General features: G+C 39.1%; 1 long non-coding RNA gene across 1 annotated transcript; it reads right to left on the reverse strand.

The window, feature by feature from the left end:
• Positions 1 to 23,567: 23,567 nt before the first annotated feature.
• Positions 23,568 to 49,060, reverse strand: LOC118491127. The gene is made up of 3 exons (XR_004890473.1): positions 48,766 to 49,060; positions 47,063 to 47,115; positions 23,568 to 23,750 (listed from the first exon to the last, which is right to left on the reverse strand). It is a non-coding gene; the product is annotated as an uncharacterized LOC118491127 (long non-coding RNA).
• Positions 49,061 to 72,089: the final 23,029 nt, after the last annotated feature.

The following is a 72,089-nucleotide window of genomic DNA, read 5'->3' on the forward strand; positions in this document are numbered from 1 at the left end:
ACATTTGAGGCCTGTTAAACCATTTTTAAGGCTCTACAATGATGCCTAAGCATAGGGAGCATGATATGCTCAAAAATATGCCGGATGTTGGTTCGTTTGGTCGTACGGTCCCGTTGTTCGGCTAATTACGACGAAACACGGACGGATGCTAAAAACGAACCAAATTACGCGATGAATGGAATTTTAACAAGCCAAACACTAAAATAAAATATTTTAGTGCTTACATAAATTTTTGGGTGTCTGGGGATATTCAGAATGCAAGATATGCGCGAAAATGCAAACTTGTGCACTTTTTGACACTTTTAGTCCCTGCATGACCTAAAAGTTTATTTTAGCGCACCAAACACCTCTAAGCCTATATCTAAGCTATATAAAGGTTAAATAGAGTATGCTAAACTCATGGTCATATTCCGGAAGGTCCGAAACATTACGAATTGACATACTTTTGCAGTTTGACGCTTTTAATCCCTCGTATACGAATATTGTCATAACTTTCTCATACTTAATCGAAACCTTGTGAAATTTTTATCACACATTCTAGTGAGCATAATTAACCATTACAAAGCTTAGGGTTTGCTAGAAGGTCACTCGGAGGTATACTTTAAACATGTTGACACTTTTAACCCCTGTAGTTTGTAATTTCTCACTTTCTTTCACAATTAGCTTCGTATGATCCATGATTTATTCGTTTAAGGGTATAAACATCATGTAGGGTTATAGAAAGATATATTTATTCATTGTTGACATTTTGAATCCTTTTACGCCCATAGATTTCTTGTTTGTCAACTTTAGTTCCTCAAAATCAATCCTTTACACGTTTTAAGTCCATGACACGTGTCGATACATTATTGGACATAAATTTTCGAGGTGTTACACGTTCAGAGCAGGCGATCAGTCAGAGAGAGGACACTATTGTCTATATACCTTCAACATAGAAGGAAACTTCGTGATAGTTCACGTGTCAACGTTCATTGTCATTACTCGTAGAATGACACGACATTAAATGAAATAAAAATAGAGAGAATTTGTAAAGATAATAACTGGAGGGGCACCTTCAAGATGAGTACTTCATCTCGTTAACTGGACAAAAGTGTCGTCAATCATGATTTGTATGAGCCACAGGGACCTCATCCCACTAATGGAGTTGTTGTCTAAGGCTGCCACCTCTTTCTCATCGTCACTATTGAAGTTAGGCGTCTCAGCATCCGCGAGAAAGTAACCATTCTTCCACGGGATCAATGCTTTATGGTCTCACTCATGAACCACGTTCGTTATGAGCTCTGCAATAGACGTGAGGTCGATATTCTCATGGAAGATGTATTGTATAAAATATGTTATGTTTTGAAATAGAGTATTATATCTTGTGTAAAAGATGTCGTGTCTTAACCATGTTATGTGTGTCAAGGATGACAATGGAATTCGAAGTCGAAGGCAGTTTGTTCTTGCCACAATATTCCTTAGAACACCTATATAAATCATTTATATATAATCACATAAAATCCTATCTAACAAGGATTTCTATCTTGCATAAGTTGAACTTGTAAACCCTTTATAATGCGTAAACTGATAATGTAATGTATTGTAGGCACATAGTCTGTTAATGTAATATGTCTATTTCTCATAGACTTCACCCATGGAAATGTCCTCGCTTGATTTATGTGAAGTGACTTTTTGTTGTAGTGGACCTTGAAAAATGTTTATGCAATGAAAACCTTTTGACCTGTCCAATTTTTATTTATAATCTGTTCAACATGAACAAGAGGTTTTCGTGAGAGGTCCCTAGTGATTGTAGACTTAGACTCGAGAAAGAATCCTGTTTCACTACAATCGATGCTCTGATACCAATCTGTCACACCCGCTCATAGCGGAAGCGTGAGGTGTGATCTGATCGGTTCTCATTGCATAACAATATAAGTGAACATACTAAATGAATAAAAACAAGCTCCAATGCCATTTTCATAATCATTTCAAAAGAACGCAACATAAGTTAAATGTATTGGTTACAAACCATCAAATGAAAATAAGTTGTCATTGTTTTATACATCAAAATGTAAGTCTTAAAATGTCAAGGCTTTGACCACTATATCACCACAAAGAGGCGGTATATAACGGGCAAACCCTTCAAATGGTGGCATGGAGTCTTGATACTTGCTTTCCTTGACTGAAATGTCCGCATGGTCCACTAATTTCCTGAAATACATGTTAAGTTTGAAAACATCAACAAAAGTTGGCGAGTCATGCAATTTAGTTGTATAAGATGTATCTGTAAAATGTGAGTTGTATAAAATGTATCTGTAAAATGTGAGTTGTATAAAATGTATCCATAAAATGTGAGTTGTATAAAATGTATCTGTATGTAATGATGTAGTATGTAAAGTGTCAATGAAATCGTTGATCATTAATGTTTCACGAGGACATTAATATGTGTGACGAATTAGGAAGCAATCCAAACCTAGACGATTTCGTGTCGACTACTATCGACTGGGACACAAACCCACTCTTCTGTATGGGTCCACGATCAAGAGTGGGGCTCGCCAAAACCCATTAGATCTAACCACTTGTACCTAGGTCCAAACTGGATTAATGGTGCTTAGATGTATGACCCTAATCGCACATGATCTAAGGTGTTTCGTTCCATGACTTAACATACAATTGAACATGTATTTTCCCCGATAGTTGTAAAGTTGTAAAGCATTTAAAATGAATAGGGGACATGAACTCACAGGATTGCGTCCGTGAATAGAAGTAACTATGATCTCACGTGCGGTCGTCCTGAATAGTGTTGCGACCTACAAATGTTCTTATACTTGTATGTCTTTGTTTTTCGTTGAACTGTGTATTAGATGTATGATTTGTTAAACTGTTATATATATTTCACCAAATATATATATGTATATGTAATCTTGTATCTTGTGAGTTGTAATCGAGTCTTGTATGAATAAATTGTATAATTGTATTTTCTTCAATTATATGACATTGGGCTGGGCCCATGTCTTAATGTTATTGGGCCTTAGCCCATATGTTTTGACATTGGGCTTAGCCCATGTATTCATGTTATTGGGCTTAATATTATTGGGCCTAGCCCAAGAACTTATGTTATTGGGTCCAAATGTTATTGGGCCTAAATAGTATTGGGCCTAAATAGTATTGGGCTTAATGTTATTGGGCCTTGGCCCATATGTTTGGTATTGGGCGTAGCCTATGAGTTTTTGATATTGGGCTTGGCCCATGTATTTATGTTAAGCCCATTTAGGATGATAAGCCCATTTGTATAAAATAAGCCCATATGTAAAATAAGCCCATTTGTATTAAAAATAAGCCGATTTATATAAACTAGGCCCATATGTAAAATAAGCCCATTTGTTATAAAATAAGCCCATGTGTTCAAATCTATTCTTTCATTTTTGTAAAAGTTACTAAACATAGGCTTTTTAATTAAAAGAATACATAATAGTTTTTATAAGTTTCAAAACATCCGGATATTGTTGTCGGTGATTTGTATGTATTCGCGTCGAAAGATTGCCTAAACGTCGTAGTAACTCCTCGGAATGGTGATATGTTCATAGATTCGCCCGTCGTCCGTTTTGACCATAAGTTGTGTCCGAAAGCTTGGAATGTCCGTAAGTTGTTTTTAAGGCGTGTTTACATGTAGTTGTGTAAGACTTTAATCGAAATGTACATTGTGTTTATTTGTTTCATTGTAATCAAGTTCCTAACTTTCATGTATATAACTAATACAATCAAATAATACATAGCACATAAGTTGTTAAGATCACTAAATATATATTTCTCAAAAATATGTATTTGTATCTAGTTTTTGCCTTTTATAAAAACCATTCTTTCAAAACTTTATTCTAGTAAAGATTTTGCCAAAAATGATAGTTTTTTATAACATATGATTTATAAGAAAAATTGGCCATATTTCCTTTGGAATATAAACTTGCCATGTTTAAAAAAACATATCTTTTTCTTTTCAAAATCACCAACAATTTACTCATCCTGTTTCTAAGCAAAAGCACAGGAGATTTATAACATAAACTTAACAAGATGAACTCATAATCATGTAGGGTTTTGGTATGATCTTCACATATGTTTACTAGTTCAAACACCATACTTTACTTCTAGTTTTATCAAACTTTTATACAAAACCCATTTTGTATGTTTCTTTTTATAAATCTTGTAAAAGCATTATTTTTAGTGAAAAACTCTATTCACTTAAATAATATCAAAGATTATGTTCATCCATTAAACATTATGTTTAACATAACCCTTTTAACACTTTCATGTACACTTGTTAGATCATTGTTTTGGTCAAAAATCACACAAGGATAATGTAACCAAACTTTATGTAAACGGGGTATGATGCTTGGTTAATTATGAAAGTAAAGGATCACTTCTGTGATAAAGATGCAAAGACACAATGATTTATACGAGGAAAAAGCCCTTGATCAATGTATGATCTCCGGCATAAAAAACCTCGGGTGATGGCAACTACCGATCACCAACTTCAATATAACAAAAATATGATTACAACTTTGGATGATAATGAGCTGAGTACAAGGATCACTATTGCTTTTGGTGTCTAAGTGTATGAGAGTTGCGTTGTATGTCGTGTGTGTTCTTCCGAATGAGGAAGAGTGGTATTTATACATGTGTAGGTGACCTATTTTAGGTAGCTAAACTAATATTCAGCTCATTACCCCTTTAGGAATGAGATACAATCTAGCCTAAATAGCCGCCCATAAATCAAGCCTAGTTTCCATATCCTGTGCAACGTCTTTCTTCGATTAAGCTCTTGCCATATTTGTGAAGACGCGTCCCTGGATCATGATGTCTAGAGCATATCCTGCTAGATGTTCCTGCAAAACAATATTGTATTGAGCGGAAGTGGCCGTTAGTATGAGGATCACCATAATGTCCCATGATCCTGATCCTGAAGTTCTGCTGAGGATCACTGTCTGCCAAAGAAACAAGGATCACTGGTTAGGATCATGTGTAAGGATCACCTATAATAAAAATCCAGCCCTAACAATTGCCCCCAAAATATAAGGAGTTAATTGTAAATAGACGAGTTATATTTTGTTTCGATCTTATCTCTAACGGGCGATTCCGAATAACTAGCCGTTATACATGGACTAGCCGTTGTGATCATTATGTCATAGATGTGACAATCCCTGCAAATCATCATTATAAATAGGAGATAGGGTTAGGATCATTCTGCATTTAAATTCGAGATATCTTCCCTTTATAATTGCTACCGAAGACTTGATCAGGTATCCTCTTCTTCTCTCTTTCCCTTCTTCCTTCTCTTTGCTCTGTTTTTTGCTTCTACTCTGTTTCCGTCTTGTCATAAACATGTTGCTCCGGAATTCTCCACACAAGGATTCTAAGAAGGATAGTCCCTTAAAAAGCCAGGGGATTATCAAGGATTCTCCTACGGAGAGGTGTTGTTTTACTGATGTTCACATAGACAGAATTCGTCATTGTTTTCCGGCGAATGCGGTTTTCAAGTCCTTCACACCTACCGCTCTGAGTGATTCTGTTTCGGATACCTGGGTGGCTTTTCCTGCTACTCCATTCACCATAGGGTATTCATATCCTTTTCCATCCTTCACCCAATCCTTCTTTTCTTTAACCGGCATCTCTTATACCCAAGCTATGCCGATGATCTGGAGGGTTCTGTATACCTTCGAAAGGATCATTGAGCAGAGAGGGATTGATCTGGGGATGACGGAGTTGGCCGAGTTTTACGATCTTACCACTTTTGGCTCTTACCGGTATCTGCTGAAACGGAAAGCCGGGGAGGATCACCCTGTCTTCAAGGTCACCAAGAATGATACAAACTGGAAGCGTCGTTTTTTCTTTGTTAGAAGGGATTCCATCCCGGATGGGAAGGATCTGCCCAAAGAATGGGCCACTCATGGTAGGATAGAGGATCCTCGAAGGATCACTATCAGCCTTGTCTCATATAATGAGGATCACTAATATCTCTTTTTATTTCTTGTACAGCTATATCCATTGCTCATCTGAAATTAAGCCCTGCTGCAAAAGAGAGAGTTCTAGCTTTTAAAAAGCTTACTCCTGAAGTCAGAAGTTTCCAGGTCACCGTCCAAGATTCTCAAGAAGTATCCTCTGCATCTGCCACTATGTCAAGTAAGTATCCTTACAGAAAATAAATTATATGTAGGATTGTTTGATTAATAAAGCAACTTATCTTGTTTTTTGATTGTGTAGGTGCTGGAAAATCTGCTAAGTCTGCCAAATCTGCCTCCTTGTTTGGGATTGATGATCTTGCCAAGGTCACGTCTTCGAAGAAGAAGACTTCGGTTGCTAGTCCTTCTGCTTCAGCCCCTAAATTACCCATTAGGGGTAAGGGAAAGAAGAGGAAAGTTTCTGAGGATCTTCAAGGATTCCCCCTCCTCCGTCAGCAATTTCTTGATTCTGTCAACGAGGTCAGGATCACTGCCCCTGTTGGTTATCCTGATGGTTTTTGAGGATCACCCGTGTCTGACGTTATATCCTGTTGTTTTTGCAGAAACTTACTGAAATAGAATCTTATGTTGGCCACGTTGAAGATCAGGATCGCCAGATTGCCGACCTTCATCAAATGGGTGTGCTGAAGGATCTCAAGATCACTGATCTTGAGAAGAAGATCCGGGCCGTTAAGGATGAGGCTGTCAAAGCATTGATCAAGTTCGATTATGAGAAGCATGACATTACTCAGGACGCTAAAGTCTCTGCCGCGATAGCTATGTACAAGATACAACTGCAGATGGCCACGGAGGCTCAGGATCCTTACTTTGATAAGAGCACATGGGACATTGAAGGCTGGAAGGCAACGCTAGCAGAGTTGGAGGATGACGATGATGTTGAGGATATCCCTATGCTTGAAGGTGGAGATGCCGGTAAGGATCAGGGGGAGGCTAGTGGAGCTGGCGGTGATGGTGCAGCGAAGGTTTGAGCTGCAAGATTGGGCAATGATGGAAACTTCTAGACATAGCCGGAGCCCAATTTTTTAAATTTTGATAGTAGTTTGTGGTGTTTGAAACAATTATGGTTTGTAATCTTCGAACAATAGTTTTTAGGGTTAAGGATCCTGGATCCTTTGAACAATGGGTAGGATTGCAAAAGGTGGAGGGATCCTCTGTTTGGGGGATGAAGCCTTTGTGATCCTGCCGCTTTAATTTTCCTGCACAATGCTAAGACCGCATAGACAATGGACACCCTTTGCCAACCCATGTGGACGGGCCACGTTTTGCTGGTAGAAATGTGGGTTGGCAATTTTGACAACTTTTTGAAAGGGTTAACGATCCTTTTGTTTAATAATATAACTTTAATCTTTCTGGCTTATCTTGTGTTGTTATCCTTCAATAATCTTCTTATTTCTCAATTGCTATATTTGTTAAAATAACAAGAGTTGAAAAAGTGTTTAATAAACTTAGGATATGATCCTAGATCAAATATCCTCATATTGAAAATTCTCAAAGTGTTTTAGTTCAAGGATCATAGGTTCGGTTGTCAAAGTATAAGGGTTGGTTAGGATAAAGAGTATAATCAAAAATAGTCAAGGATCATACCTGAGGATCCACGTTAGGATCCTAACCTTCAATCAAGACAATCATAGATAAGACTTTGATAGTTAATAAGGATTAAGGACCCTTATATGTTTAGACTTCCAAAACCTGAAAAGTGAGATATAACTTGGGACTAAGCCAATGTAAAAGATAAATTAGTAACTGGGGACATGCCCAAAGGATAACTGGGGATGATCCCGGCGGATCACTGGGGACAAGCCCAAAGGATAACTGGGGACAAGCCCAAAGGATCGTATGTAAACTGGAGTATGGCCCTTCTCTGGCGACTATCCAAACTTAGTGACATGAAAATGTCAAAACCTTAGCTAACGTGAAAACGTTAGAAACCTTAGGAACGGATGTATGGTACGTCTACCATTATACGTAGGATCCTAAATATAGCCAGTACGATGAGGTTGTCAGCCCCGAAAGTGGGTACTGGTCCCAAAGACGTGAACTATACCAGGATCATCGTGCGCTGCTGGCGGAAACTGGGGATAATCCCAAGGAAAACTGGGGTTGGACCCAAGGATCTGTGGTGCTTTTGGAGATCTTTGACGATTTGCTGAAGATACCTGAACTATCATAACTCAAATGGTTTGTGAGTAGAGGATGAAGGATACATGATCCTTATCCTTAGGTAAAAAGTAAGAAAATGCAATAGTTTTAGGATAAGCATATTACCAGAGTTAGGATCACTGATATCTCCGGGATCCTTCAAGGATACTTCAATGTAAGGATCACATGCATGAAGGATCATGTTCACATGAAATATTTCTTTAAGTGAACAGCATTCCAGGCTCTTGGTAACAAGTTTCCTTCCATGGTTAGCAACCTGTATGCCCCCTTTCCTGCTTCAGCTTCAATCAAGTAGGGGCCTTCCCATTTTGGTGCTAGCTTCCCGTCAGCAGGATTGATAGTATTTTGAAATGCTTTTCTCAACACCATATCTCCGACTTGGAACTTCCTTATCCTGACATTTTTGTTGTAGGTACCAGCCATTCTTTGTTGGTAGCTTGCCATCCTTATTCTAGCTAGATCCCTGACTTCCTCAATAGTATCCAAATCCTGAGCTAGGATTGCAGCATTTTCTTCAGGATCACGAGCAATTGTTCTAGCAGTTGGGATCACCATCTCTGTTGGGATCACTGCTTCTGCCCCAAATACTAAAGAGAAAGGTGTTTGACCAGTGGCATTCTTGGGAGTTGTTCTATCAGCCCATAGCACATAAGGTAACTCCTCTGCCCATTTCCCCTTCTTGGATCCTAGCTTCTTCTTCAGATTGTTGATGATGATCTTGTTGGATGATTCTGCTTGACCATTGGCTTGTGGATGAACTGGTGTTGATGTTATCATCTTGATTCCCCAACTGTCACAAAAGTTAGTGGTTCTGCTTCCAATGAATTGGGAGCCATTATCACATACAATTTCAGAGGGAATGCCAAATCTAGTTATAATGTTTCTTTTAATGAAGGATATGACTTCCTTTTCTCTGACTTGAGCGAAGGCTTCAGCTTCTATCCACTTAGAAAAATAGTCAGTCATGGCAAGCATAAATACTTTTCCACCAGGTGCTTTAGGGAGCTTGCCAACTATATCCATTCCCCATCTCATGAATGGCCAAGAGGATGGTATTGGGTGTAAAAATTCAGCTGGCTGATGGAGGATATTGCTATGTCTTTGGCAAGGATCACACTTCTTAGCATACTGTATAGCATCCCTTTTCATGGTTGGCCAGTAGTATCCTGTTCTAAGGATCCTTGAGAATAATGCCCTGCCCCTAGTGTGGTTTCCGCAATCTCCTTCATGGAAATCTTTCAACACTTCCTCGATTTCAGGATCCTCGATACATCTCAAATATGGTCCTGCAAGAGATCGCTTATATAATACATTATTCAAAGTTGTAAATTGAGATACCTTAATCCTGAAAGCTCTAGGATTTTCTCCCGTCGGAATCTCCCCATGTTGCAAGTATCTCACGATTGGTGAGATCCATGATCCTGAATAAGATTGGGCTTCTTCACTAGGGATCATTGCAGTATCCTCTTCTATTTCCATGGCCACCTGATTTTCAATAGCAGGAGCCAGGATATGGATGATAGGGATACTTATATCTTCTGGAATCTTCAAGGATGATCCTAGGTTGGCCAATGCATCAGCCCCTGTGTTCTCCTCCCTTGGTACCTGTGTCAAGCTGAAAGAAACAAAAGAGAGTGCCAATTCTTTGACTATCTCTAAATATTTGGTTAGTTTTTCACCTTTAACAGCATAGGATCCGTTAAAGTGATTAGTGATCAATAATGAATCTACATATACTTTAAGATATTTTACCCCCATATCCTTAGCAATCTGTAAGCCAGCAATTAAGGCTTCATACTCAGCCTCATTGTTAGTTGCTTGGAACTCACAGGCTATGGAGTGGGGTATTATGTCCCCCTGTGGCGATTTTAGTAGGATCCCTAGCCCTGTGCCTTTGATATTTGAGGATCCGTCAGTGTGTAGTATCCAAGGATCCTTGGTCTCATCCAGCTGCTGGACCTCCAATTCCGCTTCTTTTTGTAGATCACTACTGAAATCAGCCACAAAGTCAGCTAGTGCTTGAGATTTAATGGCTGTTCTTGGTTCATATCTTATATTATGGGCACTAAGCTTCACTGCCCACTTAGCCATTCTCCCTGACATCTCCGGTTTCCTGAGAACACTCTTAATTGGAAAATTAGTTTTAACAACAATAGTATGGGTTTCAAAATAATGCCTTAACTTAGTGGATGCCATGATTAATGCAAGAATAAGTTTTTCGAGGTGTGAGTACCTGGATTCGGCATCAAGTAAACTTTTACTTACATAGTAGATAGGATATTGTGTACCTTCATGATCCTTAACAAGGACAGCACTTACAGCGGTTGAGGATACCGCCAGATATAAGGATAACACATCTCCTTTTTCCGGTTTTGCTAATGCTGGTGCTGAGGACATATACTCTTTTAGGGCTTGTAAAGCATTCTCATGCTTCTCAGTCCATTCGAACTTCTTATTCTTCCTTAGGATATCGTAAAATTCTCTGCATTTCTCTGAGGATTTCGATATGAACCTGTTCAAAGCTGCTATCCTGCCTGTCAGTCTTTGAACATCCTTGGCATTGGCAGGAGATTTGATATTTATTAATGCTTTGATTTGTTCCGGGCTTGCTTCAATGCCCCTCTGGGTTACCATGTATCCTAAGAACTTTCCTGCCTTAACACCAAAATGGCATTTTGAAGGATTAAGTTTCATGTTGTAATTATCAAGGATATCGAATGCTTCTTCTAAGTCCCTTAGGTGATCCTCAGCTTTCTTTGACTTGACCACCATATCATCTATGTATACCTCCATAGTTTTTCCAATTTGATCTTTGAACATCATATTTACCAGCCTTTGATATGTTGCACCTGCATTTCTTAGTCCAAAAGGCATGGCAATATAACAATATAAACCGGTTGGGGTCATAAAGGCTGTATCCTCTTGGTCAGATGGTTCCATCTGGATTTGTTGGAACCCAGATGATGCATCCATAAAGGTCAACAGTTCATGCCCCGCTGTTGCATCCACCATGGAGTCAATGTGGGGTAATGGGAAAGGATCCTTGGGACATGCCTTGTTCAGATCAGTGAAGTCGACACATACCCTCCACTTTCCGTTTTTCTTTTGGACAACAACCACATTGGCTAACCATTTTGGATACTTTACCTCTCTGATCATACCTGCTCGAAGTAGTCTCTCTACTTCTTCTTGGATAATGGCATTCCTTTTTGGTGCAAACTTCCTCCTTTTTTGATGGATTGGTTTGATAGACCTGTCAATGCCAAGTTTGTGAGTAATAATATCCTTAGATATACCTGTCATATCTTCATGTTTCCAAGCAAAGGTAGATTTTCTTCTTTTGAGGAAGGATATCATGTCTTCTTTCATCTTGCCAAGGATCCCTGATCCGATATAGATTTTTGATTCAGGATCACTAGGATCCAAGAGGATTTCATCTACATCTTGTTCCCTTGCCTCCAAGACATTCCTTGGAGGATACTGTAATTGCTATTGCTCCCTTGGCTTCGAGGTTGGCTTCATAGATGAGGTATAACAATCCTTAGCCTCCTGCTGGTCACTATCGATCTTGATTATTCCCCATGGGCTAGGGAGCTTCACACATTGATGGTAGGTAGATGGGACTGCTTTCATATCATGTATCCAAGGCCTGCCAAGGATAACGTTGCAACAAGATAAACAGTCAATAACACAAAATTTTTGGTAATTATGTAATCCTTCCACGTAGATTGGGAGTTTGATGTCCCCCAGAGTTTTCTTCGTTTCCCCACTGAATCCTACAAGCACGGAGGATCTTGGTGTGATGTCTGATTCTGGGATTCCCATCTTCTTCAAGACATCAAGCTGGATAATGTTCACTGAGCTCCCTCCGTCAATAAGGATCCTGCGGACAAAATGGTTAGAGATAAAGAGAGTGATAACTAAACTATCATGGTGAGGATCCTGAATGTTAATGCGATCATCCTCATCAAATGTTATCATCTTCCCTTCTGAGACACTTGAGGTTCTAATAGGCCTTTCTCCATTATCCATTTTTTATTCTTTTGCATGTCTTTTGGCCGCTGAAAAGGATGTACCACAGATGTCTGATCCTCCGGATATAAAGTTAATCACTTGTGCGTTTGCCGGAGGTGCTGGAGCCTTTTCAGGGATCCTTTCAGGATCCTGGGTCCTTTGCTTTTTTCTCCCCAACAATTCTTTTAGATGCCCCTTGCTTAGCAGGTATCCAATTTCTTTTCTTAAGGCTATGCAATCTTCAGTTAGATGCCCGAAATCCTCATGGTATGCACACCATTTGGACTTGTCTTTAGTCCCGGATGGTTTATCATTCTTCCTGGGCCACCTAGCTTTTTCACCTAGATTCTGCATTGCAAGGATTAGTTCATGATTATCAACGGAAAAACAATATTCTGAGATTGGAGGATATTCTTCACCATCCTCTTCTTGGTCAACAACATGCACATTCTTGTTCTCGTTTCTATGGTAGGATTTGAACTTGTTGCTTTTGAAGGAGGATCCTTGCTTATCTTGTTTTGAGGATCCTACTTGTCTTTCCTGGATCCTCTTGTCATCCTCTAGCCGGATAAACCTGAGTGCTCGAGTTCTTACTTCATCTAAATTCCTGCATGGTGTCATAACAAGATCATCATAGAATAATGAATCCTTAAGCAGTCCCATTTTGAAGGCTTCAACAGCCGTAGCCATGTCCAAGTTGGGAATGTCCAAGGATTCTTTACTAAATTTAGTTATATAATCCCTTAATGATTCATTATGATTTTGAGTTATCCTGTACAAATCACTAGTTAATTTTTCAAATTTTCTACTACAAGAGAATTGGTTATTGAATAAATTAACTAAATTGGCAAATGAAGTAATAGAGTAAGGGGGAAGACTTAGCAGCCACTTAAGAGCTGATCCAGTAAGAGTGGATCCAAATCCTTTACATAGGCATGCTTCCTTCAATTTTTCTGGGATAGGATTGATCTCCATCCTCTCCCTGTATTGTGCTATATGCTCCTCTGGATCCGTTGTGCCATCATACAACTTCATGGTAGGGATATGGAACCTTTTGGGTACCTCTGCATCACAAATTGGTGGTGCAAAACGGGATACCTTGTGGCTTCCATCCGCAATCTCTGGGATAGGCTTGACTACCCCTGGAACACTTGAGATCATATCTTTTAGCTTCTGCAACTCCCTGGCCATAGCATGATTGGTACCTGTATCCTGCATGGATCCATGGTTAGTGGTAGGATAATTGTTTAAAGTGTTACCTCCCATTGTGTTCAAGTTAGGCAATCCATATTGCTGGGGTTCTGGAACAACGGAGGGACCAGTGGAAGCAATGGTCTGCATTGGAATGAAGTCCCCTTGATGGACATCTAGACTTCCTGTTTGCAAACTTTTTAGGGATCCTGGCATCTGTAAGGATCCTGGTATCTGGGATGATCCTGGAACGAAGGAGGATCCGTGAACCTGGGATGATCCTGGAACAAAGGAGGATCCCTGGCCCTGGAATGATCCTGGAACAAAGTAGGATCCTTGAAACTGCTGTGCCCCTGGATAGGCTCCCGGATTCATAAAGGATCCCATGTATTGAGGATAGGATCCTACAGGCTGAAAATGTGAGTCTGATGTCTGAGTCATTGCTGCCGAGTTGAGATGTGATCCTCTTGACTCCCCTATGATTTGCACGTCCGGGATCCCTGATGGCTGGGAAGTGATCATTGGAGTATCAAAGCTCAAGGATTTGGGCATCAGTGGAGAATGATCCTCTGCCGCTTTCTTTTGTCTTTTGAGATCTCCAATTTCCCTGAGGATCCTTTCGTTAGTTTCATCTTGCCGCTGCATACGATCCTTCATCTGCAAAATTAAAGCAAATACATCACTAGTACTGGGAATAGAAGAATTCATAGCAGAAGAAGATAGAGGTTTAGAGAAGGTGGGAGTTGATCTCTTCTCAGTATTTTTCTGAGATCCTGCCGGTGGAGGAGGCAAGGTGATCTGTGATGAGGTGACTGCAGACATCGCCGTGGACGTGTTCTTCAATGATGAAGCCATGTAACTCTTTCAAATGATTTCGAACAAAAGATTTTTCTTATGAATGAAGCACCAATTGCCCCACGGTGGGCGCCAAACTGTTTTGGTCAAAAATCACACAAGGATAATGTAACCAAACTTTATGTAAACGGGGTATGATGCTTGGTTAATTATGAAAGTAAAGGATCACTTCTGTGATAAAGATGCAAAGACACAATGATTTATACGAGGAAAAAGCCCTTGATCAATGTATGATCTCCGGCATAAAAAACCTCGGGTGATGGCAACTACCGATCACCAACTTCAATATAACAAAAATATGATTACAACTTTGGATGATAATGAGCTGAGTACAAGGATCACTATTGCTTTTGGTGTCTAAGTGTATGAGAGTTGCGTTGTATGTCGTGTGTGTTCTTCCGAATGAGGAAGAGTGGTATTTATACATGTGTAGGTGACCTATTTTAGGTAGCTAAACTAATATTCAGCTCATTACCCCTTTAGGAATGAGATACAATCTAGCCTAAATAGCCGCCCATAAATCAAGCCTAGTTTCCATATCCTATGCAACGTCTTTCTTCGATTAAGCTCTTGCCATATTTGTGAAGACGCGTCCCTGGATCATGATGTCTAGAGCATATCCTGCTAGATGTTCCTGCAAAACAATATTGTATTGAGCGGAAGTGGCCGTTAGTATGAGGATCACCATAATGTCCCATGATCCTGATCCTGAAGTTCTGCTGAGGATCACTGTCTGCCAAAGAAACAAGGATCACTGGTTAGGATCATGTGTAAGGATCACCTATAATAAAAATCCAGCCCTAACAATCATGTTTTTAAATAACATCTAACAAGTTTTTCATATAATATTCATCATAACTAGATCAAATATGCAAGTAATAAGCTTTAAATCATAACATAAACAATCTTTTATATCATGATTTTTAGTTTGCTTCTTTGTATTTTCATCTTATTTTGTATGATTGTTTTAGTTATAACTTGTTCATTAAACAATATATACATAAATAAGCATGAAAAAGAGATTTTGAAGGCTCACTTCTAGCTCTTGTGGCTAGGGATGATCTAGATGGTGATAAAAGCAAAGAAAAATGATGATCTTGTTGCTTGAAAGCTCTTGAATGAAAGGAATCACTTCTTCAACTTGTGGTTGCTTTAGATCCTCCTAAGTTCCATCAAACTCCATCTTGATCATCAAAGAAAAGCTAGAAAAATGAAGGTTTTTGGTGGGTTATTCTTGGCTAAAAGATGATAGTTGAGAGAGTTTTCTTATGTGTGTGTAATGTAAGATGAAAAATGGAAATGAAATGGTTAGTGATTTGGTAACTAGTTGTTAGTACCTTTCACCTCTTTCACCAACTTGTCCACTTGGTAACCAACTTGCAACAAGAGGTAAATATCTAGATTTTTTAACAAGTGGGCAAGGGGTAGGGCCCACATGTAACCAAGTTTGGGGGGGGGAGTGTCTCCATGTTGTGAACTTTTTTTCTAAGTGTTAAAGTGTTAGTTTTTATTAGAAAGTTGTTTAGGAAAGCTTAGATGGTTAAGTGTTTAAGTGTTTAGAAGGTTTTAAGCGACCATTACTAGACGAAAATGATCCAAATAATGTTAGATTGTCACTAAAAAAAGATTTGATATCGTTCGGATATTCGTTTCGCTTTGTTTCCGTTAGTCGTTATTCGAACGCTAAGCTTGTGTAACTTGTGTGAATTGATGTAGTTATTGGTTCGGATGATACCCGAAGTTACCCTCATATGAATTCTATGTTAAACAACACTTTTATATGTTTCAAAAAGATTAAAAGGCTGATTTATGCAGAACTTATGCGGAAAAGCGTTGAAATTGTCGCTTTTAGTGCTTTTCAGGCAGTTTTAAGTGTTATCGGACTTCGGAAAGGTTTTAAATCAAACCCTTGCATTCCTAGTTATGGTTTAATATATATTAGATGTTGGACTTTCGTCTGAGTCCTAAAGATGTCGTTTAGATGGTTTCTGCGGATCCTGCGTTTTCGTCAGAATACTAGTTTACTAGGCGTTTTTCTAGTAGTTTCGATGCATTGTTTAAACTGTTTCAAATGTATTCAATAAAAATGAATCATGTGCATCCTAAGTAAGTATTCCATGAGTATTCTAAGTGTATGTTACGAAACACGCAGTTCGGGTGTTCAAAATGCATAAAAATGAGTACTTTAAGTGTATGAATGTTGCCGGAAAGTGGCAGTTGTCACATAATCGAATCTTTTAATTTGAATACTTTAGTTGTATTATGTGGAGTACCTATAATAATCGCAGTCTAATCGCATGTTTACCGCTAACCTATTTATCGCTAATCGCATCGCAACCAGAACGGTAGGTTCTATATATTGTTTTACGTATGTGTGCTATCTATGTGTTACTTGTGCATGCTTATATTATGTTTGTAGTGATTAATCGAAAACGCAATCGCAACTCTATCGCAATGCAATCTCATCGCGGACTGGAAACACAAGTTTAATTATGTTGTTATATGTTAGTTATATTACTTGTGTGACTATTGTATAAATATATCGCATCGCTTAACCGACACTCGCTTAAACGAATCGCAACGCTCAAAACGCAACTCGCCAGAGCCCATCGATCGAATGACCATTCGATTGAATGGTCATCCGTGCGGATGACCATCCGATCGGACTGCCTTCCGATCCACCACACCACACCGCCTCTTTTTCTTCTTCACCTATAAATAACACCTGTCACATCACTTGAACAGTGATGTGACAGCTCTGGTGTGACCCTTCGACTTCTCAGCCTATTTTCTCTCGATTTCACGCGATTCTTGTAAGTTTCTTCCTCAAATCTTGTACTTCTATCATCTACACACACTTCTTCATCATTTTCACCTTTGAATCTTAACTTTTCACCGTGAAATCACCTGATTTGAGGTGTTCTAGGATGATGTCATCATGGGGGTTCTTATGAACTTCAAGATTTGGCTTCATTCCACCAAGAACAACTCAGATCTAAAGGATTTCAACATGTTTAAACACTGATTTCGCATAAATCTAAACATTTTCAAGATTAGAAGGATTGAAAGTTGATTTCATAACTTTCTTTCAACTCTTTTAAACTCATGTACTAAAACCGATAGAATCGGAGCTCATTCAGGCCTTCCACTCTTTCTCTAGTGATGTGTCGGTTTGAGATCTGATACCTATCGATGAGATAACCGACTTAGCGGGTTGAACATGGAGGATCGTCAAAGATAGTTAACTGATCAAAACGGGGTGATTCCCACCTGATCGGATAACTTGGACTTGGTGGGGTTTTTCCGTTGTTTAACACGTTGTCATACCGTCTCGATCAAACTGCAAACTTTTCAGACTTAACAAATTTTCAAAGTTTAAAAACGACCAAGTCACCAAACAGACTGCCGTCCGATCGGATTGCCATCTGATCGAATGACAATCCGATCGGATGACATTTGGCCTTCAACACTTAACATTTTACAACATTTTTAATACATAACCAAATCCAGCGAATGGGTCACCCAATCGGACGACCATCCGATCGAATGACCATCCTACTGTGAACTTGTTCTCCCTGAGATGTCCCGCTGGACGGATCTCCATCCGAGCGAACGGCCATCCGATCGGACGACCTGAAAGGTAGAGATACTTCTCTAATTTTAAAATGCATGCTACAACGAAAACTTCAAAGCCATCATAGACAAACACATCCATCCCAAACAAATGTCAATCCGACCGCATGGCCATCCAACCGGATGACCATCCATCCGGATTGTCATCCGATCGAATGACCATCCGTCCGGATTGTCATCCGATCGGATGACCATTCGTCACTCAGTCACCCGCTCCCGTTTAACGCGCCATTCATCGCTTATGCTATCGTTCTGTAATCAAGCTAACTTTCCAGCGCTCCCTTCAATTCAAGATGGTGTTTATTTATTAAACGCTATCTGTGAGTATACTCGAACCCTTTTTGCTTTACGCACTTTTGGGTGTTACATATGTTACTTATTCAAATCACAATCGACACGCAATGCAACACTTTATACACTGACTGTTATTGCATGTTATACGTGTTATTCGATGAATGCTTGTATATTATGTTTACACCGTGATTGTTACCTGACACCTTAGCAATGATAGTACTATAGTTTGGACTCAGCACCTGTCGTGGACAGGGGTTCTTAAGGGCTTTACTTCACATGTCACGGTGGTGATATGTGTTGCGCATTCTACAACTCGCAGTCACGTCTGTGCATATTTTATTGTCGATAACCTACTAGCTTCACTTTGCTACATGTTAAATGCTAGTTATGCGTAAACGATTTTGCCATCTATTATACTAAAAAACTTGTATGCTCACCTTTACACTATGTGTATTGACCTCTATTTTAACGTATGTGACATGTGTTTAGGATGTTGTGCTTTGCTTGCTATCATGGAATCGAGCATAGGAGAGTCTAGAAACAAACAATTAATTTATGAGTTGTCGGAACAATTTTTAATGTCTTTGAGATATTTGGTCTGTAATAATTACACTTGCTGAATATGTTGTGGTATGGGACATGACTTAAGAATATTTGGTAATAATAGTTATTATGGATTTCTCCTGGACAATCTGTTTCGCTCAGTGCCGCGCCCCGATGATTTCGCCATCGGTTGGGGTGTGACAGATTGGTATCAGAGCCATAAATATAGAGAATTAGGCAAGACTCGACCTAGTCCGGGTCGATGTCTTAGAAACGACCTTATATATAGTTTAAGTACCAACTGACCGCCTTGTACGAACCCGGTAGGGGTTCCGCGCAAGCTTATTTCTGCTACTCGATCGACTCGCAATCATACCATACTCTATCACTCTTCCTTTCCTAAGGCAGGCACACCACACACTATTTTCGAAATGAACGAGTGATTAAACCGAGACTAGGTGTGAAAACTGCAAACTCTCGATTGGATCGCTTGTTCGACACGCGATTTTTACTATAAACACGAGAATTTGCGTTGAATCAGGAGCGAAATCCGTACTTCGACGAAATTCTCACTAATCTATCACACAAACAGGGACGTAGTCGCTAAGTTAGGGGTGAAACCCGAACCTTGATGACTCGTTCCGCTCTCTATTTTTGGTTTTACAAAACTCTCACCAAAGTCTCGATGGATTCTAACGACTCGAGTTGCGTGAATAACCGAAAGGATGCATGCCAATCACCGTATGTCGGTGATAGAGCATAGTTTATTAGGCCAAAACGTGTACTCGAAATCCTTGAGAATAGTCGAATCACCTTGGGTAGTCGACGTCTATCAGCCGAAGGCAATCTCTTCTCGATTTTATGTGTTTCGATTCTGAGCCCGCAACCGCGACTCTGTAACTATTTTTGCTTATGTGTTCCGATTTTTTGACGGTTTATGCGTTTTTCTCTTTTCGCCTTGATCGCACACACAACTCGCACTGCACATCTATCTCAAAACGTTAACAAATAGCTTGCTATGTTACTCGCTATGCTACTCGATGTGTACTCGCTACTCACAATCACCACTCTCGCAACGCACGAACCTAGATTAATAGGTGAATACGTGCGATATATGTAGGTGAATACGTGCAAAATATAGTAGATTATGTGCCTCTATGCTCTACGTGCTTATGTGCTTATGTGTTTACGCTCCTATGTGATTATGTGCCTACGTGACTCCGTGTTAGATGTGTTCCTGAGCTTTATATAAAGTAGCTTGAGGTGATGCAATAGAATATGCTAAGACTTAATCGAACTCGTGTTTGAGTCCTGTGACGATGTCTGTTGCAGACAATGTCGTCATTCGGATCTCACACAGCTCACTCTGCTCGTCGTAACCATGAGGACAAACGCATCGCCGCTCTCGTTGCAAAGCAGATGGCCAAGGTCATACCGCAAATTGTCAGCGAGCTGAATGAAAACGCTAGCAAGTCCTCTGAAGAGTCTAGGATTGATTCTCCAAAAGCTAGTTTTAGCTTCAAACAGTTTAAAGCATGCGTACCCAAGGAATTCACCAGAGAAGACGGGCCTACTGCCATGTTTCAATGGTTTGATTCAATAGAAGTCACCCTGCGCCAAAGCGACTGTCCCAAAAACCTTCGCACTGTTAACGCCACCGGCGTTTTCCAGTCCAGGGCTCTGGACTGGTGGACTGCCGAAAGAAACAAGCGAGGGAATGATGCAGCTTACGGGCTTATGTGGGATGAGTTGAAGGACATCATGATGAAGGAGTTCTGCCCTCCCCACGAGCTTCAAAAGTTGGAGGACGAGTTTTGGCACATCAAACAAAAGGGTGGCGACATCGCTGGTTTAACTGCCCGATTTAAGCAGATGAGCATAATCTGTCCGGGCCAAGTTACTACCCCCGAGATAACCATCAAGAAATACGTTTGTGCTTTACCGAATTGTGTTGCTGACTTTGTGCAAGCCGCGAAGACGACAACCATTGAGGAAACCTTCCTGCTCGCTGCCGAGATTAATGATAAGCGAGTTCGGGCTGGTTACTTCGATAAAGCCGCCAAGAGTCTTCACCAAGTTACTGCTGCTCCCACCGCCGAAACCGTCGCACCGTAAGCTTCAAAGTCCTACTGCCGCAAGAGAAAGAACAACAACAATAGTAGCAAGAATTGCGTTATCACAGCCGCTACTCCACTCCAAGCTGTCCCCGCTCAACCGCAACCTCAAAACCGCCAAGTAGCGGCACCGGTGACCAATGCACCACCAGCCAAGCGTGCATATACTGGTCCTCCACTCTAAGCTGTCCCGCTCTGCCCTACCTCTACCTATCATCATCCCGTGGGGATTGCATGCTGATTCTGTGTTCATTGCAATCTGTACGGCCATTTTACTTCCAACTGCCGTACTGGTCCACGCCAAGCCCCAGCTCAAGCTCAAGGTCAAGCTCCTGCACCATAATCTCTCCTTCCTACTCCCCAGGGCCAACCCGCAACTCCTGCCCCCACAGCACATGCAAGAGCTTGCTTTGCATGTGGTGATCCCAACCACTTTGCAAATATGTGCCCCAATAGAGTGGTGAAGCAAGAGCTACAGCAACAGCCGCAACAACATCAACAGCAGTAGCCTCAGCAGCAACAGCAGCCAGCAGGCCGCGGACGTGCTTTCAACATCAGCGCTCGCCAGGCTCAAGCAGATAACAATGTGGTTAATGGTATGTTCCCCGTAAATGGTATATATGCCTCGAGTTTATTTGATACTGGAGCTGATAACTGTTTTGTGTCGTTAGAATTCATCGACGACATCCTTATCTATTCGAAGTCGAAAACCGAACATGCGCAGCATCTACGTTTGTTTCTCGAACTGCTCCAAGGGAATCGTCTCTATGCCAAGTTCTCCAATTGTGAATTTTGGCTAGAGGAGGTTCAATTCCACGGTTACATCGTCAATAGTCAAGGTATACACGTCGACCCCACGAAGATCGAAGCTGTTATGTGACATCTGTGCTTGTGTAATCATTTTACAAACTCTGGACAATTCAATATTAATAAAACAATGTATTTTGATCCAAATGTTTGTTATTTATGTTTGACATTATGCACGTTTTGATTTTTGATTGATTTTAAACTTTATATCGCTTTCTAGAAAGTTATACGCAAACTGATGCGTAAACATAATCAGTTTAACGCGACAAACACTCCGGAACTGCAACATAATCTTAACATACCTTAAATAACCTTTACATAACTTAGAAATAAGTTTTAAAGGGTTTGGTATGGCAAAAACAAGTTTATTCGCTCACAGGGACTATTTGCGTCAACTTGCAAAAGTCTGTCCTTTCGTAAGGCAACGTACAGTCCGGAACTTGATCATAAGATAAACATACCATATATAACCTAAACATAGCTTAGAAATAACCTAAAAATATGCTTATTTGATCTTACAGAGACTAAAAGTGTCAAAAACGGTGTAAATTTGCATTTACGCGCATATCTTACGTTCTAACCACATCTGGACATCTAAAAATTTTTGTAGACACTAAAATATTTTTAATTTAGTGATCGGCATGCAAATTCGTCGCATAATTTGGAGCGTTTTCGCGTCCGTTGGAGTTTCGTCGTAATTAGACGAATAATGCGACCGTACGACCAAACGAACCGACATCCGAGATATTTCCGAGCATATTTTGTGTCCTCTATACTTTGACTGCCTTGTAGAGCCTCGAAAATGGCTTAACAAGGGTTAAAAGTGCCAAGAATGAGCTTATGCAAGTGTAGGGACCAAAACTACTAATGTTGAAACTGTTGCTAATCGCGGGCCGCGTAAGCCCTGTCCCCATTCTTACGCGGGGCGCGTGAGAATGCCCAGCGACATAAATTGTTTTTCAGCAAACTGTTGGTAGTTCAGGGGCTGTTCTTGCCATTTTCTTTGTGTGTTAACCAAGTTAACACCTCTCCAAGGCATATTATCTGCCATAAACACATGTAGGGCTGTGATCTAATGCTTGGAGGTTACATAAACACATGGCTTGATCTTGTGAACTCACCTCAAGTATAAATACCCAAGCTCTCAATCCATTTCACTCACCCTTAATCTGATTTTCTCTAAGTTGAGTTTTATAACTTCATACCTGAGAATTTATAGGTCAAGTTCTCCCTAGCTTGGACCCTTTATAAGCTTCTTTCGTGCTTTTATCTCTTTTCTAGCGTAAAAGTCAAACAGTGTTTGACTTTCATCTTTGACCAGTAAATGGTCAACGCAAAGTTCGTTTGAACTTTGCAACGTGATTGTAATCACGATGGTTATAATCTTAGCGATTATACCTACTGATTACCACGTTAACTAGGTGTAGTGACGAGTCAAAGTTTCGGTCAAAATGCGCTTTAGCACGCATTTTGCAACGGAACTACTTTTAGGTATCAAAACACTTTGTTTCGATACCAAATCAGTTTTCTAAGTTAGTTAAGCATGTTTTGACATGTTTAACTCGTCACTATTAGTCTAGTGCTTGTTTAGGGTCGTAAGTTAAGCGGTCTAAACAACCGCTTAGACTTTCGAACCCGACCCGTTTGGTCGATCATTAGGATCCGGCCAAGCGTGTTTAGTGATCATAGTTGCATAGGGAATAACCTCTGAGGTTATACCTTATGATCACAAAGGATTGGTTAGTTTTTTGTTAATTAGCTTATATGCCCATAGGAAATGACCAAAATGCCCTCTTGAAGCATAAATCCGTATTTTGCATATGTGAACATGTTTTTGATGTCACACCCCAAAAACGTTGCAGCGGAATATAAAACGTAGTGGTGACGGAAGTTGGTGCCCATTTCTATCTTGATGTTTGATACATTATAGTGTTGGACAATTTTACTTATTTAAAACGTAGATTTTAATCTTAACGTTCCAAAACACGACAGACATAGCCATGACATAATAAAATTTGTCTTTGACCCTCCCGGATCTTATTACATTATCCCAGAAAGTTTAAAAGTCAGTCCAACATTTTAAGTAACAAAACATGCATCAACAAACACAAGATACGCCATAATTCCCGAAGCCGAACTCAAGTACCTGTAGAACACGTTAAAATCAAGTGTCAACACAAAGGAAGGTGAGTTCACATATTCACATACAAATAATATTATTCCAAAGGAAAACTTTCTAATTAGGTGTTTATTTGAAAACATCAATAATATTATAGAAAGTCCATTTTACTACCTTAATAAAATCCATGGGCCTTCCGTCGGTTCATCAATCCGATAACAGTAATATTGCCCAGGTTTTGTATATTAAATTATTGCGTCAACTTTCAGACTCGTATGTTAGCTAGACAATACGAACTATATATTAACCATGCTGGGATAATCAAAGCTAGACAATAAACAGAATATCAATTCGTCGTTTGACTTGACACGGGGCGACCGGTCACGACGGGGTTGTTATAACAGCCCTAACGTAAACCGACACCCTTATAACTTTTCTGACACCCTAATATATCTCAAATATCTCAAAATGTCTTTAAATACACCCCGTATGTGAAAACCGAGCCTGAAATATAACACAACATATAAAATAAAGAAGCCTCGGGATTTCATTTACCGCCGTTCACAATTTCATTCTCAATCTCACTTTCTGAATTAGAGGAATTATAGTCGGGTATTATACCCCCTAAAATAGCGAGGTTCTGCTACGATGTAAGTATTATAACACCTGGAGACGTATTAGATACTCTGCCCGATTGATCTAGGGTTCCGTAACGGCTGTTGTGGTTCTGCCCGACGTAGTCGTTGGAATGCCGTCTCGGGGAGGGTATTACTAATGTTAAAATGGGTTATTATACTAACACACATGCATTTGTGTAAATTATAAATTATTCCTAGGAAATCCGTACTGAAAACCCTAAAACAACAAGATCCACTTTTTTGTAAATCTTTTTGTTAAGTGTTTTTACAAAACCTTAAATATTTCTCAATGAGAAAGACAGTTATTGAGTATTTGTAAGGATACAATTATGATGGTATATTCGGGGTTTTGTATACAAAATTTGTTACCACCTGGGGAGAGGAGTAACATGACCATAAGTCAGATGACAGTACCATGGATGTTAATTGGTATTACTTGTAAACAAATCTAATTGCTGATGCGCCCTCAATACTGTACACTGTGAAATGATTTTATTTAAATTTGATTAAACTGGGATTCACTCACCAGTATTTCCCACTGACAAAATGTTTTTAAAACGCGTTTCAGGTAACAAAATGTGAAAGCTAAATAGAAGCCAGCTGGACAGCACTGAAGGCTTGGAAAAGTGGCAATAAAGTTACCTAAAAAGAAATAGATGTTTTTCTTAAATAAAATAGGGTGTATCCCTATGAAATTATGTACTGAAAACTTGGGTTTTACCCATGTGTTTAATATTATAAAAATGTGGTGGTTTACTCTGATAACATATTTCCTAACTACGGTCCTGATGGAAATTTCCACTGCCAAATTGAATAAATAACGTGATACCACCGAAACTGGCTCGCGGCCGCCCGTTCCCGGGGATTTGGGATCGGTGGCTGTGACAGAAGGTGGTATCAGAGCTATGCCACTGATTCCTCCCCAGAAGTGTTCTGCTGACATCAAAATTCAAAGTGTTAGGAAATAAATTACAGAAATACGGGTACAATTGTATTTTCTTGTTATGTGTTATCTGACTATCTGTTAGTTTACAGTATGAGCGACCAAGGACCATCTGACGCGTATCGTCAATTGTCTGGTTCGCCTAGGAGCGAAGGCACCTCCTCTTCTCAGCCTGCCCTCTCAGGGTACTCTGCTGATATGGAAGAAGGAATCTTTATGTTTAAGGCTCAATCTGAAGAGCCATTTCCTCAGAAAAAGAGGGGATGGTTCAGTAGGGGAGCACACGAACGTAGGAAACGTATGAAAAAGTTGCAGGAGCAGCGAGTGTTAGCCGCAGCTAAAAGAGAAACTGATGCCTATGCCCAGGATATGCTTAATAGGGGTATAGCTAATATCCATATTTTAGCAACCACTGCAGCTGACCCAAACCTGGAACAAATGCTAGCACCCCAACCATAACCACCAATTCCTGATCAACCCATGGAAATAAAAAACCCTGAAAACCAAATAGAAATGCCTGATTTCAACCCGGAGGAGATACCTAGGGTACCTGCACCAAATCCCCTGGACCCAAACGATTACGACCCCTGGTGGGACGATGTTAGGGACTATGTGCAACGTTACCCGATTCAGGAAAATGTGCCAATACCCAACTTAGGAGCCTACCCATGGTTAGATCCTCAAGATCCCTATTACGATAGTGATGCATACATTAGGGAGATCTTAGAGAATGCTTACCCATACCAGGCCCCTATACCTCCGTACCAGGAACCCGCACCCCAGATTCCAAACCCAGTCCTAGAACCTGCACCCCCAGTGAGTGCAGAAAACGTACAAGAGCTTAGGACTTTCGGTGAGGAAATTTTAGAAAGTAGTGAGAGAATGCGACAGGTGGGAGAGCGTCTCGTATGGAAATACGACGAACGCAATATGGATTTTTGGATGAATCCATATCCATGAATGTGATGGTAGAAACGGTAGTAATAATAATATAATATAATATAATATAATAATAATATGTGTGTGTATGTGTTAAAAAAAAACACTACGGATGCATGTTACTAGTATTGTAGCTTTACATTTCAGTCGGTATTGTAATTTTAATTTCAGTACTGGTGTGTAATAGATGCATAATATATGAATAGAGTAAAAGTCGCAATGCTCGACGCTTTTGACCAAAAAGTGCGTGTCATGTGATTGGCTATATTCAGATATTAATTGTGATATTAATATTTGGTAAATGTTGAAAATTCAGATGGACAACGAAGTGAATCAGTGTAACACCTCGAAAAATTTCGTCCAATAATGTCTTGACACGTGTCATAAGGTTCCGTTATGTGAAAACATACTTTAGAGGGACTAAAAGTGACAAACGGTGAAAACTATGGAACGTAAGGGTCCAAAGTGTCAACAATGGATAAATAGGCTCTATGATAACCCTACATAATGTTTATAACCTTAAACGGATGGTTCATGGATCATACGACGCGGAAATTGCACAAAAGTGAAGTATTGCAAACTATAGGGGCCAAAAGTGTCAACATGTTTAATTTATACCTCTGAGTGAACTTTTGGCAGACCCGAAGCTTTGAGAAGCTAAAATATACTCACTAGAATATGTGGTTAAAATTTCATGAAGTTTCGTCAACGTATGAGAAAGTTATGGCCAAAACCGTACTTGTAGGACTAAAAGCGTCAACGTCGAATTTCAGGGCTTTTCGGTTGAGCGCAAAATGTTCCGAGGACATTTCCATGTTGGTAAAAGTCCTAAGGTTCTTAGAAACCAAGTTTGGGGGTTTACGGGTCGAGAAAAGTAGCCGAAACATCGCGTACAAGCTCAGGGACCATTTCTGCCAAAATTGAAACTTGTTTGGCTGAACAGGGGGTCAGGCGACCCGCCTGGACTGACCCAAGCGGGCCGCGTGGGTCTGCCAGCGACAGAATTCGCGAAACAGGCTGATTTGGGTCCGAATTTAAGTTGTTTACAGCTCATTCCACCTCCCATCTGCCCCAATACGTGCCCTTGCATGCCTAGTTCAACAGGAGCCTACTACAAACATCTGATTCACTCTTTAAATCAGATTTTGATCATTATTCTTGGCACTTGAAGTTGTGAACAAGGAGCTCTCTACATTCAAGAACTCTCTCAAGCTTTCTGGAGCATTTCTGAATATCAAGGACGATTTCTAGTGTTCACTAAACATCTATAGGACCCTTGTAAGCTCTCAATTCAATCTTTAATCCGTTCTTGTTGTGATTATTGCTAAAAGTCAAACTGTTTGTTCATAAGCTTTGACTTTCTGATTAAACAAGTTTCAATCAGTCATTTCTCGAATTGAAACCTGATACATGTTGGTAATATTATGGGAAACAAACCCTCAAAAGGGTACTCTCTGATTCCCACTACATGCATGCTAAATGTCGAGTCAAACCTATTTCTAAAAAGTCAACAGAAGCGATTTTTGTGAAAAATGACATGAATAATGATATAGATGACATGCAATCTGTTTGTTCTTCATAGAAAGCTTTATTATGAATATAAGAATGTATTTTACCACGATCAACTCGACGATCTTTAGTGTAAACCCGGATTGGAACCGAAAGTCTTAATAAACGACTTTTTCGTAAACTATCGGTTCGGATCCGTACATGCATGTGTGAGATCTGTATTTTAGAGCATTTTTGACCATTGGCATTTTAGTTAAACTTTCTGGAAATTTTTGTTGTTTAAGTCTATGCTTAGCCGATTCGAATGCATGTTTCCGATTTATGCATAAAGTTGACTATTTTGCCCTTTTTGATATAAAACGTGATTTTTGGAAAAGTGAAAGGATAGAAATCTTTATTTCTAATATATAAACTTGCACCGAAAATTTCGGATCAGTTGGTGGTCCAGATTGTGAGTTATGGCCATTAGCGTAAAACTATATTATAAATTTACATAAACGGTCCTTTTCGCGTAGAACCCGTTTCTGGCCACGTTTTGATACGAAACTCTTTACCAACAGAAGTAATATAATATTCTGGGAATTTTGATGATTTTTAATTAATTTTTGGCTGAACGGATCCTAGATCGCCTAGTCATTTCGGCTTATGTCGGTTTTGACCGTTTTAGCCATAAAATGAGTTTTACACATCCTTTTGACCCGAAACCTTTTTCTACTGATTTTATATGATGAATAAATTATTTTAAGTATTCTGGAAATATAAAAATCTCAGATTTAATTTGAAAACCCGAAAACGCCGTTAAATCGCATATTTAGCGTTTTAAGCGCATAGTAAGCGTTATACTTGTTTTAAACATATAAGACTTATACCTACTGATGTAATTAGCATATTTTCATATAATAACAGTAAGTATAAGTATATGATCTCAGATTTCCAGTTTTGGCATTTTTAGCCCTTGTGAATTTACTAAATTACCCCTACGGTGCATAGTTTGGTTTTAAATGATAAATTTGATATATGGGTCATACCCTACTGATATAATATGTTATATTAAGTATATTTACTGTATGAACCAGACCCGAAACTCAGATTTCTAATTTTACTCTTTTATTATCTTTTAAATGACCAAAATGCCCTTTTAAGGCATAAATTGGGTTTAAAATTATTCCGGGCAATATAGAACATAACTTACTGATATAATATCATATTTTAAGCATATTACATCAGGGAACTTGCATTTGAATCATTGGTCTACCCGTATCGCCCTTTTCGCGTTCGGTTCGGTTTACGTAACTAGTTTGCGTAAATTGACCGAAACGGGTCAAACGATATCATTTTTATTTCAAAATCCAGAATGTATTTAGTATACCCATATTATACAAGTATTCAAACTTGTCGGGTCTAAATCACATTCTATCCGGTCTTTCGCTTAATCGTGCGTAAACCGTATCATTCTTAAAACTAACCGGTCAAAGCTTAGGCTTAAATAAAAGACCCGTTAGGAATCTAATAGGTTAATTATAAACCTTTGTTCCATATTAGGAGGCCCGGTAAAAGCTACCAACACTTATCATTTGTGACTTATACTTGCTCAGGTAAATACATTTTGACTTATTTTCCCTATACGGGCTTGGGGTACGGTATTTAAAATACCGCTTGATCGGGCGCACAAGTCCTGCTCCTTATGGGTGTACAGTCTTGAATAGCTTGTGCGACTTCGTTTAAACAGTCTTGTCTTACTTAAAGGCTTTGGGGGGTTATTGACCGTGTCCCGGATATCCTTGGCATTATCTTACGAGATGGCCACGACCAGAGCACGGGGTGTAGGCGTACACTCGTCGTGTATAACTCTTTAATGTGGTGTGTCACTTAATTCTTAGCCCGGACAGCAGATCCCGGGCCACCAAAGATACGAGTGCATGTAAATCGTTCACAAGTTTATATTATATAATTATCCCAAGTTAATAAAAATATTTATGCCTTGTGCATTTAAATAAATTTTCAATCATTTTCAAAAATGAGTCAGTCGATTTGTATTTACCAGTGTAAACTGACGTATTTTTCCCAAAAGGTTAAGTGCAGGTACTATACGAAAATAGGCTGGCTGTTTCCTAAGAGCGTCCACTATAGTCTCGCAAGCTCGGACGACAAATATCTGTTGAACTATTTTTATCTTATTTTATTTGATCCGCCTGTGGATCCGTTTCAACTACTGTGATATTTATTATTGCAATTTATTTAAAAGTTGAAATGTATCTATTCTGCTTCCGCTGTGCATTATTATATTGTGTTGATTGTCTATGACGATGCCAACTACGTCACTGTACCCCACACCGGGCCCACCGGTGACACGTGGAAATCGGGGTGTGACAGGTTGGTATCAGAGCCAACGCTGAGTGAATTAAACACTATCCTAATGTGTTTAATCTCAGTTACACAATTGCACATTCCTCGATTTTCGAGTCTAGACAAAGAACTTAGGAAATGTTCAACATTTCGTTTATTTTATTTTAATCTCATTAATTGCTTTGTCTTATATATTTGTTGTGCAACTTGTTTGACTTTTGACAGGATCACTATGCCGCCCCGTATGAGAGGTCGAGGAGGATTTGCTACATCACACGACCATGAGGCAGGGCCCTCACATAGGCGAGCTCCATCCGCCACGCACAACACAGCCGCCAACGACCTTTGGAGGTCTTTCGCCGAGCCTGCTAGACACTCGGTATCCGCGAGCACTTCACCGTCATTACCCCACTCGTTTGGGCCCACTCGGAGAATGGGCCCCATGGTTCGCATGGATCCTACATACCTTTGCATCAGTCACCGCACCAGTATCCAGCACCAGTCTACCAGGGTTTATATAACCCTGACGCTTTTGTGGATGAGCCAGTGGGTCATAACCCACTCGGACCGGAGGACCACTTTTCTGGTGGTCACGAGATGGACGTCGACGAGGATACGGACCCCTCGCTACCGCCGTCAGGTACGCCTAACCATCCGATTGAGATATCGGATGGGTCGCCATTTAGGGGATCACCCTACAATGGTGGGGACAGCTTTCAGGAGAGATTTAAGCAGCATGATTGGTATTACACCCCCAGCCACAACTCTCCGATGCTCCAGTCTCACCAGGTTTCGCCGGTGCACTCGCAGCACCACTCGCAGCAGCCGCCTCTACCGCAGGACCTATCTGAGGCCCTATGGCGTGACGTGATCACTCCGTCACCACCGCTGCCACCAGTTTTACCTCCTCCGCCTCAGAGGCCAAGGAGGAATGCGCGCATGTCTACGCGCGGAGGGATTCGCATAGGCACCCCTCCACATGTTGGTAGCAGCCGCTACACGCCTCTTCCCGAGGAGTCCGAGACGGGGGAGTCTCAGCATCCCGTATCGGAGGTCACTTCAGTACCGATCCCGCCTCTGCCGCCGCAGAATTATGGAGAGCCGATTCCGGCTTATGCTAGTGCAGCTCAGTTTAACCCGTTCGAGCACGTTTTCCCTCAGGGTTATGATTACACAGGAGACCCTTATTGGCAAGCTGTGAACTACAGCTCACTCCCACCTAGTGGTCCATTGGGAGACACTTGGGCTGCTGGGCAGTCTACTTTTGGTTACCCTCCGGGTTACCAGCAGCCACCGCAACCGCAGCAGTACCAGCCACCGCAGCCGCAGCAGTACCAGCCACCGCCACCGGCGCCTATGATGTCGCCGCCGCAGGTTCAGGAAATCCTGCATGGGATTGATAGCATGCGACGTGAGTTTCAACACGAGATGCGAGCTGATCGCCGTCGCACCAGTGGCATGTTCAAGAAGGTGTTTGACCTGCTCAAGGGTAAGAGCAAGAGGGATCATTGAATCCTTTAATTATTGTCTCATTTACTCATGTCCCTGCGTGGACATCTATCCTTGTACTCTACCCCTGCGTGGGTATATCTATCTTATTCTACCCCTGCGTGGGTATGCTGTTCTGTTGACCCCTGCGTGGGTTTGCTTTATTTTATTTTGCTTTTGTTGTTATTTGTTTAGCCCCTGCGCGGGCATGTTATTCATGTTATTCATGTTATTTCAAAGTCCCGTTTAGGGCAAAGATGTACTAGTACTTTATTTGAAATTTGAAATGGTTAATTTGAATTTCTCATTTATTTATATGCATGAATATAATATTAAAATAATGGAAAATATCAATTTTTATTTGATTTGCCATTTATAAGAATCTTAGTAAGGTATAACCTAGCTTGAATGCCTTATTAACAGGCCTGGCCATGATGGTAAAACCTGGTTGAAAAGATTCAACTCCCTGTTAACATCTGAAAACATGTTAACAGTCCTGGCTAAGCGTGATCGGTAGAATCACACAAGCCACCCTTTTTAATAAATTATCTACAGATTATATCTGTATACAAGTCTATTAATGACTTGATACCTACGGGTTATGACTATGTCATATAGTGACAGTTGTGGTTTATGACTCTCTGTCTAGTAAAGGATTATTTGTTTAATTATACAAATTATAATCTTATAAAAATCTAAATTTATAATTTAGTGATTGTCCTTGCGACTAGGCCTATGGTGCCAATATATATATTTTCATTCCTTGATTGCTAATAAGAGCCTGAATGAAATTTATTAAATTAACTGCTAAGGTTCTTGATACCATGGTTAATAAATCGTCTAGAACGATAATACTGTTAGGTTCTAAATTAGACCTTGTCCTTTATTGTAGCTTAAAGCTACAATGGCCAAATCGGAGGAGACCAACAGTCATTCTGGGGAACGCTCAGATAATGCAAAGATTCACGTTACCGGTGCAGAGTTGCAAGCACTGATAGATAACGTTGTTGCCAAAGCTATGGATAGGCAATTCAGGGAATCTAGTGGTACTCGGAGTAGGACCCGAACAGAAACGCACGCAAAGCCCAAGACTCATTCTGAGGCTCATAGTAAGCCACCCTCTAAAAAGAGTGAGCCGAAGAAAGCTGAGGATGATAATCACTCCTCCAACCACAGCAGCGTCCCAAAGCAGGAGATTAAGCTGAAACATGACACGTACAGCAGGTCCTGTACGTACAAGTATTTTGTATCTTGCAAGCCCAGAGATTTCACTGGGGAAAAGGGAGCCGTCGATTGCATGACGTGGATTGATGAGATGGATACTGTGGTTGATATCAGCGGATGTGCTGATAGGGACGTCGTGAAGTACGTGTCCCAGTCATTCAAGGGAGATGCGTTAGCATGGTGGAAGTCACTCCTACAAGCTGCCGGTAAGGCCACACTGTACGGTTTGTCATGGGAACAGTTTGTGGCCCTGATCAAGGAGAACTTCTGCCCGCAGCATGAGGTTGAAAGAATTGAATCGGATTTTGTGTCTCTAGTTATGAAGAATCTCGATTGTCAAGCGTATCTTACTACGTTCAACACCTTATCCCGGTTAGTGCCTTATCTGGTGACCCCGGAGCCGCGTAGGATCGCTCGATTTATTGGGGGTCTGGCACCGGAGATAAAGGCAAGTGTCAAGGCTTCAAGGCCTACTACATTTAGATCAGTAGCTGATCTATCGCTCTCCCTCACTCAAGATGTCGTCAGACTTAGAGCTATGAAGAGCTCGGAAGAGAACAAAAGGAAACGTGAGGATGACACCTCACGAAGATCTGAGAAACGACACAAGGGAAACAACGACCATAGGAAAGGGTCGGGGTTCAAGAAAGGGGATCAGTCGGGTGAGAAACCCAAATGCAAGGTTTGTAAGAGGTATCACTTTGGGAGATGCAGGCAAGAATCTAAGTCCCAGTCTTTTGAGAAACGTTGTGGGATCTGCAAGTCCACAGATCATAAAGCTGTGGATTGCAAGAAAATGAAAGATGCAACTTGTTTCGGTTGCAACGAGAAAGGGCATATTCGGCCCAACTGCCCAAAGAATGCGAAGAAGGTTGATGATGGGAAGAAGACTAAGGCGAGAGTCTTCAGAATGGACGCTAAGGAAGCAGTCCTTGACGACAACGTCATTACCGGTACGTTTCTTGTAAATGATGTTTTTGCTAGAGTCTTGTTTGATTCAGGAGCCGATAAGTCGTTTGTAGATGATAAGTTTTGTAAACTGTTGAACCTTCCTGTTAAAACCTTAAGTGTGAAATATGAGGTAGAATTAGCCGATGGAACCTTAGAAACCGCCTCGACTGTTCTAGATGGATGTGTTATATCCATTAGGAATCATTCTTTCCCGTTATCCTTGCTTCCCTTTAAGCTAGCTGGATTCGACATAGTGATAGGCATGGATTGGTTGTCGAGTAACCAAGCCCAGATTCTGTGCAACAGAAAGCAGGTGATAGTGAAGACTCAGTCTGGTGAGTCACTTACTATTCAAGGAGATACCCAGCATGGATTGCCTGAGCAAGTGTCCATGCTCAAAGCATCAGATGCATGCAGAAGGGATGTGTCATTTATATGGCACAAGTTACCATTGATGAGCCGAAGCCGAAGATTGAAGATATTCCTGTTATTTCGGAATATCCTGAGGTTTTCCCTGAAGAGCTACCTGGTTTGCCACCAGATAGGCAAGTAGAGTTTCGGATAGATATCATTCCAGGCGCTGCACCTGTAGCAAGAGCACCATACAGATTGGCACCAACGGAGATGAAGGAGTTGAGGACGCAGTTGGATGATCTATTAGCTAAAGGTTTTATTAGACCTAGCTCGTCTCCTTGGGGAGCGCCAATCTTGTTCGTTAAGAAGAAGAATGGATCGATGCGCCTGTGCATCGATTACCGTGAGCTTAATAAGGTCACTATCAAGAATCGGTATCCGTTACCCAGGATCGACGATCTGTTCGATCAGTTGCAAGGAGCAAGTTATTTCTCCAAGATTGACCTGAGGTCAGGTTATCATCAGTTGAAGGTCAAGGACGAAGACGTACACAAGACAGCGTTTAGGACTCGTTATGGACATTACGAGTTCCTAGTGATGCCGTTTGGGCTCACTAACGCACCAGCCGCGTTCATGGATCTCATGAATCGCGTCTGCAAACCTTATTTAGATAAGTTCGTCATCGTCTTCATTGATGACATTCTTATCTACTCGAAGAGCCAAGCTGACCATGAGAAACACCTTCGTTGTATTCTCAAACTTCTGCATCAAGAGAAGCTTTATGCCAAAATCTCGAAGTGTGAATTTTGGCTTCGAGAAGTCCAATTCCTTGGACATGTAGTGAGTGAGCGTGGTATCCAAGTAGATCCCGCTAAAGTAGAAGCAATCATGAACTGGCAAGAGCCGAAGACTCCTACCGAGATTCGCAGTTTCCTCGGATTGGCAGGATACTATAGGCGATTTATCGAGAACTTTTCTAGGATTGCTGCACCCCTAACTTCATTGACCCGTAAGAAGATTAAGTTTGATTGGGGCCCTAAGCAGCAGGAATCCTTCGATATCTTGAAGAAGAAGTTGAGCAATGCGCCAGTGTTGACATTGCCTGATGGAATAGAGGAATTTGTGGTGTACTGTGATGCATCGCATACTGGCATGGGTTGTGTACTCATGCAGAAAGGCAAAGTCATTGCCTACGCTTCTCGCCAGCTCAAGGTGCACGAGAAGAACTACACCACCCACGATTTGGAATTGGGTGCGGTTGTATTTGCTTTGAAGCTATGGAGACATTACTTGTATGGAACCAAGTGTATCATTTATTCGGATCACAAGAGTCTTCAGCATCTGTTCAATCAGAAGGAATTGAACATGCGACAAAGGCGATGGATGGAAACCTTAAACGATTATGACTGTGAGATAAGATACCATCCAGGCAAGGCAAATGTGGTTGCCGACGCCTTAAGCAGAAAAGAAAGGGTTAAACCGATTAGAATCAATGCCAAGCGCATTGAAATAAGAAATAACTTAAATGAAAGGGTGTTAGCTGCACAGAAGGAAGCTGTGCTGGAAGCTAACTATCCTGCAGAAAAGTTGGGAGTAACTGAGGAGCAGTTATCCCACGACAAAGATGGAATGCTACGACTAAACGGACGAATATGGGTTCCAGTTTATGGAGGACTTCGGGATGTTATCCTCCAGGAAGCCCACAGCTCTAAATATTCCGTTCATCCTGGAGCTGATAAGATTTACCAGGATTTGAAAGCAAACTACTGGTGGATTGGTTTGAAAAAGTCAGTAGCTGAGCATGTAGCTAAATGTTTGACTTGTGCGCAAGTCAAGGCTGAGCATCAGAAGCCGTCAGGTTTGCTTCAACAACCTGAAATTCCCAAGTGGAAATGGGAAATGGTGACAATGGATTTTATCACCAAGTTGCCGAAGACGAAAAAGGGAAATGATACCATATGGGTCATAGTAGACAGACTGACTAAGTCAGCTCATTTTCTACCCATCAAAGAGACGTATAGCTCAGATATGTTAGCACAATTATACGTCGATAAGATAGTAGCGCTACATGGTATACCTATATCTTTTATCTCTGATAGAGATACTAGATATACGTCACATTTTTGGAAGAGTTTCCAACAATCGTTGGGCACTCGTTTGAATTTTAGTACGGCTTATCATCCTCAGACTGATGGTCAGAGTGAGCGTACTATTCAAACTCTGGAAGACATGCTTCGCGCATGTGCGATCGATTTGGGTGGTAGTTGGGATAAGAACTTACCACTGATTGAATTCTCCTACAACAATAGCTACCATTCCAGCATAAAGGCTGCGCCTTTTGAGGCCCTATACGGTAGAAAGTGTAGATCGCCCATTTGTTGGGCAGAAGTTGGAGATGTCCAGTTGTCTGGACCAGATATCGTCTTTGAGATGACAGACAAGATCGTTCAGATCCGTGATCGTTTGAAAGCTGCCAGGGATAGGCAGAAAAGTTATGCGGATCCTAAGCGCAAGGATTTTCACTTCGATGTGGGTGAAAAAGTGTTGCTTAAGGTATCACCTTGGAAAGGTGTAATGCGATTTGGAAAGAAAGGCAAGCTAAGCCCGAGATACATAGGACCTTTCGAGATTATCGAACGTGTCGGGTCAGTCGCTTACAAGTTAAACTTGCCTGAAGAGCTTAGTGCTATTCATAATGTGTTCCATATCTGTAATTTGAAGAAGTGTTTCACTGACGATTCACTGGTTATACCGCATACAGATATACACATAGACGAAAGTCTAAAATTTGTGTAAAAACCTTTGTCGATTGAGGATCGACAGGTAAAGAAGCTTCGACGGAAGCACGTGCCTATTGTTAAGGTCAAATGGGATGCCCGTAGAGGACCCGAGTATACGTGGGAAGTGGAATCCACGATGAAAGAAAAATATCCCCATTTGTTTGAATAAATCTTGGGGTCGAGATTTCTTTTAAGGGGGTGAGGATGTAACACCTCGAAAAATTTCGTCCAATAATGTCTTGACACGTGTCATAAGGTTCCGTTATGTGAAAACATACTTTAGAGGGACTAAAAGTGACAAACAGTGAAAACTATGGAACGTAAGGGTCCAAAGTGTCAACAATGGATAAATAGGCTCTATGATAACCCTACATAATGTTTATAACCTTAAACGGATGGTTCATGGATCATACGACGCGGAAATTGCACAAAAGTGAAGTATTGCAAACTATAGGGGCCAAAAGTGTCAACATGTTTAATTTATACCTCTGAGTGAACTTTTGGCAGACCCGAAGCTTTGAGAAGCTAAAATATACTCACTAGAATATGTGGTTAAAATTTCATGAAGTTTCGTCAACGTATGAGAAAGTTATGGCCAAAACCGTACTTGTAGGACTAAAAGCGTCAACGTCGAATTTCAGGGCTTTTCGGTTGAGCGCAAAATGTTCCGAGGACATTTCCATGTTGGTAAAAGTCCTAAGGTTCTTAGAAACCAAGTTTGGGGGTTTACGGGTCGAGAAAAGTAGCCGAAACATCGCGTACAAGCTCAGGGACCATTTCTGCCAAAATTGAAACTTGTTTGGCTGAACAGGGGTCAGGCGACCTGCCTGGACTGACCCAAGCGGGCCGCGTGGGTCTGCCAGCGACAGAATTCGCGAAACAGGCTGATTTGGGTCCGAATTTAAGTTGTTTACAGCTCATTCCACCTCCCATCTGCCCCAATACGTGCCCTTGCATGCCTAGTTCAACAGGAGCCTACTACAAACATCTGATTCACTCTTTAAATCAGATTTTGATCATTATTCTTGGCACTTGAAGTTGTGAACAAGGAGCTCTCTACATTCAAGAACTCTCTCAAGCTTTCTGGAGCATTTCTGAATATCAAGGACGATTTCTAGTGTTCACTAAACATCTATAGGACCCTTGTAAGCTCTCAATTCAATCTTTAATCCGTTCTTGTTGTGATTATTGCTAAAAGTCAAACTGTTTGTTCATAAGCTTTAACTTTCTGATTAAACAAGTTTCAATCAGTCATTTCTCGAATTGAAACCTGATACATGTTGGTAATATTATGGGAAACAAACCCTCAAAAGGGTACTCTCTGATTCCCACTACATGCATGCTAAATGTCGAGTCAAACCTATTTCTAAAAAGTCAACAGAAGCGATTTTTGTGAAAAATGACATGAATAATGATATAGATGACATGCAATCTGTTTGTTCTTCATAGAAAGCTTTATTATGAATATAAGAATGTATTTTACCACGATCAACTCGACGATCTTTAGTGTAAACCCGGATTGGAACCGAAAGTCTTAATAAACGACTTTTTCGTAAACTATCGGTTCGGATCCGTACATGCATGTGTGAGATCTGTATTTTAGAGCATTTTTGACCATTGGCATTTTAGTTAAACTTTCTGGAAATTTTTGTTGTTTAAGTCTATGCTTAGCCGATTCGAATGCATGTTTCCGATTTATGCATAAAGTTGACTATTTTGCCCTTTTTGATATAAAACGTGATTTTTGGAAAAGTGAAAGGATAGAAATCTTTATTTCTAATATATAAACTTGCACCGAAAATTTCGGATCAGTTGGTGGTCCAGATTGTGAGTTATGGCCATTAGCGTAAAACTATATTATAAATTTACATAAACGGTCCTTTTCGCGTAGAACCCGTTTCTGGCCACGTTTTGATACGAAACTCTTTACCAACAGAAGTAATATAATATTCTGGGAATTTTGATGATTTTTAATTAATTTTTGGCTGAACGGATCCTAGATCGCCTAGTCATTTCGGCTTATGTCGGTTTTGACCGTTTTAGCCATAAAATGAGTTTTACACATCCTTTTGACCCGAAACCTTTTTCTACTGATTTTATATGATGAATAAATTATTTTAAGTATTCTGGAAATATAGAAATCTCAGATTTAATTTGAAAACCCGAAAACGCCCTTAAATCGCATATTTAGCGTTTTAAGCGCATAGTAAGCGTTATACTTGTTTTAAACATATAAGACTTATACCTACTGATGTAATTAGCATATTTTCATATAATAACAGTAAGTATAAGTATATGATCTCAGATTTCCAGTTTTGGCATTTTTAGCCCTTGTGAATTTACTAAATTACCCCTACGGTGCATAGTTTGGTTTTAAATGATAAATTTGATATATGGGTCATACCCTACTGATATAATATGTTATATTAAGTATATTTACTGTATGAACCAGACCCGAAACTCAGATTTCTAATTTTACTCTTTTATTATCTTTTAAATGACCAAAATGCCCTTCTAAGGCATAAATTGGGTTTAAAATTATTCCGGGCAATATAGAACATAACTTACTGATATAATATCATATTTTAAGCATATTACATCAGGGAACTTGCATTTGAATCATTGGTCTACCCGTATCGCCCTTTTCGCGTTCGGTTCGGTTTACGTAACTAGTTTGCGTAAATTGACCGAAACGGGTCAAACGATATCATTTTTATTTCAAAATCCAGAATGTATTTAGTATACCCATATTATACAAGTATTCAAACTTGTCGGGTCTAAATCACATTCTATCCGGTCTTTCGCTTAATCGTGCGTAAACCGTATCATTCTTAAAACTAACCGGTCAAAGCTTAGGCTTAAATAAAAGACCCGTTAGGAATCTAATAGGTTAATTATAAACCTTTGTTCCAGATTAGGAGGCCCGGTAAAAGCTACCAACACTTATCATTTGTGACTTATACTTGCTCAGGTAAATACATTTTGACTTATTTTCCCTATACGGGCTTGGGGTACGGTATTTAAAATACCGCTTGATCGGGCGCACAAGTCCTGCTCCTTATGGGTGTACAGTCTTGAATAGCTTGTGCGACTTCGTTTAAACAGTCTTGTCTTACTTAAAGGCTTTGGGGGGTTATTGACCGTGTCCCGGATATCCTTGGCATTATCTTACGAGATGGCCACGACCAGAGCACGGGGTGTAGGCGTACACTCGTCGTGTATAACTCTTTAATGTGGTGTGTCACTTAATTCTTAGCCCGGATAGCAGATCCCAGGCCACCAAAGATACGAGTGCATGTAAATCGTTCACAAGTTTATATTATATAATTATCCCAAGTTAATAAAAATATTTATGCCTTGTGCATTTAAATAAATTTTCAATCATTTTCAAAAATGAGTCAGTCGATTTGTATTTACCAGTGTAAACTGACGTATTTTTCCCAAAAGGTTAAGTGCAGGTACTATACGAAAATAGGCTGGCTGTTTCCTAAGAGCGTCCACTATAGTCTCGCAAGCTCGGACGACAAATATCTGTTGAACTATTTTTATCTTATTTTATTTGATCCGCCTGTGGATCCGTTTCAACTACTGTGATATTTATTATTGCAATTTATTTAAAAGTTGAAATGTATCTATTCTGCTTCCGCTGTGCATTATTATATTGTGTTGATTGTCTATGACGATGCCAACTACGTCACTGTACCCCACACCGGGCCCACCGGTGACACGTGGAAATCGGGGTGTGACAATCAGGAAAACCAGAATGATAATATCTAGAATGACAACCACTCAAATAATGATAATCTGAATTATGAGAATCCGAACAACAATAACAATGGAAACCAAATGGATAATAGTGCCGTTCAGCATATAGTGGCACAAGGAATTATAGATGCAATGCCATTTATTATTCAAACGGTTCAAGAAGCGAATAATGAAAGTAAGCATAGCAATAAGCGACCAAGTGAACCGGAACACAGCGTGAACAATGGACTCGTACTTCAGGTGCCCATTCGCAAAAGAAGAAGAACCATGCCATATGGTTGTTCTTACAAAGAATTCTGGTCTTGTAAACCAATAGAATTCTCGGGCAATGAAGGACCCATTGCAGCTCTACGCTGGATAGAGAAAACTGAGGCAGTTCTGAAAATAAGCAAATGTGCTGAAGAAGATAAGATAATGTTTGCTTCTAATTTATTTAAGAATTCAGCCCTAGAATGGTGGAACACTATCCTCCAGTCAAGTGGAAGTGATAGAGTTTATAACATGGAATAGGAGGAGTTTAAAAATATGGTAGAAAGAAAGTTCTGCCCTCCCAACGAAAAGGAACAGATAGCAAACAAGTTTCTGAATCTTAGAATGACCGGGGTAGATAGTAAAGGTTATACTACTACATTCTTTGAATATGGTAGGATAGTGCCAATCCTTGAATCACCTGAACCGGTATTAATTTCTCGTTATATCTGGGGATTAATTGGAGAGATTAGACATGTAGTCAAGGCAGCTAGACCCCAAACCATAGAAGAAGCTGTAGAACTAGCCAATACCTTGACTGGTGAATTAGTGCGAACTAGAGAAGAAGACCAGAGAAGAAACCAATCCCAAAGGCTTACTCAAGAATTCCGTTTGGGAAATTTCAACCGTAGGAATGTAGGTTCTACCTCTGCACCATACTACAAAGCCTGCAGAAAGAAGCATTCTGGAAGATGCTCTACTTACTGTAATTTTTGCAAGGCCCCAGGACACAAGGAAGAGAATTGCAAGAAGAAATCCAGTAATGGAATGTGTTTCAATTGTGGAGAAAAAGGTCACATCAGGACAAATTGTCCGAAATTGGCTCCAGCTGCAAACAACAAGAATCCTAAAAATGCTAGAGCATTCGTTCTAACTGCAGAGGAAGCCAAGATGATCCCGGACGTCATAGCTGGTACGTTTTTAGTTAATGATATTTTTGCTAAAGTATTATTTGACTCTGGTGCAAACCAAAGTTTTATTAATACTTCGTTTTGCAAACTCCAAAATCAATCATTAACTAAACTACCACAAGAATGTCTAGTAGAGACAGCAAATGGAGAAACCGTTAGGATTTCTGAAATCTTGCAGGGAGCAAGAATAGAAATTTTTAATCAAAAATTTATTGCAAACCTTTATCCAATGAATCTGGCAGGATTTGATGTAGTATTAGGAATGGATTGGTTAATAGCCAATAAAGCCAGTATTTTGTGTGATCAAAAGTTAATTCAAGTAAATTCACCAAGGGGTGAAAAGATCACAATTAAAGGAAATAAGCCATCTAAATCCACTAAATTCATCTCAGTGATGAAAAGTACAAATTATATAAGAAAAGGATCTATAGTGTATTTGATTTCTATAATCACTAACACTAAAGGAAAAGAATTAAAAGACATTCCAGTAGTGTCCCAATTTTCAGATGTCTTTCCAGAAGAATTGCCAGGACTACCGCCAGATAGGGAAGTTGAATTCAGAATCCACCTGCTACCAGGGACAGCACCGATTGCCAAAGCACCTTACCATTTGGCACCCGCTGAAATACAGGAACTGAAGAAACAGTTAGACGAATTGTTGGAGAAAGGATTCATACAGCCAAGCTCATCGCCATGGGGAGCACCGATATTGTTCGTCAAAAAGAAGGACGGATCAATGTGTATGTGCATTGACTACCGTGAATTGAATAAAGTCACGATTAAGAATCGGTATCCATTACTGAGGATCGAGGATCTGTTCGATCAACTTCAATGAGCTCTATTTTTCTCTAAAATCGATTTAAGATCAGGATATCATCAATTAAAGGTACAGGAAGAGGATATTCCTAAAACCGCATTTAGAACAAGGTATGGTCATTATGAATTTACTGTCATGCCATTTGGTTTAACCAATGCCCCAGCCGCATTTATAGACATGATGAACCGAATATGTAAGCCATATTTGGATAAATTCATAATTGTCTTCATAGATGATATTCTAATTTACTCTAAGAGTAAAGAAGAGCATGCAAAGCACTTGCACTTACTTTTAAGTCTGTTAAGAAAAGAAAAGCTTTACGCTAAGTTTTTAAAGTGCGAATTTTGGCTAGAATAGGTACAATTTCTTGGACATTTAGTTAACCATGAAGGAATCCATGTGGATCCAACAAAGATCGAGGCAATTACCAAATGGAAAACCCCTGAGTCGCCAACCGAAGTTAGAAGTTTCTTAGGATTGGCCGGTTATTATAGATGATTTATTCGAGATTTTTCTAGAATAGCCATTCCTTTGACCAAGTTAACCTGTAAATCTGTTAAGTTTGAATGGAGACCAAAACAAGAAGAAGCCTTTAGAATCCTTAAGCAAAGATTAACCCATGCACCCATACTAGTGTTACCAGAAGGAACTGAAAACTTTGTAGTCTTTTGTGACGCTTCTAAGTTAGGTTATGGATGTGTATTGATGCAACGTCAAAAGGTTATAGCTTACGCCTCTAGACAGCTTAAGACTCATGAAGAGAATTATTCAACCCATGATCTGGAACTAGGAGCCATAATTTTTGCTCTTAAGATTTGGAGACATTACCTTTATGGTAGTAAATTTACCATATTCACAGATCATAAGAGTTTAAGGTATGTTTTTGGACAAAAAGAATTAAATATGAGACAAAGGCGCTGGATGGAAATGCTTAGTGATTATGATTGTGATATTCAGTATCATGCAGGAAAAGCCAATGTAGTGGCTGATGCTTTAAGTCGGAAGTATCACGAAAAGCTAAAAAGGGTACGTTCTCTTAAATTAAATCTACAAGTAGATTTAAACGATCAGATTAGAAAAGTACAAGAATCAGTAATCAAGGAAGATACTAAAAAATTAAAAGGAATGATTAAGGAATTAGAACAAGGAACAGATGGAATTTGGAGATTCCATAAAAAGAGAATGTGGATACCTAAATTAGGAAATTTACGTCACCGTATATTAGAAGAAGCCCATAAATCTAAATATACGATGCATCCAGGAAGCGATAAAATGTATCAAGATTTAAAGAAAAATTTCTGGTGAATAGGAATGAAAAAGGATATAGCAGCTTAAGTTTCTAAATGTTTAACTTGTTCACAAGTTAAAGCTGAACACCAAAAACCCTCAGGATTATTGCAACAGTTAGAAATGCCAGTGTGGAAATGGGAATTGATAACAATGGATTTTGTCACCAAATTACCCAAAACAAGAAAAGGTAATAATACAATCTGGGTGATTGTAGATAGGCTAACTAAGTCAGCTCATTTCCTACCAATGAAGGAAACTTTTAGTATGGAACAATTAGCCAAATTGTATGTAAATGAAATTGTTTCATTACATGGAATACCTTTATCAATTGTTTCTGATAGGGATAGCCATTTTACCTCTCATTTTTGGACAAGTTTCCAAAAAGCAATGGGAAGCAAGCTAAATCTAAGCATAGCTTACCATCCTCAAACGGACGGACAAAGTGAAAGGACAATTCAGACAATGGAGGACATGCTTAGAGCTTGTGTAATTGATTTCGGAGGTAATTGGGACGACCACTTACCTTTAATAGAATTTTCTTATAATAACCGTTATCACACAAGTATCAATGCTGCACCATTCGAAGCACTTTATGGACGAAAGTGCAGAACCCCAGTCTGTTGGGCAGAAATTGGGGAAAAGCAACTATCTGGACCTGAGATAGTACAAGAAACCACTGATAAAATTATTCAAGTCAAGGAACGACTGAAAGCAGCATGTGATCGACAAAAAAGCTATGCTGATAACCGACGCAAACCATTGGAATTTCAAGCAGGAGATGAAGTATTACTGAAAGTTTCTCCTTGGAATGGAGTAGTAAGATTCATCAAAGGAGGAAAGCTAAGTCCCAGGTATATTGGACCTTTCGAGATTATTAAAATAATAGGACCTGTAGCCTATCAGCTACAACTGCCAGAGGAAATGGCAGGGATACATGATGTATTTCATGTATCTAATCTCAAAAAGGGCCTAGCTGATGAATCACTCATAGTACCTCTTAAGGATATAGAGGTAAATGAACAACTCAAGTTTGTAGAGAGGCCTCTACAGATTGAAGATAGGAAAGTTAAGAATCTCAAGCATAAGAGATTAGTTCTGGTCAAAGTGAAGTGGGACTCCAAAAGAGGACCTGAGTACACATGGTAGCTTGAATCAGAAATGCAAAGGAAATATCCGCACTTGTTCCAGTAGATCTTGAGGACGAGCTCTAAAACAAGGTGGGGAGGATATAACAGCCCTAACGTAAACCGACACCCTTATAACTTTTTCGACACCCTAATATATCTCAAATATCTCAAAATGTCTTTAAATACACCCCGTATGTGAAAACCGAGCCTGAAATATAACACAACATATAAAATAAATTAAAAACAAGAAATAGGAAGTTGAGGCGGGCAGCGTAGATCCACCCCAACCATTTACGCGGGCGGTATCAAGGCTAAGGCCTGAGTTCGTTAAGTTTTAAGTTTAGACGGGCCGCGTAAGCTTAAGCTTACCCTTACGCGGGCCGCCTGAGATCAGAATTGTGGCGCAGCCCGGTGCGGCCACGTGTCCGACGCGTGTTGACCCTACCAGATGACCCGGATCACCTATGCTTTGACCTAGGGTTGACGCAGGCCGCGTAAGCCCCACTTATCCTTTACGTGGGCCGCGAGAAACCCAAAATCAGGCCCTATATAAAGAAGCCTCGGGATTTCATTTTCCGTCGTTCACAATTTCATTCTCAATCTCACTTTCTGAATTAGAGGAATTATAGTCGGGTATTATACCCCCTAAAATAGCGAGGTTCTGCTACGATGTAAGTATTATAACCCCTGGAGACGTATTAGATACTCTGCCCGATTGATCTAGGGTTCCGTAACGGCTGTCGTGGTTCTGCCCGACGTAGTCGTTGGAATGCCGTCTCGGGGAGGGTATTACTAATGTTAAAATGGGTTATTATACTAACACACGTGCATTTGTGTAATTTATAGATTATTCCAGGAAATCCTTACTGAAAACCCTAAAACAGCAATGTGAGTTGATCCACTTTTTTGTAAATCTTTTTGTTAAGTGTTTTTACAAAACCTCAAATATTTCTCCATGAGAAAGACAGTTATTGAGTATTTGTAAGGATACAATTATGATGGTATATTTGGGGTTTTGTATACAAAATTTGTTACCACCTGGGGAGAGGAGTAACATGACCATAAGTCAGATGACAGTACCATGGATGTTAATTGGTATTACTTGTAAACAAATGTAATTGCGGATGTGCCCTCAATACTGTACACTGTGAAATGATTTTATTTAAATTTGATTAAACTGGGATTCACTCACCAGTATTTCCCACTGACAAAATGTTTTTAAAATGCGTTTCAGGTAACAAAATGTGAAAGCCAAATAGAAGCCAGCTGGACAGCACTGAAGGCTTGGAAAAGTGGCAATAAAGTTACCTAAAAAGAAATAGATGTTTTTCTTAAATAAAATAGGGTGTATCCCTATGAAATTATGTACTGAAAACTTGGGTTTTACCCATGTGTTTAATATTATAAAAATGTGGTGGTTTACTCTGATAAAATATTTCCTAATTACGGTCCTGATGAAAATTTCCGCTGCCAAATTGAATAAATAACGTGATACCACCGAAACTGGCTCGCGGCCGCCCGTTCCTGGGGATTTGGGATCGGGGGCTGTGACAGTTGTCAACCTGATAGATCTACCAACAATTCCTCGCGTGCAATACTTAAATGATTAAACGACATCATGGGCGCAGGGTCCTCTTGAAGGACAATATGATGTCTGCCTCACGTACAATATATATATATATCCTACTAATATGACAATTTAATACGCGATGTTGTACGAATCCCCTGGATCTACATCATTCGAGACCCAGGCCGGCATCTGTCCCAACTATACGGTCATGTTTCGCCTAGGAAATACCGTATCATCCCAATGTCCAACATTTATTCATCAAAAACGTTTTTACTTCGAAACGTATGACTTATCAAATTTTATATATTTTCATCGAAAATATATATTTTATATTAAAAGGTATGTTTTATTTCAAAACATTATTAAACCCTTTTATTGATGTGTTCTACCCCCAAAATATATACAAAGCAGTAAAAAGAGGGGTTTAGTGACACTCACCGTTGGGTGCGTATTTTAAATAGCGCAATCCCAGAGATTGATTTCTACACGTCCTATTATATATATAGGAACGATTTTAAATCAATATTCATATATACATCACAAAATCCTATGTTTCTCTGTTTCTTAGAATTTTCACATAACTTTGAGATTATCTCGAAAAGTTATTATTTTTGGATTATGTTGGCACGTTAATGTATATATGAGTCCACATATATTTTTATGATTTTGCGACTTGAACAATTTTATTGGTGACCATTATTGTGTAAATCCGTTAACTCTCCCGTTTATACGCAATATATCTACGATTTTGTGCATCGTAATATATATACATAAACGTTCATATAATTTAACACCGAGACATGCGAAATCTTGTTAACTTATCGATTTTGTCATTTTTAAAGCAAATATACATAAAATATCTTACATGTATAAAATTTCATGCGTGACAAACAGGTTTCACGTTTAACGCAATTTTTACCGTTTCTACCGCACAAAACGTACAAGCATACATGCGTAAGCTAGATTTCTAACATCATGTTAAAAACTTAGCATATTTTTACATTCTCAAGTTCAAATCACATAACACATTTTATCACATAAAGTTTACCCAAAATTTTACTCACACTAGTGTGCATTGAAAAATGTGTATTTTTGCGATTCGGTAACGTTTTCGGGCGTCGGAAGTCACGTATGATCAACCAAACACCAAGCAAACTTAAAATTAGTTAAAATAATTATTTTTTAAACTAAAAACATCAGTTTACTTACTGATCTAAATCAGTTTTATAAAAATCACTCGAAAAGCCGATTTTGACCGTTTTAACGCATAGTTTTCCGTTAAACGTTACTATAATCATCCCAACTAGAAACGACTTGATATTTTGACACAATACATATTATTTACTAATTAAAATAGTGATTATAATCAGATTAGTTCAGTTTTTGTACAAGTCACATAAATCATGCGATTTCACGTATTTTGCAACTTTTAATGCACCAAGTACAACATGCAAAGCTAGCAAACATTATGACAAAGTTATATGTCACTAAACACTTTTAAAATAACTTTATTTTAGTGTTTATATTCTGATCAAAATTGATTTTTATCAAATCATATCCAAATCATCATTTCATGACCACAAATCATCATGCATGTTCAAGTAAATGCATCTAATGCACTCATACAACATCATCATCTTTTATGTTCTAATCATACTCAAGAACACATTAATATCATGTTTTCACCTAATACACATATATCATCCATCATCTAATCATTTAACCTAAATCTGAGATTTTCTCTATTTATGAACATATGACCAAAAACCCATATGCATGTGTATACATATATACATACACGACACCACACAGATGTGCACATAAACATCCAAATATTCCATTTTTCATGATCATCTTTTAATCATAGATCTTTCATAAAAATCATTCCTTGATCATGCATGCATTAATCTTCCCATAATCTCATCAATCAAGATTTAACAAAAATCAAGACACAACCTCTAACATGTATACATACACATTCACGGCCACACACATATATATACACTTCCATTTTTATTTTGTTTAAAACCCATTTATTTTTAGTTTCAAGTTTGTGAAACATTCCAAGATTCAAGAGAAACCTTCCAACATCATGAACATCACCAAGAATCAAGAATATTTTTAGAAAATAAATTTTATACCTTTAAGATTCAAGTGGGTTTTTGATAAGATGTTGATGTTATGGAGCTTGTTTCTTCTTGGAAACCTTCTTGGATCTTCACAACAACTTGGATACACTTTGAATTCAACTTGGTTCTTGAAAGAAGCTTCAAAATTTTGAAATTGGGAGTGTAGAGGGAGTATTCGGCCGATTATAGTGAGAGATAGAAGATGAAATTGGTTTGATTTTGGAATGAGTGATGTTTGGGTGTATTTCAAGAAGTTGTAATGAGTACTCTTTTGCATGGAATACACATGTCAAGAGAGAGAATGTTCAATACTCCCAAGGCTGCCACCAACCTCTTTAACTCTCATATATACACACACATACACATATATATACATATAATAGGCTTTAAACTGGTATTTTACTGGATACCGGGTATTTTATCTAGCGTTTTAATCCCGTTCTAGTGCGTTTTAAATTATTTTTAACACTCTATAAAAATAAACTCACCAAAATATTACTGAACAATATTTTGTTTGCCGGGACTGGCGACGTTGCCGGTATTCGGCAGTATGCGCGCTATGCTGCGCGGTACGCTCTTAAAATCGCAAAAATAGGGATTTAAGAGTTTTTATTTATTTTTCTCATTCTATAGAAATAAACTCATCAAATTATTATTAAAATGATTATCAGTTGCCTTGACAAGCTGTGTTGACGGTATTTTGTCGGTACACGCGCTGCATCACGCGGTACACGCTTAAACTCGAAAAATAGAGTTTCTTAGCGTTTTAATTTATTTTTCCTCGCGAATATGATTAAAATTATTATTCTAATCATAACAGACTATTTTTAGGAATTTAACACTGATCGGGTGGTCACCGACGTTCGTTTCGTATTTTAACCGTTACGCGATAAGCGTTTATCTTACCGTTGCCAACATAATTTTTACCAACTCATTAAATTTCATATATAAACATCATGATCAATCAAATATGGCCTTCTATCTATTCACAACACGTGTTACAATTGTACAGTACGGCCTGAAAAGCCGGGTGTCATAGTTTCCCCCTGTTTAGGAAATTTCGTCCCCAAAAGTTTTACTCTACAGGTTTTGTTTTCGCACTAGGTGGAAACAGCAAAAACAGGTTTTATGAATATGGTCTTGTAGTTTCTGCGAGAAACTTTGATTTCTTAACAAGAATCTTCGTAGACCTATATCACATACCCTCTCAATTCCTTATCTCACATCTCAACACTCTCCACCCTTTCCAAGGTTCAACATTTACAAGCACTTAATCAAGAAGATTAAGTCAAAATTCCATCAATTCGGGTTCTACATACGTATATTTACATATACATTACCCCGTACCTAAGATAGTCTGAGTTTACACCCGATTGATCTAACTCGAGATGGGCTCTCAAAAGAATCAAATCTCATAAACTCGTCTTCCTTCCTTCTAGCATCCATTTCAGATATCCACAAATCGCCAAATAAATAAATTGCATACGCGACTAGAATGTTGTAATCGCCTGTCCGGTTATTAGCATAACTCTTCTAGCTATACATACTGCTTCTACGGTGCTTCGATAAACTTCCGTTTATCTTCCAAACAAATCTTTATAAAGAACAGAATCAGTGTATTATCCATTATACACTATCTCAACTGAACCTAAACAATACATCATGTACACTACTCCATCCTTATGGTAGTTTGAGCCTATAAGTGACTGATCCAACTTAAGATGGGCTCTTGAAAGGACCAAGTCAATGTGGCTCAACTTTTCTTTCCTCTACTAAATCTAATAACATTTCTACAAGATAACTTCCTTAACAGAACCAAATCTGCAATTTGGAATCGCAATAGTTCCTTCAATTGTCCATGTAATCCTTCTGTTGATCAATTGGCGACTTTTAACCTTCCCTCGATCCAGGCAAATCCTGTCGCTGGTTTCCTAGATAAACTAAGGTCTGGTTAATTGTCCTTTGTCATGTTAGCTCAACAAAATGGTGATCAACACTTCCATCCATGCAAGGCTTCAAACGGAGCAACCTGAATACTAGCGTGTCAATTATTATTGTAAGATAACTCTGCCAAGGGCATGTGAGTATCTTAACTTCCTTCGGAGTCCATCATACACGCTCCCAACTTTTCTTTCAAGGGTCCGAAAAGCTTCCTACTATCTTGTTGTCCAATCAATTTCCCTTTTCCTTTTAGGGTTATTAGTGTCGAAGGCTGCACTAATTTAGGGAAATTCTTAATAAATCTCCGGTAGTACCCAGCTAGTCATACGGATCATCATACTCCCAACGGGGTCTTTGGCGCTCCTCATCATTTGATTGCTCCAATCTTAGACTGATCTACATGCATACCTTCCTCATCATTCACCAACTCCATAGTTAACTTTAAACGTTACTCATGATTCTCTTTGGTTCGTACATATGCAAGTATGTCATCGAAGAATATTATCACGAATTCATCCGATTAGGGTTTCCATACCCTGTTCATGAGATTTATGAATATAAATGGCGCATTAATTTAGTCAAAAGGCATGACTAATAACTCGTAATGGCCATATTGTGTTCGAAAAGCAGTCCTCAGCATATCTTCGTCAGCAACCTTCAACTGATGATATCCTGATCGTAGATCGATCTTCGTGTAGCAGCTGGATCTCGGTAGCTTGATTGAACAAATCGTCAATTCTCAGTAAAGGGTATCGATTCTTGATAGTCAACTTGTCCAGCTCTCTGAAATCAACACACATCTTGAAGGATCCATCCTTCCTTCTCACAAAACAGATACGCCTCAAAGCGAAAAGCTTGATCGAATGAAACCTTTGTCTAGTAGCTCTTGAAGCTGATTCGACATTTCTATCATCTCAGACGGTGCTTAATCTATAGGGAGATTTTGCAATTGGTGCAGCACCGGGTACCAGATCAATTCGAAATTCGATCTATCTCGCAAGGGAAAATCCAGGTAAGTCTTTTTAGGAAAACTTCTGGATAATTGCGAGCAATAGGAATCTCTTCGGTATTGCTATATTCAGTTTTCATATCCACCACGTTAACAAAGAACGCAGAATAGCCTTTTCGCAACAACTTGAGCATCCTCACAAAACTGACGACTCTCAACTATCAACACTCAACACTCGACTCCGTCGATCTTCGTGAACAACTGCCACCTTTCTACCGTCATCAAGACGAGATATCCTAGCTAGCTTCTTCAAGCGATAGTCCCCACTTTGTCCTTGGATAATCAGTCCATCCTCGCATCTATGTCAAAGCTCCCCAGCTCTATTGGAAATAAACCAACACTAGAACTATGATCACCTAACTAAATACTACAACTGCGGACGACCTTACTAGTTTCCATCAGCTTACCAATTGCTAGTACTATCGGGCACTTTATACTCAGCTTACTTGTAGGTGAACACAAAAATGGTTCAAAGTTTTTCGAACAAACTCAAGTCAGCTTTGGTATTAAAAGTATGAACATAGATTGGTTTTTTATTCGAAACATACCGGTAACAATAGCAAGATCGTCTCGGGCTTTCCCAACGTTTAGCTCGAATGCTCTACCTCTGGCATCCTGACCCTTCATTTTCAGACAATCTCTCTCGAAATGTCCTTGCTCACCACACTCGTAGCATCCCTCGAGTGTACCTCCCTCCGATGTACTCTTAGCATAGCACTCGCGAGTCATATGTCTAGTCTGACCAGATCTGGTGCACCTTCTCCGCTCATCCTCGTGAGTCTTCTTCTCAAAACTACTCCTGCCATCCCTTGCATTATCCTTTCTAGAACGGCTAGAACTGGCTACATACGCCTTCTTCGAACTCTCAGACTTTCGCTTTCGCAAATCCCTAGATCTAGGCTCAGAATGCGGAATTATTTGAATCGTCGATCCGCTAAGATGGCCCAACATCACGCATACCGTTGCCACGTCATTGCATAGGGTACCAGCAAATGATCTTGGGTTACAACCCTGGATTGTTTCATGTGTACATCTATGTACGGTTCACAAAGTTAATGAAAATCAGAATTACGCTCCGATTATATCATAACACAGGAACTACTAAAACTTTCCGATCATTATATCACCTGAAGGGTTTCCGATCTGTGTCCCACCAAAACCATGCCCATGAGCATCACTCCACGTTCCTGGCCATTATTTTGGTTAGCATCGCGCTGTTCCATGGCAGTATTAACGTGTTGGGCTATGAGTTGTGCCAACTCTTTCGGGGTAATAGGTAGTCCAGAACCCTGTCTCACTTTTGGTGGCATTTCGTCGTCTCTATTATTACAACATAATATCAACATAAGATGATAACCAAAAATAATTCAATCATTAAATGTTAGTGGACCAAACATTGCGCATGTATAATATCCACACATTATTGAGAACAATTTTTGTACCAAAAGGAACCCATCCAATATTTATACCAGAAATTTACAAAGCCTGTTTTTAGTACTAAGACTAATCAAAATTCGGTGTGTCTACATCAACACCCGTAACAAGTCTATATGAAATTTCCTCCTAAACATCTGAAAATATGGCACGCAAGCCATAAATAGGGTTCATCAAATGAGACATACATAACAAACAACAGAAACAACTAACAACTAACGCTTCAATCCCTGGAAGTCCAACATCTTCCTAACAAGTTCTTCTAGCTCATCATACTAGTCCATCTGTCCCTCTAAATCTTTCATCTTGCCCTTCGTCGTCTCCAAGTCTCCGCATAATGTGGCAAACTGACGATTGCAGTGCGAGCGATTGACCCAAACCCCTTTCTGCCTCTTCAAACTGGACGCTGCCTCAACTCTTGAAGTCGATGCGATCTCTCTAATGGGTCGAGTCCTCTTCCTACAACGAGTGTAGACTAAAAGAGGTGTAGCAAAACACGTGACTCGAATATCAGAACAAACGATTCTGTAACGACGGGTGAAAGAATCTTAAGTGTAGGCTCGACAGTATTAGTGAGCAGGACTACTAATGGCTCTATAGGCCTAGACGTGATATATCGTAACCGTACAAAGTAAGTGTGTGATCAACGTGAATAGCAACACATAAGGCCTAAATAAACAGAAAATCACGTATGCACATAAACACATAAGGGTTTTCATACATGATAAAATTTCCATATTTATTTAAAAATCTTGGCTTCGAGAATTTTGGACTTTAAATCTCAAAATTCTTCAGTTGAAGTCTAGTGTTTTCCTCCGAAAACATCTAGTTCACTAACAACCATTGGCTCTGATACCAACTTCTGTCACACCCCAGAAACGTCGCAGCGGAACATAAAACGTAGTGGTGACGGAAGCTGGTTCCCATTTCTATCTTGATGTTTGATGCATTATAGTGTTGGACAATTTTACTTATTTAAAACGTAGATTTTAATCTTAACATTCCAAAACACGACAGACATAGCCATGACATAATAAAATTTGTCTTTGACCCTCACGGATCTTATTACATTGTCCCAGAAAGTTTAAAAGTCAATCCAACATTTTAAGTAACAAAACATACATCAACAAACACAAAATACGCCATAATTCCCAAAGCCAAACTCAAGTACCTGTAGAACACGTTAAAATCAAGTGTCAACACAAAGGAAGGTGAGTTCATATATTCACATACAAATAATATTATTCCAAAGGAAAACTTTCTAATTAGGTGTTTATTTGAAAACATCAATAATATTTTAGAAAGTCCATTTTACTTCCTTAATAAAATCCATGGGCCTTCCGTCGGTTCATCAATCCGACAACAGTAATATTGCCCATGTTTTGTATATTAAATTATTGCGTCAACTTTCAGACTCGTATGTTAGCTAGACAATATATATTAACCATGCAGGGATAATCAAAGCTAGACGATAAACATAATATCAATTTGTCGTTTGACTTGACACGAGGCGACCGGTCACGACGGGGTTGTCAACCCGATAGATCTATCAACAATTCATCGCATGCCATACTTAAATGATTAAATGACATCATGGGCGCAGGGTCCTCTTGAAGTACAATATGATGTCTGTCTCACGTACAATATATATATCCTACTAATATGACAATTTAATACACGATGTTGTACGAATCCCCTGGATCTACATCATTCGAGACCCAGCCGACATCCGTCCCAACTATATGGTCATGTTTCGCCTAGGAAGTACCGTATCATCCCAATGTCCAATATTTATTCATCCAAAACGTTTTTACTTTGAAACGTATGACTAATCAAATTTCATTTATTTTCATCGAAAATATATATTTTATATTAAAGGTATGTTTTATTCCAAAACATTATTAAACCCTTTTATTAACGTGTTCTACCCCCCAAAATATACACAAAGCAGTAAAAAGAGGGGTTTAGTGACACTCACCTTTGGGTGCGTATTTTAAATAGCGCAATCCCAGAGATTGATTTCTACACGTCCTATTATATATGTAGTAACGATTTTAAATCAATATTCATATATACATCACAAAAATCCTATGTTTCTCTGTTTCTTAGAATTTTAACATAACTTTGAGATTATCTCGAAAAGTTATTATTTTTGGATTATGTTGGCATGTTAATATATATATGAATCCAGATATATTTTTATGATTTTGCAACTTGAACGATTTTATTGGTGACCATTATTGTGTAAATCCATTAACTCTCCCGTTTATACGCAATATATCTACGATTTGCGATCGTAATACATATACATAAACGTTCATATAATTTAACACCGAAACATGCGAAATCTTGTTAACTTATCTATAGCAAATATACATAAAATATCTTACATGTATCAAATTTCATGCTCGACAAACAGGTTTCACGTTTAACGCAATTTTTACCATTTCTACCGCACAAAACGTACAAGCATACATGCGTAAGCTAGATTTCTAACATCATGTTAAAAACTTAACATATTTTCACATTCTCATGTTTAAATCACATAACACATTTTATCACATAAAGTTTACCCAAAATTTTACCCACACTAGTGTGCATTGAAAAATGTGTATTTTAGCGATTCGGTAACGTTTTCGGGCGTCGGAAGTCACGTATGATCAACCAAACACCAAGTAAACTTAAAATTAGTTAAAATACTTATTTTTAAACTAAAAAAAATCAGTTTACTTACTGATCTAAATCAGTTTTATAAAAATCACCCAAAAAGCCGATTTCTGACCGTATTAACGCATAATTTTGCGTTAAACGTTACTATAATCATCCCAACTCGAAACGACTTGATATTTTGACACAATACATATTATTTACTGATTAAAATAGTGATTATAATCAGATTAGAGCAGTTTTTGTACAAGTCACATAAATCATGCGATATCATGTATTTTACAACTTTTAATGCACCAAGTACAATATGCAAAGCTAGCAAACATTATGACAAAGTTATATGTCACTAAACACTTTTAAAATAACTTTATTTTAGTGTTTATATTCTGATCAAAATTGATTTTTTTATCAAATCATATCTAAATCATCATTTCATGACCACAAATCATCATGTATGTTCAATTAAATGCATCTAATGCACTCATACAACATCATCATCATCATCTTTTATGTTCTAATCATACTCAAGAACACATTAATATCATGTTTTTACCTAATACACATATATCATCCATCATCTAATCATTTAACCTAAATGTGAGATTTTCTCTATTTATGAACATATGACCAAAAACCCATATGCATGTGTATACATATATACATACACGACACCACACAGATGTGCACATAAACATTCAAATATTCCATTTTTCATGACCATCTTTTAATCATAGATTTTTCATAAAAATCATTCCTTGATCATGCATGCATTAATCTTCCCATAATCTCATCAATCAAGATTTAACAAAAATCAAGACACAACCTCTAACATGTATACATACACATTCACGGCCACACACATATATATACACTTCCATTTTTATTTTATTTAAAACCCATTTATCTTTAGTTTCAAGTTTATGAAACATTCTAGGATTCAAGAGAAACCTTCCAACATCATGAACATCACCAAGAATCAAGAATACGTTTTAGAAAATAAATTTTATACCTTCAAGATGCAAGTGGGTTTTTGATAAGATTTTGATGTTATGGAGCTTGTTTCTTCTTGGAATCACCTTGGAAACCTTCTTGGATCTTCAAAACAATTTGGATACACTTTGAATTCAACTTGGTTCTTGAAAGAAGCTTGAAAATTTTGAAATTGGGAGTGTAGAGGGAGTATTCGGCCGATTATAGTGAGAGAGAGAAGATGAAATTGGTTTGATTTTGGAATGAGTGATGTTTGGGTGTATTTCAAGAAGTTGTAATGAGTACTCTTTTGCATGGAATACACATGTCAAGAGAGAGAATGTTTAATACTCCCAAGGCTACCACCAACCTCTTTCACTCTCAAATATACACGCACATACACATGTATATACATATAATAGGCTTTAAACTGGTATTTTACTGGATATCGGGTATTTTATCTAGTGTTTTAATCCCGTTTTAGTGCGTTTTAAATTATTTTTAACACTCTATAAAAATAAAATAACCAAAATATTATTGAACAATATTTTGTTTGCCGGGACTGGCGACGTTGCCGGTATTCGGCAGTATGCGCGCTCTGCTGTGCGGTACGCGCTTAAAATCGCACAAATAAGGATTTAAGTGTTTTTATTTATTTTTATCATTCTATAGTAATAAACTCATCAAATTATGATTAAAATGATTATCAGTTGCCTTGACAAGCTGTGTTGACGGTATTTTGTCGGTACACGCGCTGCATCGCGCGGTATGCGCTTAAACTCGAACAATAGAGTTTCTTAGCGTTTTAATTTATTTTTCCTCACGAATATGATTAAAATTATTATTCTAATCATAACAGACTATTTTTAGGATTTTAACACTGATCGGGTGGTCACCGACGTTCGTTTCGCATTTTAACCGTTACGCGATAAGCGTTTATCTTACCGTTGCCAACATAATTTTTACCAACTCATTAAATTTCATATATAAACATCATGATCAGTCAAATATGGCCTTTTATCTATTCACAACACGTGTTACAATTGTACGGTACGGCCTTGAAAAGCCGGGTGTCACATTTGACATATGATCTGATTTAGTAACATGTTTAGGCATAATTGGGCATGTAAGACTTAACATAGCACATAGTTAACCATCCGGCCATAGTTTTACGCAAACGACGCATTATAGTAGCTTGTACTACCATAATGGGTCGAAACAGGTCAAAAGCACTTAGGTATACTTCCAAATCAGAATGTTAGCTCTATTAAATTATGCCATATGAGTTCAAATACTCATTTGATTTATAGAACATCATTCTATCCTATCTCCCGAATTAGGATCCGATTATTAACATAGTTACCCATATTAGGTGCCTTGTTGATTCCATGATCCTTGGAGCTTAATTTGGTCTTATTCCCAAGACTAATAAGCAATCCCAAGTGAGTACATAGTTCCCCTCTTTACCGCTTTCAAATATTTTGGGGTGATACACATGTACATACTTATTACTTATGTGCTTTTCATTGCTTTTATGACATAAACATGCTAGTTTCACCTAGTACACATATAGTACATGCTTTCAGTTATGTTTTGCTATGTATGTTTAGCATGCTAGCACAAGTGATTTCATAAGACACTTTTGTTGCATATGTTTACTCAGCATATGGACGCATTGTTTTACATGAAATTTCTGTTATGTATGTTTACTGAGCATGGTAGCACATTGATTTCATGAACATTTCTACTATGTATGTTTACTTAGCATACTAGTACATGGTTTTTCATAGCATGCTTACATTGGTTATGACATTTGGTATGTTTAATCGGGATAATAATACATTCATTAACATTGATCACGCCGCTCGGCAGTATGTAATGGTACTATAGGACTTGACAAATCCCGTTTCCGACTTCCTAGGTTTGTTTGGAAGTTGGGAATGACAAAATCCGATATACATAATTTAGATGAACCTTTAATTTGTTTAAGGGTTTGTCGCCACAGTCGCAAGGCTTGAATGTATGCGATTAACATTACTGCATAAATGTTTGTAATCATAAAGCATTGTTTTCTGCAAAACATAACATTTGATTTAAACTTAGGTTTATTCAAAAACTTTGTTTTGTACATTTTCCAATGGGGTTGAGTAATTACTAGTTATTCACCATACATGACATTTGTATTCACATTAACATTATCACATAGTTTGAGTAGGTACTTTCTACTTGCTATGCATTTCATTTGGTTATACATGATACATTTCACACATGACATTGAACATAGTTTACGCATAAACATTTTGACATTGAACAAGACATTTTGTGTCACACCCCGGCCGCGTATAACATGCAACCGCGGCGGAAACGCCGGGGAGTGTTGTGGACAGAATTAATTGTTTCATAACCATGGCATACAAAGTTGTATTTTATTTATAAACAAGAGTGCTACATTGTTCCAAAACAAGAAATACAAAGTTCATAACATATTTAAACTAGTACTATCTTCATTTTTAGGCTCTAAGGCACAGGTCCGCCCTAGTATCGTGATCAACATCTTATGGAACAGCTCCTGAAAACACATGTGAAAGTAGGTACGTCAGCATAAAAATGCCTGTGAGATACATAGTTTTTGTGAAAATGGGATTCATGACTTGAGTTTAAAAAAATGTTTAATAACAGTCAGTCATGAACCTTGTAATTTGTTTTGCTTTGTAAACCATTTGAAAAACGATAACATCAAATGTTATATATAGATAAGTGCAAGGTTAAACGAGTAACCAAGTAAAATGAGTTGAATATAGTAAGTTGTTTTGTAAGACAATCTTTTATGAAAGGTATGTTATTGGTATAAAATGTTATATGTCTAAACTGAAATGATTTAGATGACGCTAAGATATGTAATATTATACAAACATTTATATATAGGAAGTACCAGCGGCGTATCCACCATGTTTGCATCATATTACATACTCCACGTTACTCAAACCATTTACCCAAACCAATCCACCATGTAAATTGTTCATGTATAACCCAAATGTCAAGTGTTATTGTGTAAACCATGTCAAATGTTTATGTTCAATGTAAACCACCAAATGTGTATGTCAATGTCAACGTGTTTATGTTCAATGTAAATCATGTAATGTGTATCCCAAAATGTATCATGTATGGTAAGCGAAATGTATCAACTTAAACCATATGTAAAATGCACAAAACAAGTCGTTGAAGTAAAACGTGGTTTAAATCAACGTTATGTTCTGTGGAAAAATGCATGCTCTATTGATATTAACATTTATGCGGTATTGTAAAACTATGCATACATCCAAGCCTTGAGACTGCGGCGATAAACCCTTAAACAAATTAAAGGTTCATCTAAGTTATGTATATCGAATTCGGTCATTCCTTCCAGTCCTATCAAACCCAGGACTTCAGGAATGGGAGTTGTCAATTCCTATGGTACCACTACCTACTAACGAACGGCGTAGCTAATGTTAATGAATGTATTGTCCCATGTTAAACAAACCAAATGTCATAACAAAATGAAGGCATGTGCCCATATGCTGAGTAAACATATGCAGCAGAAATGTTCATGTAAATCAATGTGTCCATATGCTGAGTAAACATATGCAATAGAAATGTTCATGTAAATCAATGTGTCCATATGCTGAGTAAACATATGCAACAGAAATGTTCATGTAAATCAATGTGTCCATATGCTGAGTAAACATATGCAACAGAAATGTTCATGTAAATCAATGTGTCCATATGCTGAGTAAACGTATGCAACAGAAATGTTCATGTAAATCAATGTGTCCATATGCTGAGTAAACATATGCAACAGAAATGTTCATGTAAATCAATGTGTCCATATGCTGAGTAAACGTATGCAACAGAAATGTTCATGTAAATCAATGTGTCCATATGCTGAGTAAACATATGCAACAGAAATGTTCATGTAAATCAATGTGTCCATATGCTGAGTAAACATATGCAACGGAAATGTAATGTCAATCAATGTACTAAGTACGCACACAATGGGCATACATAGCATAAAATGTAATGAAATCATGTACTATAATGTACTAATGAGCATAGCAGATATACGATGTGAAAACATGGAAAGCATGAAAGTAACAGATAGGCACATGTGTTTCACCCCAAAACAGTTTGGAAAACAGTAAAAGATGGGGTTCTATGTACTCACCTGAGATTGCTTTGACTTCCTTGTAATATAACCAGATAATGCTAAAGATCACGGGATATCAAACGGCACCTAATAGGTAGCTATGTTAATATACCGGACCAAATCGGAAGGATCGGATAGTACGCGGGTTCGTAAACCAAACGAGTATGGATACTCGTGTAATATGGTTTAACAAAGCCTACATACCAAAATGAAACTTAACCTAAGTGCTTACGGTCCATCACGACCCGTTTAGGTAGCTTATGCTACCCTAACGCGTCGCTCGCGTAGAACGCGTTCGGAACGCCTAACATAGCGACCACAAGGTATAACCTCGGAAGGTTATAGCTATGGTCACCTAATGTGTTTGGTCGGATCCTAATGATCGACCAAATAGGTCGGGTTCGAAAGTATAAGCGATGGTTTAGATCGCTTACCTTACGACCCTATATAAGCACTAAACTAAAAGTGACGAGCTAAGCATGTTAGAACATGCTTAACTAAGTTTGAAAACAGGTTTGACATCAAAACAAACGGCTTTGATGCCCACGAGTAGTTTGGTTACAAAATATGCAAGAAATGCACATTTTGGCCGAAACTACGACTCGTCACTGAGCCTAGATAACGTGGTGATCAGTAGGTATAGTCACTACGGACTATAACCATCGTGATCACGCTCACGTTATGAAGTTCTAATGAACTTCGCATCGACCATAAACCGGTCAATCCAGAAAGTCAACAAAAAGTCGACTTTCGGACTCGAAAAGCGAATAAAAGAACGAAAGAAGACTTACGGAGGGTCCCCGAGTGCTAATCTAGATCAAATAGCTCAGGTATGAAACAATGGTTCCAACTTAGAGCCTTAAGATCTGATTTTGTGGGTTTTTGGAACAAAGGGGGGGTATTTATAGGAAAAGTGGAACCGTTAGGATCGTTTTATCGAATATCGTGCCACGATCTTGTGCGTACATGTGTTACCTAACTAGATTCACTGAATATGGCCCTTGGCCTTTCATTAGGTGAAAAGGCAATCGGACCTTTCGCGATCTGAAGAGCCAATCAGCATTAAATGTTGATTCTGCTGATCTGGGGACCCTTTACGGACCGTATGGCTTATGGCTTACGGTCCGTAAGGCCCTAGTTTGGCAGAATTTCAGTTTTGGTCCCTGCAGCGCTAGAACTTGGTATTTGATGTGTTTTTGGCACGTTTAAGCCCCGTTAACCCCATTTCAAAGCTCTAAAATGAAGTTAAGTATAGGGAACTTAAAATGTGCTCAAAAATATGTCGGATGTCGGTTCGTTTGGCCGTACGGTCGCGATGTTCGGTTAATTACGACGGAATGCGCATAAGCTCGAAAGACGATCCAAATTGCGCGACGAATGGATTTTTCTCATTCCAAACACTAAGGCATAATACTAGGATGCTTACATAAATTTTTGGATGTCCGGATGTATTCAGAACGTAAGTTATGCGCGAAAGTGCAAACTTGTGCACTTTTTGACACTTTTAGCCCCTGAATGATCCAAAAGTTTGTTTTAACATACCAAACCCCTCAAAGCTTATTTCTAAGTTATGTAAAGGTTATTTAAGGTATGTTGATTATATGTTGATGTTCCGGAGTATTTGTCGCGTTAAACTGAGTACGTTTGAGCACCTAGTTAGCGTATAACTCTCCAGAAAGCGATGTAGAGTTTAAAATTGAGCAAAAATCAAAACATGAAAAATGTAAAACACAACGAAACAAATATTGGAATCAAATAACATTGTTTTATTGATAACTGAACTGTTCACAATGATTACAAGCACAAATGTTACATTTTGGTTGGTTATTGATAAGTGACTTATGTAACGGGGCTATGTGTTATATAATAAAAGCATGGTGGATACGCCGCTAGTACTTCCTATATATAAGTGCTTTTATTGTATTATACATAGTTGCGTTATCTAAACCACTTTGACAAAGACATGAAACATTTTATACAAGGGCACGACATTGTTTTACAAATTACATCTTTTATACAAATTCACTTTTACTTGGTTATTCATTTAACCTTGCATTATCCTTTTATCATCATTTGATATTCACATCGATTTTCATATGATTTATAAAGGAACAACATTTTACAAGGTTCATGACCACATTTTTGAAAACACTTCTTTTAACTACAAGTCATGAATCCTGCATAAACAAAACCTATGTATCTCACAGCCATTTTATGCTGATGTACCTATTTTTACATGTGTTTCAGGTGCTAATGCATGATGATGTTTGTGCTACACTTAGGCGGATTTGGGCCTTAGTGACTTAAAAGACAGTTATTTATGTTATGTTTAGTTTGAATTCCAAGACAATGTAAACTTTAATCTTAATAATACAAAACTTTAATTAGCATGGTTGTGGAAACAATAATTCTGTCGCCCCAATCCCCGACGTTTCCGCCGCAGTTTGTTGTTTTACGCGGTTGGGGTGTGACATGTTAAGAGTTGGGTTACTCCAAAATCACCATCCGATGTTCGTTCATTCCTCGGATTGGCGGGCTATTACCGTCGATTCATCGCTGACTTTTCAAAAATCGTTGTTCCGCTTACTTCTTTGACGCATAAAGACAAGCCTTTTGTTTGGGGAACCAAACAAGAGCAAGCCTTTCAAACTCTGAAACATATGCTCTGCGATGCTCCTGTTCTCGCTTTACCCGACGGAAACGATGACTTCGTGGTTTATTGTGATGCCTCGAACCTTGGTCTCGGTTGTGTTCTCATGCAACGGGACAAGGTTATCGCTTACGCCTCTCGTCAGCTCAAGATCCACGAGAAGAACTATACAACCCACGACCTCGAGCTAGGCGTAGTTTGTTTTTGCATTGAAGATTTGGCGACAATACCTGTACGGTACCAAGTGTACGGTCTTCACCAACCATAAGAGCCTACAACACATCCTCAACCAAAAGGAACTGAATATGCGCCAACGCCGATGAGTAGAAGTTCTCAACAATTACGACTGTGAGATTCGTTATCACCTTGCAAAGCAAATGTTGTGGCTGATGCCCTAAGCAGATGAAGCTATTTGTATAGCGTTCGTAATATTCACGCCCAGCACGACCTCGAAGCATTGATTCGTGACTCTCAACACGCTTGCTTTGTTGAAGATACCATACGAGAGGAGATGAAAAAGTGTGGTGCTGAATCGCACTTTGTCACCAAATCGAACGGTATCCGCTACCATCTAGATTGCATCTGGATTCCAAGCCACAATAATCTTCGAGAGATATTGTTGACTGAAGTGCACAAGTCCCGATATTCCATTCATCCTAGTGCCGACAAGATGTACCATGACCTGCGTCTACGGTATTGGTGGCCTGGAATGAAGAAGGATATCGCAATCTATGTTTCGAAGTGCATAACTTGTTCGAAAGACAAGGCCGAAGAACAAAGACCCTCTGGCTTGCTTGTACAACCCGAGATCCCGATGTGGAAATGGGAGAGCATAGCCATGGACTTTGTAACGAAACTCCCGCATACACCTTCAGGTCACGATAGCATATGGGTTATCATTGATCGTTTGACTAAATCTGCTCATTTTCTGCCAATATGGGAAGACTACAAGGTAGAACGATTAGCCTGAATCTACACCGACGAGGTCATCTATCGACACGGGACGCCTCGTGATATCATCTCTAACCGCGATGGTCGGTTTACCTCGCGCCTTTGGGAAACGTTTCAATCTGCTCTCGGTACTACTCTTAATCTAAGTACCGATTTCGGTGGTAATTGGGACGCGCATTTACCTTTGGTCGAATTCTCGTACAATAACAGTTATCATTATAGCATTCAAATGGCACCGTTTGAGGCACTATACGGAAGAAAATGTCGATCGCTGATTGTGTGGCATGAGATCGGAGATGCTCAAATAACCGGTCCTAAGCTACTGCAAGAAACGACTGACAAAATCCTCCAAATTCGAGACAATCGGATGAAAGCTCGGAGTCATCAGAAAAGTTATGTCGATAGACGCCGCAATCCCCTTGAATTTGACGTTGGCGATCAAGTACTCCTAAAGGTTTCACCTTGGAAGGATGTGATCAGATTCGGCAAGAAAGGAAAGCTCACGCCTCGATATGTGGGACCCTTTAAAATTCTGGAAAGTATTGGAAAATTGGCATACAGACTCGAACTACCGGAGAAAATTTTCAACGTTCACCCGACTTTCCATGTATCGAACCTCAGAAAGTGCCTGGCCGAGCAGAATTTACAAGTGCCACTTAAGGATCTACAAGTGGATGAAACATTACACTTCGTGGAGAAGCCTGTCGAGATCATGGATCAAGAAACCAAGAAGCTCAGGCGCTCACGCATTCCCATTGTGAAGGTTCGCTGGGAAGGCAAATGCGGCGCGGAGTTCACCTGGGAAGTCGAAAGTGACATGAAGGCGAAGTACCCGCAGCTTTTTGTTACGCCTACGGCCTAATTTCGGGACGAAATTCCCTAAAGTAGGGGAGGTTGTAACAACCCGCCTTTTGAAAGTCAAGGTACAAGTCAAAGTCAAAGTCAAAGGAAGAAAAGATTGCTAAATGTGATCTGTCACTCCTTGCTTAATTACTGATTGTACTTCTTGACTTGTAATCGAATCTTCTAATTTGAATACTTTAGTTGTATTATGTGGAGTACCTATAATAATCGCAGTTTAATCGCATGTTTACCGCTAACCTATTTATCTCTAATCGCATCGCAACCAGAATGGTAAGTTCTGTATATTGTTTTACGTATGTGTGTTATCTATGTGTTACTTGTGCATGCTTATATTATGTTTGTAGCGATTAATCGAAAACGCAATCGCAACTCTATCACAACACAATCTCATTGCGGACTGGAAACGCAAGTTTAATTATGTTGCTATATGTTAGTTATATTATTTGTGTGACTATTGTTTAAATCTATCACATCGCTTAACAGACACTCGCTTAAACGCATTGCAACGCTCAACACGCGAAACGAAACATCGAAACGCAACTCGCCGAAGCCCATCGATCGAATGACTATTCGATCAAATGATCATCCGTGCGGATGACCATCCGATCGGATGGCCATCCGATTGGACTGCCTTCCGATCTGCCACACCACACCGCCTTCCGATCAGCCTATTTTCTCTCGATTTCACGCGAATCTTGTAAGCTTCTTCCTCAAATCTTTTACTTCTATCATCTACACACACTTCTTCATCATTTTCACCTTTGAATCTTAACTTTTCACCGTGAAATCAGCTGATTTAAGGTGTTCTAGGATGATGTCATCATGGGGGTTCTTAAGAACTTCAAGATTTTGCTTCATTCCACCAAGAACAACTCAGATCTAAAGGATTTCAACATGTTTCAACAATGATTTCGCATAAATCTAAACACTTTCAAGATTAGAAGGATTGAAAGATGATTTCATAACTTTCTTTCAACTCTTTTAAACTCATGTACTCAAAACCGATAGAATCGGAGCTCATTCAGGCCTTCCACTCTTTCTCTAGCGATGTGTCGGTTTGAGATCTGATTCCTATCGACGAGATAACCGATATAGCGGGTTGAACATGGAGGACCGTCAAAGACAGTTAACTGATCAAAACGGGGTGATTCCCACCTGATTGGATAACTTTGACTTGGTGGGGTTTTTCCGTTGTTTAACACGTTGTCAAACCGTCTCGATCAATCCGCAAACTTTTCAGACTTAACAAATTTTCCAAGTTTCAAAACGACCAAGTCACCAAATGGACTGCCGTCTGATCGGATTGCCATCCGATCGAACGACAATCCGATCGGATGACATTTGGCCTTCAACACTTAACATTTTACAACATTTTTAATACATAACCAAATCCAGCGAATGGTCATCCGATCGGACGACCATCCAATCGAATGACCATCCTGCTGTGAACTTGTTCTCCCTGAGATGTCCCGCTGAACGGATCGCCATCCGAGCGAACGGCCATCCGATCGGACGACCGTGCGATCGAACAACCTGAAAGGTAGAGATACTTCTCTGATTTTAAAATGCTACGATGAAAACTTCAAAGCCATCATACACAAACACATCCATCCCAAACGAATGTCAATCCGACCGAATGGCCATCCGACAGGATGACCATCCGTCCGGATTGTCATCTGATCGAATGACCATCCGTCCGGATTGTCATCCGATCAGATGACCATTCATCACTCAGTCACCCGCTCTCGTTTAACGCACCATTCATCGCTTATGCTATCGTTCTGTAATCAGGCTAACTTTCCAGCGCTCCCTTCAATCCAAGACGGTGTTTATTTATTAAATGCTATCTGTGAGTATACTCGAACCCTTTTTGCTTCACGCACTTTTTGGTGTTACATACGTTACTTATTCAAATCACAATCGACACACAACGCAACACTTTATACGCTGACCGTTATTGCATGTTATACGTGTTATTCGATGAATGCTTGTATGTTATGTTTACACAGTGATTGTTGCCTGACACCTTAGCAACGATAGTACTATAGTTTGGACTCAGCACCTGTCGTGGACAGAGGTTGTTAAGGGCTTAATTCACATGTCATAGTGGTGATATGTGTTGCGCATTCTACAACTCGCAGTCACGTCTTTGCATATTTCATTGTCGATAACCTACTAGCTTCACTTTGCTACATGTTGCATGCTGGTTATGCGTAAATGATTTTGCCATCTATTATGCTATTAAACTTGTATGCTCACCTTTAAACTATGTGCTTTAACCTCTATTTTAACGTATGTGACAGGTGTTTAGGATGCTTTGCTTTGCTTGCTATCATGGAATCGAGCTTAGGAGAGTCTAGAACAAACAATTAATTTATGATTTATCGAAACAGTTTTTAATTGTCTTTAAGATATTTGGTCTGTAATAATTACACTTGCTGAATATGTTGTGGTATGGGACATGACTTAAGAATATTTGGTAATAATAGTTGTTATGGATTTCTCCTGGAAAATCTGTTTCGCTCAGTGCCGCGCCCCGATGATTCTGCCATCGGTTGGGGTGTGACAACTTGTGTTTAAGGTCTTAAATGCTCACCCAACCCTATACCAACCCTTCACTATAAAACCTAAGTGTATTCCAAGCATTTTGCACTTTACAACACTCTCAAAACACCTCTGAATCTGCTGTTAATCAGGAACATAATCAGAATCATCACAAGTTGTTCAAGTGAGCATATCTCACTCATTTCTTAGTCTTTTTCATTCATTCTACTTCTCAATCACTTGGATCGACCTAGGGAACATTTCCAGAGGTTTTCCATGGAAAACCAAGGTCTGGAATGTCACCAAAAAGGCTCCAAAGTGGACTGCAACTTTCTGTTTTAACTTAAACTTTGTTAATCTTGGTTAAACTTGAGTTATCTCATCTCAAACCTATGTCCTTATGCTCATAATCAATTGAATGGTTAGTTGGGCCTAAAAACAAGGCTGAGGCATGTAAAACCAGAGGTTAAAACCTCATAAACTTTCTGTTTTGTTTAGGGTTTTATCCACAAGTAGTGTTCAAGCTTAAAGCTTGATGATTGTGTGATTATGGAACAAGCTTGGGCTATTCCACTTGAACATCCACACACTACTTGATGATTTCCATAGATTAGATGTTCTTATTTCATTCTTTATTCGTATGTTCTTGACCCTCCTCGTTGTTTATAATGACAATTGTAGCGGTGAACAAACAGGTACCTAAATGGAAGACTTGTTTCTTCCTACCTCGTGCATGATTTCTATGATTCAAAGAGGTTCCTAAATGGTGGATTTATCCTCCTACCTCATGCTTGACATATATGATATAATAGACACAATGTAATACTTATATAACATTCAAGTAATCGAACTCTTGATGATGAACTAGTGGTCATTCGTCAAGATAGTAGATTATATCATCTTAGACCTTGACAACTTGTCACGATTCTAACGGAACTTGGGGTATTGTTAAGTTAAACATGTTAACCTCCCGCTACTCTATTTGGGATAGGCAATTTTCATGCGATTGAATCTTAGGTTTGAACATATAGTACACCGTTTCGGCATACTTGTAAACTTGCTTATTATAATTCATGTTGGATAGGAAACTTAAAACAATTTTATGCTATATTTTGCTATGTAACAAAACTTGTATCCTCGCCAACTTTTTATTGATATATTTTAATACATGTTGCAGGTTAATTGATGAGATCATGTTACATGATGAAACAAGATTTAGGTGGACTAGATACACACCTAGATTTAATTATTATTTTGATGTTATGTTTGTTTTTGAGACAATGTTGTTCTTTTGTTTGAATCTTGTATGACAACTAGTTTTGCAATGAAATTTAAATTTAATCTATATTGTCACATAGTGTTATGAAGTCTCTTGCAATCTCGTTTTCATCTCATCCCGATGTTTCCGCCAGCGGTTGTGGTGTGACTGATTGGTATCAGAGCCATAACTATAGGGAATTAGGAAAAGTATGAATGCTTTGCCCTAGTCTATAGTTTTAGGAACTTGATTCTTATTTGTCGTTTAAAACTTCATGCATTCTACCTTATTTGCTTCTTATTCTTCTTCTTTGGTCTATTAAACTTACATGCCTTTCCTAAGGCTAACATAATACACTTTGAAGACTTGAAGACACTCGTAAAAAAATGAGACGAATTTACCAAAATAGGCGTGAAACCCACAATTTGGTAATCGACTCTCATTCCGTCCTATTCTATTTTTGCACAAAATTCACCATTAAGCTAGGAGTGAAATACACATCTTAATGGTAAATTCCATTTCAAACTCTAGTGGACCCTCGTCAAAGTGTCGAAATTAATTTTGACCCGACGAGCACCAACCACATTAGGGTACGAAATCTTCAAGTTAGGGGTGAAACCCGCATCTTGTCGGTTAAGTCCCATTCCTCGATTTTCAAACTCGCCAAAGTCCTGATTGTTTCTATCGATTAGAGACGTGTAGTAACTGGAAGGGTAAGGTACCGTTAATCGCTTCTCGACGAGAGTATCTTACCTATAGGCCAAAGCACGATTTCTCTAATTTGAAAGGACTCTCGACCCACTTTGGAATAGTCGTTGTTTCTCTACCCGAAACAATCCAATGTTTTATGAGCCTCTCTTTTATGTATCTCAATTTACATGTGATTTTTTAAACTTGAAGCTTCGTTCATTTCAAAACCATTACAAAATTCACATGTTTATCGCAATCAAAAACATTAATAATCTCTCGTGAACAAACTAAATTTACGATGCTTTCATTATTCATGTTATGCTATATGGAATTCATGATTATGCTATGTGATACAATTTGAACATTTTATGCTATGTGAAACAATTTAAACATTTTTATGCCATGTGAAACTTTATGCTATGTGATTCATTTCATGAAAACGATTTTTTCTTAAACAAACATTATGATCAAGTCTCACCTATTCATTCTTTTTGAATATTAGATGTCTTCCCATCTCTCCAACTCGACTAAGAAGTCAAAGACCAGCTCGCAAAAGAAAATGATGGCATTTATGGCCAATCAAATCGCTCGTATCGTCCCAAAGATTGTTACTGAGATTCAAGCTTCTGGTAGTCCAAGCTCCTCCGTCGACTCTAAAGTTGAAGCACGCAAGCCTGTGTCGTTCAAATTCAAGCACTTTTTGTCTTGCAACCCCAAACCATTCACTGGTAACGATGGGGTGACTGCTATGCACGAGTGGTTTGACAGCATAGAGTTCAAGTTTATCAACAGTGAGTGTCCCGAAGAGCTCAAAACGCGTAGTGCGACTGGGGTATTCCAAGCCCGAGCTCTCGAATGGTGGACAAACGAAAGGAATCTTCGTTCTAACGAAGTTGCTTATGCCTTGCCATGGGAAGAAGTTAAAACGCTCATGATGGAAGAATTCTGCCCGCCGCATGTGCAACAAAAGTTGGAAGAAGAATTTTGGGCTTTAAAGCAAATTGGCGACGATAACCAAGCCTATACTACCCGCTTCAAACAGCTTAGTTTCGTTGTTCCCCACCTTGTTATGACCACCGACCGCAAGATACGGAAGTACATCAATGGTTTACCCTCCGCGATGCGTGATGCCATTGAGGCAGCCATACTCGATAATATCAAAGTCGTTTACCGTTTGCCCGCTTCCTTGAACAACAATTGTATTCGCGATAAACAAGCTGCAAACCCTGTTTCATCCAAGGCAGCCAACCAAATGACCCAACAACAGTCAAGTGGCAACAAGGGGAAGAAGCGAAAGCAATCGAACCCTGGTTGCAACGCGATTGTACCAATCGTGAACCCAAACCCTGTTACGCCTGCAAACGAGCAAAAGCCATACACTAAGATTCATCCTAACTGTACTACTTCCAACTTTCACCACCGTACCAATGTCAATTGTCACCATTGTACCCATTGCAACCATTTTGGCCATAACACTGCCTATTGCAAAAAAATAACCCCACACCACAAGTTCAGCAAGCCCAACAGGCTCAACCAGCTCAGCAAAACGCCAAACCAGCACGAGCCTGCTAGAAATGTGGTGACATAACTCACCTTCGTCCTCAGTGTCCTCAACTCAACCAGGAACAACAATAACCACCTAGAGGACGAGCTTTCAACCTAAACGCGAATCAGGCACGCAACGACAATGACGTCGTTAATGGTATGTTTCTTATTAATAACCGTTATGCTTCGATACTATTTGATACTGGTGCAAACAAAAGCTTTATGTCCTTAGAATTTGAATCTTTGTTAAGTTGTACACGCTCTAAGCTACCTAAGTCGTTTTCCGTTGAAGTCGCCAATGGCAAATCTATCCTTGTCAATTCCGTTCTTCTTGATTGTCTTCTCACTCTTAACGAGCACATTTTTACCATCGATCTCATACCCATGCAATCGAGTAGTTTCGACGTCATCATAGGCATGGATTAGCTTCGAAAGAACCATGCTGCAATTGCTTACCACGAGAAATACGTTCGTTTACCCCTTCCATCTGGTGATGTTTTACATGTTTATGGAGACCGACCTTCAAAGGGACTGAAGTTGATGTCCTGCACACAAGCGAATAGATATTTACGCAAACAGTACTTTGCCTTTTTAGCCCACATTGTGGAAGAAAAGGGCAAGGGAAAGAGCG

The sequence above is a fragment of the Helianthus annuus genome, chromosome 4, assembly GCF_002127325.2.
Source record: "Helianthus annuus cultivar XRQ/B chromosome 4, HanXRQr2.0-SUNRISE, whole genome shotgun sequence".
NCBI classification, from domain to species: domain Eukaryota; kingdom Viridiplantae; phylum Streptophyta; class Magnoliopsida; order Asterales; family Asteraceae; genus Helianthus; species Helianthus annuus.